General features: G+C 38.1%; 4 protein-coding genes and 1 long non-coding RNA gene across 8 annotated transcripts; 4 read left to right on the top strand and 1 right to left on the bottom strand.

Annotated features, from left to right (window-relative positions):
* The first annotated feature begins 23,856 nt into the window (after positions 1 to 23,856).
* Positions 23,857 to 36,645, top strand: notum1a (notum, palmitoleoyl-protein carboxylesterase a). Its single transcript, XM_082185976.1, has 11 exons — positions 23,857 to 24,468; positions 30,016 to 30,068; positions 30,164 to 30,259; positions 30,772 to 30,832; positions 30,966 to 31,024; positions 31,792 to 31,894; positions 31,976 to 32,167; positions 34,083 to 34,180; positions 34,270 to 34,417; positions 34,523 to 34,570; positions 35,875 to 36,645. The coding sequence occupies exons 1-11, from the start codon at positions 24,116 to 24,118 to the stop codon at positions 36,179 to 36,181; spliced, it is 1,518 nt and encodes a 505-aa protein (XP_082042102.1). The 5' UTR covers positions 23,857 to 24,115; the 3' UTR covers positions 36,182 to 36,645.
* Positions 36,646 to 41,210: 4,565 nt separating this feature from the next.
* On the top strand, positions 41,211 to 44,735 carry myadml2 (myeloid associated differentiation marker like 2). The gene has a single exon (XM_082187017.1). The coding sequence runs from the start codon at positions 41,900 to 41,902 to the stop codon at positions 42,809 to 42,811; it is 912 nt and encodes a 303-aa protein (XP_082043143.1). The 5' UTR covers positions 41,211 to 41,899; the 3' UTR covers positions 42,812 to 44,735.
* A 1,713-nt stretch (positions 44,736 to 46,448) lies between these two features.
* Positions 46,449 to 62,647, top strand: LOC309511658 (pyrroline-5-carboxylate reductase 1, mitochondrial). 4 transcript variants are annotated; one of them, XM_082186884.1, is made up of 8 exons: positions 46,449 to 46,580; positions 46,820 to 46,892; positions 47,981 to 48,051; positions 48,136 to 48,315; positions 49,042 to 49,263; positions 50,166 to 50,258; positions 50,365 to 50,528; positions 61,694 to 62,647. In XM_082186884.1, exons 2-8 carry the CDS (start codon positions 46,826 to 46,828, stop codon positions 61,857 to 61,859), a joined length of 963 nt encoding a protein of 320 aa, XP_082043010.1. In that variant the 5' UTR covers positions 46,449 to 46,580; positions 46,820 to 46,825; the 3' UTR covers positions 61,860 to 62,647. The 4 variants fall into 4 exon arrangements, with proteins under 4 accessions (XP_082043010.1, XP_082043009.1, XP_082043012.1 ...); XM_082186883.1 differs by having other exon boundaries at positions 46,454 to 46,676; XM_082186886.1 differs by lacking the exon at positions 61,694 to 62,647 and adding an exon at positions 53,432 to 53,570 and having other exon boundaries at positions 46,454 to 46,676.
* A 1,141-nt stretch (positions 62,648 to 63,788) lies between these two features.
* Positions 63,789 to 67,280, bottom strand: LOC309511438 (aerolysin-like protein). Its single transcript, XM_082186673.1, has 2 exons — positions 65,759 to 67,280; positions 63,789 to 65,579 (listed from the first exon to the last, which is right to left on the bottom strand). The coding sequence occupies exons 1-2, from the start codon at positions 65,997 to 65,999 to the stop codon at positions 64,612 to 64,614; spliced, it is 1,209 nt and encodes a 402-aa protein (XP_082042799.1). The 5' UTR covers positions 66,000 to 67,280; the 3' UTR covers positions 63,789 to 64,611.
* Positions 67,281 to 67,679: 399 nt separating this feature from the next.
* On the top strand, positions 67,680 to 69,693 carry LOC309513137. The gene is made up of 2 exons (XR_014211337.1): positions 67,680 to 68,924; positions 69,315 to 69,693. It is a non-coding gene; the product is annotated as an uncharacterized lncRNA (long non-coding RNA).
* The last annotated feature ends 2,396 nt before the right edge of the window (positions 69,694 to 72,089 follow it).

Genomic DNA, 72,089 nt, shown 5'->3' with positions numbered 1-72,089 from the left:
TTCGGGGTGTTTTAGCAAAGATCAAAGAGCAGTAGGAAATGATCAAAGTGACAGCGTTTGTTTGAGCCGAGAGCCCCTCACTGCTACTCCTCCCGTGTGATGCTGTCGGACGGCGAGCGCCAATCAGCAAACAAAAGAAAAACAGTCAAAGGAAAGGCTCCTCAAAGGAAACACGCTCCTTTTATTCCTCCATTGTGTGTGTGTGTGTGTGTGTGTGTGTGTGTGTGTGTGTGTGTGTGTGTGTGTGTGTGTGTGTGTGTGTGTGTGTGTGTGATGCTGAAAGTTACATACATCCCACTTAAGTGATGACTTTGTTAAATAATCATTCGGTTTGTGTCGCGTTAATGAATTCCACCCAAATAAGCGATGAAATAACTAGAATGACAGAGGATGATAATGAACCTCAACAGACGCATCTATACTCTTCGGGACCAGCCGAAGGAATTTCAAACATCTCCTTTATTGTATACCATGAAAAGTCCACATGGCTCCAATATGACTCAAAGCCTCAAAGCATAGAGTCAAAGTGTAACATTCCTAACTACAAGAAGAGAGCCGTAGCTGCTGTCCTTCATGTCTTCACCCACAGCTGACATTTCCCGGCTCAGATCTTATTCTTTCAGAGCTCAGGGGACTTGATTCAATTCAGATATGTATGTTTCATTAAAGTATATAAAAGGTCACGCACGGCAAAGTTTTTGTCATTCTTTGCTTAGAAGTGGCCTATAAAGAAGTTTGAAATACCTGTGCAGCGATGTACCACTAGCGAACATCACGACACCGTCCACGAGAGCGACGTTTGGATGAATATGTAAATATGTGCTGCACGCTTTCATCTCAATGAATATGATTTCACTTTTTTAACTTTAGTTAGTGTGTAATGTTGCAGTTTGAGCATAATCAACATCTGCAAAGTTACAACGCTCAAAGTTCGAAGCAAAGGGAGAGATTTGCTTTTAAAGAAATCGTTTTTTAAGGACTACAACAAGCGTCTGGTAGAGACCACAAGACATTCCTCCCGTGTTAGTGACATCACTAACGCTAAAATTTACATAAACCCCGCCCCCTGAACGCGATTTATAGATTATCATGACAGAATATGCTAATCAATGACTAGAAGATAACTACACATTAGCTACATAAAATCATCAACTAACCAATCAGAAATGTTGTCGACATGTTGTCACTTCTTCTTGAGTCTCTCCATCTTTCTGACTTCGGTTTGAACATTAAAGGCTAAAAGGTTTTGAAATGTTCAGTGCATGTCTGTGTGAGGTAAAAGGACACAAGCTGTTGAAGCTCCGCCCTCTGTGCCGGGAGCAGCAGCTCATTTGCATTTAAAGGGACACACACAAAAACGGTGCGTTTTGCTCACCCTCAAAAAGTGACAACTTTAACATGCTATATACAAATATCTGTGGGGTATTTTGAGCTAAAACTTCACTTATTTTACATCATGTGAAAAGGGCATTATACCAGCCCTTTAAAACAAGCAGCTTTATGTTAAATATGAAAATACGTCAGTGTCGCTTTCGGTTAGAATTACAACCTCAGTTTCTACTTCAGTTTCTGTTCATGTTCGCATCTGACCTCGACAGACTGAACCAGAGAAAATTTCCACATCAAAGAAGGCGGAGCCCCAAAGCCACGCCCACCTATAACATCATCGCAGTAAAATGAACTTGAGGAACTTCAAAATGAACTTCGTTTAGGCCTGAATTTTTACGAAAAGAAATCACATTAGTTCTGTCTTTGATTTCATTTGAAGTATTTTGAGGCCTTAAAGGGAGAGTTCCAAAAAAAAAAAATCTGTCATCATTTACTGTCATTTACTGTCTTACAAAGATCTTTAGTGGACTTAAAAGCTAATTTAGAGGAAAATGAGTAATGCCTCAGTGTTCTAGAGAGCGATCTAGAAGGTATTTTATTCCTACTGCAGTTAGTTTTTTGTGTAATTCTTTATATGTATATTGACTGTTGTTGTTTTTACTGTTCAGTTGTTTATACTGTTCAATTGTCTATGTGTGTTGTTTGTAATGTGCAATGGTGGCAAATGAGTTTCCCCTTACTGGGATTAATAAAGTTTTCTAATCTAATAAAAAGATTCTGTCATCGTTTACAATTTCTTTCTTCTGTTAAACACAAAAGAAGATATTTTGAAGAATATGGGTAACCAAACAGTTGATGGACCCCACTGACTTCCATAGAATGAAGAAAATAAATAAATACTATGGAAGTCGATGAGTCCTAAACTGTTTGGTTTCCGACATTCTTCAAAATATCTTCGTTTGTGTTTGGCAGAAGAAAGAAACTTGTACAGGTTTGGAACAACTTGAGGGAGAGTCATTTTTCCACTGTCCCTTTAAGGGCTCACTTTATATGAAGAAAGTGTGAGGTCTGGATGAACATACCTGATATGCGCTCTTGTGCTGGTCTGGTGGTAGTCAAGTGAGAAATAGTTACAGTACATTCAGATGCCTCTTACATGAAACTGGGTATGTTATTATTTAATTGTTATGAACATCTTGACTTTACAATGATGAACTAATCTGGACTGCATTTCCCAAAATCATTGTGAGCCCAAGTTGACCGTGGAGACCATTGCTACCAATTTTCTCTACGATATATTTAGGTTTGTGATGCTTTTGGGAAAACCATGCCCTGCTCTGCACGGCTCTCTGCAAAAGAGACCTCCACCATGAGAGCAGTCGAACTGAAGAGCTTGTGTTGCAATATGTACTTACATTCACATACTTGCATAGAGTATTTTCTTGGTGAAAACTGGATAAATTGGTCAATAGCATCACTCAGATAATTTCCTCAAATAAGTTTTGAGACATTTTGAGACATTGTTGAGATCTCATCTGAAACTCATCAAGATTCTTGAGGTCTTGATTGCATTAACACAACAAATATGATTATGATTTTTCTTTCTTATGAGTTTATTCTCAAATTTAATGTGAGGCTCACTTTAGTATTAGGCTATGATAGTGGAACTTTCTGGAAACAGCTTGATTTTTTTTTTTTTTTTTGCGATACACGTACAAAAACAAAGTTGCTCTTATTCCGTAAGCACACGCAATTGGAAAATAAATTCAGAGGCTTTGATGCATTTTAACTTTTTGCACTGATCTCCAATAGTACATTCCAGCTATCAAAGGCACGAACCACAGACCTTTTCAAGCTTGTGTTTTTTGCCACTTGAAACTCAAAATGCTTGGCAACGGCATTAAAAAGGCCTTCTTCAGTTTGCTGGCAGCAAGGAAAAAGTTTGCATTGATGTTGTGTTTGAGCAAGGGTGTGGGTGAGTGCAAGAGAGTCTGCATGAGATCTACAGGGTGGTCAGTCAAGTGTGCCAGACTTATAGGATGTTTTCTCTTTAACATTCTTTCAGCTTTCACTGAGTGGACCTTTACTTAGATGTGAATGTTGGGTCTTGAACTGGGTCTTGGCTGCAGGTTGTTCAGAGACTCTTGCCTAATGGGCCTCCCAATCTGTGGCCAAATTGGTAGAAATCTTTGGAGTTATTTTATATGAGGATTTAATATTAAGGATATTTTATATTAAGAGGATGTTGCAACCCAGGATCATTAGAAATCTGACTGACTCTTATCTGTAGTCAGTTTCCAGATGACATTATCACTAGAGGCAGTAAAACACCAATAACTTTTGATTAATTTAAGTTTTGCTCCATAAATATGACTTTTCTGATGCAGTAAACTTGCTCGTGAGCTCACCTTGTAAAGTATTGCACTTGCGATTTGAAACGCATCCTATGAAACACAAGTCACGATAAAAGAGCTCAAAGACTTATAGGGCCCTATCTTACATCCGGCGCAATGCGGCACAAGTGTTTTTTGCTAGTTTCAGCCCGATGCAGTTATCATTTTCACACTCTGCGCCACGTTGTTTAAATAGCAAATGGATTTGCGCCTATTGGTGCGCCCATGGGCGTGCTGGTCTGAAAACAAGATGTGTTCTGGTGCATTGTTGGCGCGTTGCTATTTTAAAGCAACAGAAATAGACTGAGCCATTGATCGACTGAAACCTGGTCTAAAGTCAATGGTGCAGTATATATTTTTTTGTTATTTAAAGGGTGCATTAGTAATGTGCGTCTATAGGCGGGTCCACAACGTGCGTACACTCTGCTTATTACACACACAAGGACACACAGCACCACACAAACATGCCAAATATTTAAAATAAATGGATTACAATGTAAAAGATTATTATTGTGTATATAAAGATATGGTGGAATCCGACTTGTCCCGTAGATGGTCTGTTTGCGGGCGTTCAGTCTTTCCGCTTGCAAATTCCTCCATGTAAATAGCGAATCCGCCATGGTGCGAGCACAACTGGCTTTTAAAGGGAATGGGAGATGAGACTCTGATTGGTTAATTGCACGTAACGCCCAAAAACACACCCATTACTCATTAAGAGAATAGGGACGACCCTTTTAGACCATTCACCGGGAGCACCGACCATTTGTCCCGTCGTTAAACTAGCAAAAGTGCCCTAAGTGCACCGTGCGCTTTAGATCCTTAAAATAGGGCCCATAGAAAGCAAACTAAAATGACATGCTTTCTTCAGCAAATGCATTTTTTATCTCAAGTTTGTTTTTGTGCACACACTTGGTTAGGTTTAGGGTATAGGGTTTAATGTAGTGTACATTCATTTCAAACGCGATAGAGCAGGGGTGTCCAATCCTATTCCTGGAGGGCCACCTTCCAGTAGTTTTCAGCTCCAGCCCTAATTAAACACACCTGAACCAGCTAATCAAGGTCTCCAGGATCACTAGAAACTTCCAAGAACAGGAACAGGATTGGACATCCCAGTGATAGAGGCACAATCAACCTGGGTTGGGATTTTGTAACACAATCAAAGCACTGAGGCTTCTTAGACTTTACCCTAGGTAATCTTTACATCATATTTTTTTTTCTATATGTATTGTAAACACTGGTGTGATCTACTCTTGTTGTGTTACGTGTCAGAGCTCAATGCATAGCTCAACACAGTTTTAAGAGAATCTTGCTAATGTATGAAGAAACTGTTGACATGTTTACAGCTATAGCTGTCGAATAACAACACATAGGGTTTAAAGGCACAGACATTTGAAGGCATTTGGCCTCCATCCCGTTTGAGTACTAAGGTTTGTTCCTATTGCATTAAAGCAAATACTGATATTAAGTACGTCCAACGGCACTCCATGCTTGCAATATGTTGGCCCGACTCTTGCATCTGAGTTTACAAACTAACATTGATTATGTTTCCAGAATCACACAGGAAAAATTATAAATTATAGGGACTTGCACCAGCTTCCTATTCATGTCCTTCTTGAGTTCAAACAGAATACGAAAAGGGAGAAAAACAGTATTACATCTTTCACTTTGTGCCTAAGCCCGTTTTTTTTTGCGAGAGGCTTTGACCTGTTTCTCTTCTCGTATAAAAACAAAAGCAGAGAGTGCGTTGACAGCTGCAGCTCCCGCTCCCCGTGGAGAGCTGACGGAAAGCTTTGAAGAACTTGACCTTATGGAACAATAAAACGCCACCATCAAACACTCCTCTGAGACAGGCCACTGACCCCGAGAAGCGAGCGCCTGCTCCAGAGTTCAGTGTGTGTGTGTGTGTCACTAAGCTCGCTTTCGAGCACACCGTTCCATCAGTTGTATTGGTCAGTTTCCAGGTCGGATGCACTTGCGAGAGAAGATCCACTTTGACTTGTTACAATGGAAATATATGTGTCTGTTGAAAGGAACAAGCATTATCAACAGGTGAACATAAAATATTCAATGACTTGTTTATTTCCTGGGACTAAACGTGTACCGTTGAGCATCTCAAACAGTTTTCTAGACTGATGCTTTGTGAATATGTGAAGGCTAACTCACTGATACCATTGAAATCTATCATTTAAAGACCGCTTTAAATCAAAACTGGGCTTTTATTTATGTGTTCCTATCGCTTTGAGGTCATTTTTTATGTACTCCTAAAGTCCTAAAATGAACTTATAATCAATATTGATATCAGACTTTCTACCTTTTCCGTATAAAATACAATGTGTCTGATATTTATATATAAATATGCCGAAAATATATTATTTTAAACATTGCTCAAGTATTTAAATATTTGTAATCTTTCTAATGCTGCATCAATTCAATAATCACAGTATTTACTATTTTTAAGCTATTTCAAACACATAGTGTTTCTGTGATACATTTGACATGTACTGTACATGTTTAATCAATTTAAAGGGCTGGATTGAAAGAAAGCGTATTTCAGGTTAACCATATCACACAAGAAAATAAAAATCAAAGTTTTAAAATAAGTTTGATTCTTTTTATTCTGTTTTGATTATTAGTGGTTTCTGTATCCATACAGTGATGTACAGTTTGCCAGGGTTTACTATTAAGTGTATAGATCTTAAAGACACGCATAGCTAATAATGAACAGTGGCCATAGGTAAAAAAAAAAAAAAAAACTTTGTCTTTGCTCATGAATAAGGTCTAAATACCGAGCGATCTTAAAGCAATATTTTGGGTTTGATACAAGTTCAGCTCTATAATTCAAATAAAGTTATCAAAGTTGTGTTTGCAGTGCATTGAGTTCTTCATCGATCACTGGTCCACACATGACGGGGAAGATTTAAAGGGATCGATCAAGCTTTTAAACACATGTTGTAATGATTATGTAAGTTTGTAAAATATATTTAATCAAATGCATTCATAAATAATTGAGAGGGGGGAAATGAAGGATCCCAACCTCAAAAGAGCTTAACGCACATCTGTGATAGTCACAGTTTGTTCATCTTGATCGTTTCACATTATAAGAGAACTAGATGTCAAAGTGTGTTATGTTTGTTTCATATTAAGTGCATAATGTAGTGTGCAGAAGGTCAAATCATCTGGGCTTTTTCTCTGAATGTTCACATGTAACCATGCATCACAGAAAAACATACAGATGTTCACACTCTTTTTTCAATTTTAAACTGTTGAGTAAAATGTTAAATTTGTTATTACATTGTGTGTGTAAATGAATAGGCTTGGACTTGATGCTGGAAACCCAAAGCACAGGACAATAGAGACTCCAGAATAACAATATTCATGATTCTGAAGCTGAAAATACTGAATTATTTTAGACGAATATGCTTGAACTTAATTTAATAGGCTGTTTTTACTGGTATAAGATATTTAGCATTATAAGGATCCACACATATTCCCCCATTGCATTATTTAAAATTATATTCAACATTATATATAATAGTTTAATGTAGTACTGACACTAAAACTCTGTAAACTTTGTGTTTTTTCTCATACAGTAATTTTAATTTTGGGTGAATTAAGCACAATATATATGGTCACCATCCACGATACATATTGTTGCATTTTTGTATTGCGATATATTGTTACACCCCTAGTATTTTTAATGAAGGCATAAGCATGAGATAAAAGTGGTACAAAAATAAATAAATCATAGTAGCCTGATGCTGATCTGATATTCACTTGTACAGTAATTTACGTCAATTCATAAAATTTGGTCTCCTAGGCTGTCATCTGTCCTGACAATCATGACTGATTCAATCATGATTCAATCAAAAAATATCTTCAGATATTTCTCACATTTCTCACTCACTTTCCACTTGCCGTGTCGGTGTAGTTACTGTGTTCTGCTTCTGTCCGGTAAGATGCAATGTGAAAATGTAATGTCGTCTTTAAAAGTGGAGTTTTACCAGGTGGCTTCTCTCATTCAACCTTTTAGCGATCCAGCAGGCGTGGCCCCACTCCACATGTTCATTTTTGCTTTCGGCTCATGGAAATGCGTTGACAGTATAGATTCGAGGTCAGGGACGGGGCAAAGGTCAAGCTCCTGCTGCTGACATGAAAGCCGGTCTCAGCACACCTTGTTCTTTGTCTCTGTCGTTCGCTTCTGAGAACAGCTGTATCTTCACAATCTGGGGCTCATCGGGACAAAACAAAAGCCATGTGTTAATTACCTTTGAAGGTGTAATGATTTCAGGGCCAGGAAGATCCTTCATCTGGTTTCAGATGTAGGACGGAGAGAAGGCTGTGCTTTCATGTCTGGTTACAGTTTGACTTGTTTTATACCTGCCTGATGTGCAGATCGCCTGTGGGAAAATAGCTGAGAAGCCTTTTGCACCAAAGCATGTTCAGATTACATTTCTGACAAACAGAAAGGGTTAATTTTAGCATATTACATAAACCGTAAATGTATTGCATGACCAATATATTCTATATTCATAAAGTATCGGGTCATATTTTAAATAAATAAAGTGATGTGTAAATATTAAAAGCTTTTGGAAATGTTTCAGTCTTGGATTATTTTCTATTTGTTTTATTGCAAATTATATTATTATCATCCTAATAATTTGAGTGAACGGACTAATGCAGATTCAGAATTTTGTATGTCCTTTGACATCACTCCTGCTAACATGAAGTTTGTGTAAAATCTAATGATCATGTTCTCCATCATCATTCGAGAATGATCCAAAAAGCAACTTTGTGCTTGAAAACTTTTTGGATCGATCTGTGTTTGCACTGATTTAATAAAGACCGTTTCTACTTGAACCTTCTTCTTCTTTGGATCTAGAACGTAACACATATTTTGGCGTTAAAAAACTACTGTCAGGATTTTAAAGGCATGCAGTAAAAAATTAGAGCCGTCACAGTTGGTGTTTGTAATAATCGCACAACGAATAGGCATATCATCAAGAACCGTCTATAATTACAATACTCAGTAACAACCATGTGAAGTCAAACGAGGCCGAACACTGAATAAAGGAAACTAAGGGCTTAAATACACGGTAATAATAAACTGGAGCAGAAACAGGTGCGTAACTAACCAGAAAATATGGAAACAAATAAGCAAAGGGAACACATGCAAACAGGAACAGAACAGAAAAGGACCAAATTAAAACTAAACACACTGAAAAAAATGATTAATTTAATTTAATTTTAAAAAGTATTGTAAGTGGTTGCATTCAATTGATTTTACCTACATTTAAACAAATGCATTAAGCTGAACTTAATCAATTTTAGTTCAACTTAATACATTTGTTTAAATGTATAAATTGATAATTTAAATTCAACTTTACATTCAACTTACAATAATTTAAATTCAACGAATCATTTTTTTCAGTGCATATTCATGACAAAGGTGTGGAGATGTGGACAGTTGTTTTCGTGGCTGACTTTATTGCATATGAATTTATAGGAGTTTCCCTTTCCGACACACAATTTATGAGAGGAGAGTATTTAAATATATCACTCAACATGATTTACTAAGGTTTGCGGGAAGTATTGAATGCCCAAAAAGCATGTCTCAGCCTATTTTGTGGTTGACCTGCTGTGATAGTTGCTGTAGGAAGAGGAGCCGCTGAGAACAGAGAGCGTGTGATAGAAGGGAGATCGTTTTCTCCACTCGTCTTCATTTATTTGGAGTGCCAGAGGAAGAGATTATCTGAACACATCATGACATGCTGACCAACAGTATGACTTAGAGTTTGATGTTATTTTTATACATACTGACTAGTACTGAGTAACAACAAAATAGTTTTAAACAAAGCCATAGCGGAACCAACTGTTGAAAGTCATGAATGAATCAGCCTTGCTGAATGAATCAGTTGAGTGAATCATTCAATGACTCACTCATAAAGATATTTGCTGCCACCTTCTGATTAACACTTATCCTACCAATTATGGCCAGAAAGAAGAGAAGCAGAAGCAGGGTTAGTACAGCTGGATTTTGTTTTATTCTCTTACAACTTCTTACATTTTCAGTTTTAGTAATGCATTGGTCAATAATTCATGTTTTATTTACGCATGACATAAAACGGAGTACACAGCCCTGTTTCACTGGGGCAACAATAATGAGCAAAATTAGTATATACATATTTTTCCATTTTCACTTGATATGATCTGTGTTATGATCCCAGTGTGTGTTCCCCTGTCTTGCGGCATGTGTTGTAGTTCTTTGTAGTCTTTCTAGTGGATTAGTTTTCCCCATGTGTTGCCTGTTAGCCTCTCCCCCTTGATATCTTGTTAACCTATATTCCCTTTGTGTATATATACCCTTGTGTTTCTCAGGTTAGTTGTCAGTCACTGTTTTGCGGTAACATGTTCCTGTCTTACGTTTCCTGGCTATCCTGTGTTTGGTTATCTTGTGGATTACTATCATTAAAGGGATAGTGCACCCAAAAATGATTTACTCACCCTGAAGCCATCATAGGTGTATATGACATTCCTCTTGCAGACGAATACAATCAGAGTTATGGCAACCTCGAAAATAGGTAGAATTCTTCATTTGCTCTCCTTTTAATCTTATTGGTATCTACGAAAGACAATTGACCTATCGGTAAACCCCACCCACCTCAGTTACTGTTGCGAACCCGGACACACAAATGGAGTTGCTAACTGTCATTCAATGACAGATGAATATGTTGGGTAACAAGATTAATTTGGAAGCGAGGGTTTACAGATCATAATGCAAGCGGGAGAAGCCTCATGTTACAGCTGTCACGATCTCAGATGAACAACATCCAGGATCAGATTAAAGATAAAGATTGAGATTAAATTAATTTACATTTAACCAGTTTAATATGGAGAGGCACTGAATTGTAGACCAGTCTATACATGACGTGAGAACGGTTAGATATTTAGGTTTGTATGTTAGCATGAACTCACTAACTTTAATTGTAACTTAATGAGAGTATGACAACCAGGAAATTAAAGGTTTTTCCTTCAATGGGATTCGGGATGAATCTTTAGGGAACCAGGTTACTGCGCTCACATCATTGGATTTAATTCACAGCGTAATCCAAAGCAGACATTTTGTTTGGGTTTAGGAAATGGAATAAAATGAATTTCATTGCCCATCCTCTCAGGATACATGGGATCAGTTACAAGTACCTCAGGCACATTGTTTTACCAATTTTGTAGCATAAACGCCATCAAACCGATGAGATCTTTGGATCTCTATGGCTCTGAAACCTAAAGATGTCCGAGTTGCCCTGTGTAACTGATACTCAACCGCCATTGGCTCATCTGTGCTCGAGGGGAGGGGCTTAGCGATAGGCCAATTGAGACATTCAAGAGTTCTCGTTATTGATTTTTCTTTCCTATGAGGATAGAGAGAAGAAAGGACATAAAACTAAGATTGCAAACAGATAATTTTATGAAATACCTCAGGGGCTTTTCAAGGAATCGATGCCATACCAAGACGAGAATGCTGATGAACAAAGCTAAGCATTCAGACGCGCATGTTCTACCGAGACAAAAGCAGAGATGCTTATTCCAGGAACCTAAAAGTACATTCCCAGAGCTGGAAACATGGATGGAAAGTAATCAAGCTGTGCAGTGATGTCATCTTGATGAAAGACACATCATCAGGGAGCTGGTTGGAGCTGGCACGGTTTGAGCTACATCATACTAGAGCACAACATCAAAGCAGGTGCCAGGCTCCCAGACGTGTGCCAGCAGCGTTTACGACCATGACATCTCTCTGGCACAGGACAATGAGCTGTAGAGTTATGAAGACATGCAAAGTGTGTATTTTGTACCATTGAGACAAAAGCTCTGAGATTTCACACAGAGAATGAAATGTGAGTTATTAATACATTCTCCAAAGATGTTTAGATTCAAACAACACACGTGACTAAACCTGATTGGTTCCCGAGCCGATTGGTTCTTATGATAATGAGCTTCTAAATTGAAACTGTTAAATTATATAGAGCGATCGTGTCTCTTTTAGAGGACTTGTGAGGAAACCACACGATTCAAAACTTTTTGAAACGTGAACGGTTTTGATGAATCGTTCATAGGAGGGATATAAATCTCTCAGGTTTCATTCAAATATCTCAGTTTTTCTTTTCGAAGATGAACGAAAGTCTTAAATGGTTTAAGAAAAAGAAGAAGAGAGTAGTAAGTGGTTTAATCTCATATCACCTGACTGGAATCAGGCCTAATGGAAGGTGATTCGGTCAGTCTTGGTAAGAAAATGTTAGCATTTCAGGTAAAAATCATTCATGTAAAAATCTGTTTATTTAATTGTTTGTTTGTTTTTTGGTAAAGATGCAAGTCATTTGTCCTAGTTGTCCTGACATACAATATTTTGCACAACTTCTAATTTCCTTAAATCTTTGCTACAGAGGTGAAGAGAGTGCATGTTAGCATGATCACAATACTGGGAAATACCCTAGGCTAAACTAAACCACAATTATCAACATCCAATATGTTTAACATACCCTCTAATACTCACCGGTTGCTTTGTAAATAACTATATTAGCGACTTTTTGATTGAACTTTGCTCACTGTTGTGTTGGGTTTCTTCTAATCTGATGTTCAGTGTAACTCATAGAGTGCTGTATAGTGACGACAGACAAGAGGATGAAAGTGGACACTCATGTCCAGCTTGATGAGGATATAGCCAAAGCTTTTCAAGGTAAACTGAGAAGTCAACGGAATTCGAATGCATTTCTATGCAAATTATTATACATATATTCAAACATGGATGCAAAAATGTTAGTTATCATTGGTTAATTTTATATCAGTTCTTCTTCCCTTTCACAGATCCTGTGATAAAGCAGTCTTCACACACTACAGTGTCTGAACCACAAGCCCTCAAGTTGCAGAAAATGAGTCGAACTCAAAGAAGTGATCGTCCATTGTTTTTCAGTAACTTTTTTTAATTTTTTTCCCCAGAAAATTTTATTTAGTGATATAATATTATAGTGTACTTTTCAGTAATACAGGTATAACTGACATTTTCTACAAAAAAAAATGTATAAATATAGCTCTGCCATAGCATTTCCCTGATCTTTCATTTATTATGATGTATTGTTCAAGAGATTATATGTGCTACTGTACTTTTTTAATGTACTCTAGGTATTTATTTTGCAATGTACACAAGATAGTATATTAAAGTTTTCTTGATTTCAAAGTGTGTGTATGTCTTAACATTTATATTTCATTAGTTTTGCACTTTTAATATACCATTTTGCATACTGAAAAAAAAGAAGCTTTATAATAAACTAGTAGTGTAAAGCTAATACATTTCTAATCAGCTTTAATGGTACATTAAAATTAAGCTTCTGTATATATTCTAACTGTAGTATAAGAAATATGAAAGTAAAAAGAAATACACTTAAATTGCACTAAATGTCAATTTTAGCACAAATTAATATATTAAAATATATTGCAAATAGCTTAAAATTGATCTTAAGCATATCTTGAAATACACTTAATATAATTGAAGTTTTTTAAAACAGTATAGTATAATTTAAATATATTAAGTAAGCCTATGTCCAAAAAAGCACAATTTCCTTTTCACCTTAGGAGTGTCTATTTACACTGAGCAAATAGATGGTTTTGTTGGCAAAGGCTATTTACTGCGATACCGTCTACCAAATCAAACGACAGAATATTGCCTCAAGTACACTCAATTTGGCTTTTGACGCAACTAACCCTAGATCATATCAGCCTTTCCCCGATCCTATTCTTCTCCCTATTATCCCATCACATATACGTATCAGCTCGGAGGGGTGCTTCTTGTCAATAAAAATGAAGACAACATTCAAAAAGTGGAAATAAACAGCCTAAACTTTATTTATTAGCCCTAAAATTGAAATTACGTTGATCAGGCTGGCACGTCAGCCGTGACATATGATACTCATTTTTATATAGTATCAGCCACCATTCACACGAAGTATAGATATCATTCAAGTAACACTGTTTACACTCTTCTTCTTTTTTTTTTTTTTTTTGCTATCACTTAGTGTAAATAGCATCAAATACTATTTGCACTTAGTAGGAATAACCTCTCCCGCCATATGTATATATAACATTTTCAAAAGTAAAGGTATGCTCTTCATGTTTGTGGTTGCTAGGGTGTTCTGGCAGGTTGCTAGGTGGCTGCTTACAGGGCCAAAACAGGTTTTGCTTAGCTTATTGAGCAATATTCATGTGATGCTTTACTTAGCAAACTCTAATTAGATATTTTCTTAGGTGAAATAAAATACATTATACACTCGAAAAAATCTTGTGATATTTTTTTCTACCCAAATTCTGGGTTGAGCCTTCTGGGTAATTTTTTCAGTATGTGGGTAGTTTTTGTGTTACCCAGCTCCTGGGTCAGATGTAACAACCTAGGGATTGATTTATCGCGGGCTTTTTGCGAGCTCTTCAGGAGAGAGCAGTGCAGCTCCATCAAAATGGTGCATGTCTTCGGTAAAATACAGGTTTGTGTATGTTTTATTTGATCCATACATTCGTTATTGTGCTGTATATCTTTAAATTAATGCAAAGCAACATACAGGGGCGCGATGTGACTCACCTAAACGTGTCGCGTCTGTCTTTTCGCGTGATGGAACGTACACAAACTTATATGATTTTATTCGAAAAGATACAGAATATAAATAAGGATAATGTTAAAATATGTTCTCAGAACTGTACACTGATTGTAACCCCGCTGAACACAACACAAGCTCTGGCACGAGATCCAGCGCCGGTACACTTTAATTACTCATAATTGTTTAATTTGTAGGCCTGCTAATATGAAATGTTGGCCATATGTATTAAAAATTATATAAAATAAACTATACTGTAAAATATGATTGAAAATAAAGGAATTATCATGCAAGCCAGTGGTTGTATCAAATATTTAAAACAAGTTTAGAGGATTTAAGTTAATCCATTGACATTAATTAATGTATGTAAAAAAAAACAAAGTAAAAAATAAAATTGAATCAACTATGTTGGTTTAAATAAACAACCCAATTTGCTGGGTAAAATGATCTCAGCATGTGTTCTGTCCTATATTTACCCAGCCCAGTGTTTTTTAGAGTTAATGCAAGCCATAGATCAGTAGACGATTTCAGTTGATAAACTTTTACAAATCAGATTTAGAAACCGAAGATTCATGACCAAAGACTTTCTTGTCACTGGTCAGTGTCAGATTAGGACAATGCCAATCAAATAATATAAAGCTAATATTTGCTTTCCACCCTCTTCTATACAAGCCTTTGGGGCTCAGCTGTGTCATTTTGAAGGGGCCCACTGCATTTCATAGACATACACACACACGCGCACACACACACACATGCAGGCCAACCAAAACACTTTTGCTGGAAAATACAGTGCATGACTGGTTTCGCTAGCATCACAGGAGCACATTTGATGTGGTTTTACTTGGATATCTCAGAAAATAAGGGACTTCTGCAAAACATTACTAATACTAACAGACAAATGGTTAAATAAAAACAGGATTTGATCTGCTGCTTTAAAGATCCCTCCGCCTGTTTATCCACAGATCAACCGAGTGTGATTCCATTTCTAAATACCCACATCCACACAAACAAATTACCCAATATTATCCATACATACAAATTAGTCATCTCCCATTTGAACTAGTATACAAGCTGTCAACTTTACTCTCATAATCTCTCCATGCCAGGGTACGCGAATGGAAAGCTGCGCAGTCTTGAAGTAGTTAGTCTTCCTTCATGAAATGAGGCATCATCTGCAACCAATAGAGACACTCTGGTTACGAAAGGAGAGCCTGTTTGACAGATGTCTCCTGCTATACTGAAGCCCACTTCCTAGATGGCACCTCATGACTTATGTTTATGGTCAAGTTTGTTTACTGATTCAATGGAGCGCACACAGAACGCATTAATGGAGCGTAGAACATGCCAAAAAAAGAGACCTGAATAATGTTTGTTTGCTTTTGTGTCATACTTATATTACAACATCTAAAATACTTTTCACTAGAGACTTACACCACATTACTGATTCAGACTCTTCAGGCTTTAATGGATTATCATACTCAGGCTCTTTGTAGATTAACACCATCAAATGCAGAGTCAAATTCAAGTGTGACTCTAACTCCAACAACGCCCTAAGATGCAATCATGCACGCTTAACCCTGAAACCATACCGAGACGTTATACTTGGAGCTCAACCCGCCCCCCAAATTTGGTGTCACTTTAAAGAAATCTGTTAAAGAAACTTCTTAGTGAATTACAAAGGTTTTATAGATGGTGATCTCTGCTTTGTTCTAGGAATGAGGACTTCCACCTGTTTCTGATGATGGGAGCTGGAGCCTGTCCCTTTTAAGAGCTTGATCCTTCTTGATCTCTTTGATGTAACTTGACCTAACAGTTCCAGCGAGAAGAATTTGATGATTTTGGATGGGCTCTTTTAACTAGCTGCGTAGGAGATATGAGAATTGAGCAAAATGAGTAGAGCCAAAAGTAAGGATGGATAAAACTGGGTTAGAAAAACTGTCGATGAAGTCAACATGAAGCATGAAACACCAGTTGCAGCTCATGTTACTTCTGTAATCTGACACGTTTCCACATGAAACAAGATATTCAATTGGAAAATAAAATGCAGAAGAAGGATTTATTTATAAATTTTTTCATTGGAGATGATTAGTTTGTGAAAAGTGGGCATTACATACGATGCCAGGTGGTTAAAGTAAGGGCTTTTATATATGGACTTTTATTTTGTAGTGTTGTCTTCTTGTTTCCTGTTCAACTTCGTGATTTGCTGATTGTTCTCATCTGTGTCTTGTTACCCTGATTAGTCCTTATGCATTTAAACCATTGGCTGCATCTGAAATTACATTCTTCCCTACTATATAGTAGGCGAAAAACAGCATGTGACAAAAGAAGTATGTCCTAATTCACAGTACTCATAAAAGAGTAGACACCTGGATAACCTACTTACAGAGAGACTCTGAAGTGTGTATATATGGGCACTTTAATATCCCATGAGGCCATGGGAGAGGATTTGTGAAAGACCCTAGTAGGTCACATAACAATAACAACAAGGTGGATGTACTGTAATATGTCTGGGTTACTTTATACACACATAGCGGTCATGAAGTACCTATTCAAGAGAGCATGCGATTTCGGACGCAGCCATTGTGTTTCCAGTGTTCAGAGTCAGGTCTTGTCCTGGATGTGCCGTCATGTGCTCAGTTTCGTTGCCTGTGTTCCTCTGTTTCCTGGTTCTTGTGTTTATTTTGTTATTATTGTTATTAAATAAATGTTTGTCTTCAGTTGGATCCTGCTCTCGCTCGTGTCTGAGGCCCTGTTTACATCTGGCATTAAGAGGCGTATTAGTCGATCGGCTCACAAGTGGTGTAAACGGGGTCTAGTAGTTTTGAGCAAGTCCTCTTCCAGAGGTAGTCGAAAACACATGAGTTTGAATGGCCACAAAAGACCGCCTGCTGACCTAGTGAGTAAACATCATGGGAAATGCGCTAGCCAGACGGGATTTACATTTTGTCTGCTGAAGTCCTAAAGGCTCGTTCATACCAGGAACGATAACTATAAAGATCCACACCAGCGGACGATATCGTTCTGTTTATTCTTAGCGCATGTTTGTCTGTTGCTTTAAATGCTCAAGCAGGATGGATTCTGATTGGCTGTCAGTGTTTTTATCGCTCATAAGCTGGATAAAATCGGTCTGAAAGTGATTACAATAATATAATTTCTCTATGCCGTTATCGTTATAGTTGTGGTGTGAACTCTGCTATTCTTTAACATTGAGGTATAAACAGAGCCTGAGTTCACAAGACATTACAACATCATCTTATCACTTGTGCAAAACCCTCAAAAGGACATCTTTGTGCCATAATAACCCTTCTTAGTAGTTCCTTAAGGGTACATATTACTCTAAGGCAATAATACTAATTTCCAATGTTTTAAGGGGTAGGAAAGGTACAAAGTTATGCCTTTAAGAGCACTCCCCACAGTGACAAGCAGTCGGACCAGGTATAATCTTTGCACACATTTAAGTCCTCACAGTGTACCAATATAGGGTCAGAAAATATCTTTCTCCATTGATGGCACTGTGTAGGAATGTATTCTGATGATTCAACATTAAATCTCAGATATGTTTTACCACTGACTGATTGTTGTAAGAAATGGGGATATTTTCCCCTATGCTGCCATTCAAGTCACAGCTCAGAACAGCCACTATATAATGAAGGTAAATTATCTTATGATCCCATTTTTAATTGGAAAAGCTAACTTGAAATTATAATTTGGAATAATGTGCATCAATAAATGGTGCATAAGACCAGGAACACACATAACATAAACAGGGTCTTCACTTTCTTTCTCTCACACTCGTTGTGATGTTTGATTATAATGAACCTGAATGCTAAGCATGATGGTCCTGCCAAGCAAGAGTTTAGTGAAACCTGAGGATGGCACGTGCAACTGATAGGAGATAACAGACAGACTTTGACTTCGACAGGGTCAGAGAAAGGGGGTTAGAGAGGAACATGAAGCATCGCAGCTCCTGGGTAACTCTCAGTTATTCTTCGATTGACTCACTTGGACCAGCACGAGAGACATCTTACAGCGATGAGTTACTGCAAAGATCTGCTCATTCCTGTGATGAGTAACTCCCACAACAGTAACGTTCTCCCAGATTGTCGTGTCACCACGTGTGACGGGGCCCCCGGAGAAGGTGTAGCAGAAGTGAAGATCCATCTGTGAGTGATTTAATGACTACAGTTCCAGAGATGATGTGTAATAAAATGGGAGGTATGGGTCAAAGTGACTAGACTCAATCAGGGACAGACCCTTCTGAGTCCACCACATGCTCTAATCTCGACAAACATCTGTTTGAAGTTCCTCAATGAAAACCATCAGTCCTGCTGGTGTGACCTCATGTAGGACGACCACCTCCTTCTGTTGCTCATGAAGAACCGTGTGACGTGTGCTGTGCATCCGCTGCGTTTGTCCATACTTTCCCCACAACTGAAATTTTTAAGAGGATAGTTCACCCAAAAATGGAAATTGTGTCATGATTTACTCACCCTCTTATCTTTCCAAACCCACCTGAACTTCTTCTGTGGAAAGCCTGTGCTTCTCTCGCTTTTCATGCAATAGACCTCAGTCAGTTTAGAGGCATATTGAATTTACACAGATAAAAACGAGGCTATGAGGGATAGACTTACAGTCTGTACTTGTGTAAAGATTCGCCTTCTCGATGTCATCACGCACGTCGTTAAACACGGCAAACGATGATTAGTCAAGAAGCGTGAAGTCGGACATGTTTCTTGTCCACGACTCAACAAGAATTTAGGAGTCAAAATCTGACAGTTATTATTGTAACATACAAAAGAATAGTGTATTCTGAACCCGGCATTAGGCTGCCTTATATACTATATCCAGGTTTTCCAAGACTGTGGGAACCCTGGATCTTCCATGAAAAAATTAAAAATAAATAAAAAACAGTTGTTGAAGCGGTAAAATAAAGCTTATTAAGCTAATAAGCTTATTTTAAAGAGGCTACATGCAACTTTTTCCCCAAAATAAACGTAACAATAGCCTTTTTATTTGACCATTTATGACTCAAACATCTCCTGATGAGCATACTGACACCTTGTCAGCTCACAGTGGGTGAACCTATAAGCCTGTATCCTATTTTATTTTCTGTCGGGTCGGATTTTTCGCGCGCTGTCTGCGGATGTGACGTCAAGCGCGTTCATGTTAAACGTTTCAGATCACTCTGCCACCACCGCTAGTCAGCAAACAAACTTAGTTTCTCAAACAATATATGTATTTGACTGTTCTTACCTCTGTAAACATAATGTTGACTTCTTTGCAGCGGATGACTTGTGAAGTGTGCACGTACGAGAGCGAGCAGAAAGGAAGAGCAGTTCCGTTTTTTGGCCACAGGTGTCAGTCACGAGTTTAAATTTCAGAAAATCGCATGTAGCCTCTTTAATATTTATTTGTGTCCGATTTAAAATAATTTCACACCCTCTTTAAAGGGATAGTTCACCCCAAAAAATTAAATTTCTGTCATTAATTACTCACCCTCATGTCGTTCCAAACCCGTGAGACCTTCACACACAAATGAAGATATTTTTGATGAAATCCGAGAGGTTTCTGATCCTCCATAGACTGTAACATCATTGCAACCTTCAAGGCCAAGAAAGGTAGTAAAGACATTGTTAAAATAGTTCATTTGACGGTTCAACCTTTATGTCATGAAGCGACAAGAATATTTTTTGTGAGCAAAAAACACAAAAAATCTTTATTCAACAATTTCTTCCACGTCCTTCTCCTGCACTGTTAACGTTTGCCTTGTCCAAATACCCACACTTGTGGTCTTGACAACTTGAGAGCAAGTGCACGTGACAGTCAATAATGCCAAAGTGCAGTGCCCTTAATGCACACTAAACCCACACTATCACCAATACCGCATCGGAGCAGTATTCGAGGCTATCCCATCATGCATTATGTTCGGGAACTCATGTGCCCCGAAATCGTGAGATGTCGAGGAAAACATTCCACTGTAATTTAAATTAAAGGTACAATATGCAAGAATTTTTTGCCGCTAGAGGGCGCTACATTCCAAACAACAACAACGGCGTAGCTTGATGACGATGTGAAGGAGCGTGGAATGATGGGAACTGTCGTTTTAAACTCCACCGTGGATGTAAATCAGTCAGACGGGAATCGAAAAATCATGTTCATGGATGAGGCTAAGTTCTATTTTTATAAATGTTGCGTTTAATGACATGCTTTTTGTGGCGAGGGGGGCGTGGTTCAGCGCGGTCTGTAACGGGAGAGAGAATAGACGAGCAAGTAGGTCAAGTGCAAATGACGAACACCTGTGTCTTATTGCAGTATTATTGGCGTGGAGAGACCGCTTATAAGCCGCGCTGGAACGAGAGAGAGACTGGGAGAAAATTGGACGCAGAGGAAGAAAACCGGTGGATCCGAGCTCTCATTTTTGAACTGTTTTGTGCCGTCGCGGTTGCCACGGTGAATGCGCGTTGTGCGCGACTTTTGTTTGTTTTGCTTTATTTTAATAAAGTACGAGTCTTCTTCCTTCCTGACTCTTAAACCTCATCACACTATTTCATTAAAATGAATTAACCACAAGAAAAGTAAGGTTTAATACTAAATTGGTTATCATAGATGTTACTGTATTTGTTGAATTCATTGTTGTGATAACGCTGCGCAGTTTTACGTGTTCTAAACAATTGTTGTAAAAGTACATTCGAACATACCCACATCATTTGCCAAAATACTGATTAATCTTTATGTATAACACATGCTATATTTATTTACATGGCCATAAACACCAGAGGTGATAAACAATGTCAATAAACTAAACACAAATCTAAAGCAATAATACTATCCTTACATAAACATAACTATTACCGAATGCTACATTTGAATATAAAATTAAGCATGCTTTGTCGACAGAACCAGCTGCAATCGGTAAAGAATAATTGTGTACCATAACGACTGCAAGAAACAAGCTAAAGTTTGTAGCTTGATAGACGCTACAACTACAACTTCCGCATTTGTCCAGGACTCCACGCAGTACGAGCGGAAACCGAGGGTGACGCGGATATGACGCAATTTTCTCACGATTTAAAAATAGTTGGAAACATTTGGGATATTGTAAGTAATCAACTTAACAAAATATATAACACTGGTATCTGAAAGCATTTTTTTTTTTAAACACACACACACACACACACACACACACACACACACACACACACACACACACACACACACACACACACACACACATATATATACATATATATATATATATATATATATATATATATATATATGTGTGTGTGTATTTTTTTAACCCTCTGGTGCTGGTAATTTTTTATTTAAATGAATGTTCTATATTTTAGTTTGATAATGTTTTTTTATTTAACATTTTGTATTTTTAGGGGATTTTATGGTACTAAATTATATTTACGCTGTATTTATGATCCATTTATTCACTTTTTTAGCAAAGACCAGAAAAAATCTTAAATCTTGAATGCTTAAGAGCACAGACTTAAGTTTGATCTCTTTTCAAAGACCACACTTGGCAGATTATTGCTGAAGTGAAAAAAAGTTAAACTTAAAAAAAAAGTTACAGAATTTTGCATTTATTGTTGTGATTTTTTTTTATATGAAATATATATTTTTAAAAACATGGTTTACTCATAAATAAATACATTAATCTAAACTAAAGTAATCTAAAGTTGTGTTCAAAATCTTCGAATCATGTCCATTATTATACTTTTTTTTTTTTCACTTAGCAAGAGCCAAAACCTTTACCAAGTTTCCTAACCATTCCAAAAAAAAAAAAAAAAAAAAAAAAATTCGATCAAAAGTGACTGAAGAGCACCAGAGACACTTAATTGGTGTGACCGTACTAGTGGCTGGCTGTATGAAGTCATTCCTCAAGTTCCCACAGGTGTCCTCCTAACCACAGGTGTAGACAACCAGATCTAATAACATTTGATCACATGTCCAAACACTTTATTATCAACTGTAATAAGATTACTTTTAGAGCCATCGTTAGACGGACCTATCTACGGGTTTGAGTGTTTAATGGTTCACGACTGAATGAAGGGTGACTGGACTATTCTTCAAGTGTTTAGCATCTGAACAAAAGAAGACTGTCGGTAAGTGAAGGAATGAATCGACGCCAATGGGCGAGTTCCCCCGTTTCCACGGCACTGCATGCATAAAAGTGAAAGCACTGGTCTGAAACAACAGGCTTGTGTAAAGTTAAGTGTCGCGTTAACAGCAGCCACTTGACACCCTTTTATCCCACCGCGTGCTCAATGGCCGAAGCGGGAATCCAGCGAACCCCATTACATTAACGCGATGTGTGAAACACTTAATGAAGACATTGTAAAGGGAGAGAGAAAGGTCTCGAGGTAAAATAAGCAAAGATAGATGGATTGATAAATCTGTGGTAACGAAAAGTGTGAGTTTATTTGTTTGATTGACACCAATTATACCAGTATAAAATAATTTAACATTTAATTTGCCCACAAAAAGGAGCGTTCGGTGCGGGTTTCCCTTCCGACTCCAAATATACAGCAGAGGGAAAGTCTGAAGGGTCTTCATGAGGGTGGAGGAGTGATGACTGACTCCTTTGATCTTCAGAGGCCCTCGTCAACAGACTCCAGTTGATAAAAAAGGCGCGGAATCTCTTAAAGTACACTGACAAAAATACCCGCACAACTTAGACTTTTTGTTTTGTTCCCCTTATGAAAGTAAAAAAAAAAAAAAAGGCTGGGTTGTTTCAACCCATGTTTGGGTCAAATATGCTATGGAGAAAACCAACCATTGGGTTTACAAATTTAACTAAAACAATTAAACCAACCCTTGGATTTGATCATATTGTTTATTTTTTGGGTCAAATATGGACAAAACCAACCATTGGTTTAAAAATTAAACTAAAACATTTAAACCAATGGTTGGATTTGATCATTTTGTAAAAAAAATGTTGGGTCAAATATGGACAAAACTAACCATTGGGTTTAAAATTCTATTTAAATAAAAATGTAAACCAACAGTTCGATTTGTCCAAATTTGACCCAAACAACCCAGCATTTGTAGAGTGCATATTTTTAGTTTATATGTTGTATTTAAAGCTACATTTAGTCACCAAATAATACATTGTAAAATATAAATTATAGGCTAACAAAACTATACACCAATAATAAAGTAGCCACCGCTGCTTGTAAATTCTCACGCTATTTGTTATATATTTACTATATTTATATAGAATTGTTTCCAATCCACAAGAGCCAAGTGTCAGAAAAGTCTTATTCTCACTCTATAAATTCGCGTGGATTAAGAAAACGGCATTTCAATGCCAATAAAAAACGACCACATCAAGAAAAATATCGCAGATCAAAAGAACCAAACTATGAGCAAAATTGTTTTTTTTTCTTCAATAAATGAAAAGGACAGAAATGAGTGCGACTGGATCACGCCCCTCCACAGCGATTGGTTCACGGGAAAGAGAGCAGGGTTAAAACCCAGAGCGGGTTAAACACACAGGTATTGAACAGAAGAGCACGCAACAGTCAGAGGAGTTTCATGTCAGTGGAGGAAGCAGTGTATTAAGTATTTAAAAGAAAAGGAAGAAAAGCTTTAAAGGACCTCCAAGTTTTGCACTGAGAAAGCTCACCTGTTCCACACTTTTTTGGCTTTGTGTAACTGCGCTTTAGATTATTATAATTTTTATAATTTTTTTGTTGGTGTAACTGCTTGTGCAGATTGTCTGCAGCACCTCAGGATTTGGAGGAGCGCGTGATGAAGTGCAGGGCGTCGCAGAGGAGCGCGCGGGTGATGAGCGTCGTTCATTGGGCTGTGATGCTGGGATTGATCCAGTGCGGCGCGCTCGACGCGCGGAGGTTCCGCGGAGGTCGAAACCCGCAGCCGCGACGCGTGCTCCCCTCCGCACAGTCCCGCGACCGCGCCGAAACCACCGAGAGCTTCTCACTGGATTTCACAGCCGTGGAAGAGAACATGGACAACTTCATGACTCAGGTGAAGAACCTCGCGCAGTCTCTGTACCCGTGCTCGGCGCAGAAGCTCGACTACGACATGAAGTTACATTTCCTGGAGAATACATCAGTCACCTGTAACGACGGGACCCCAGCAGGGTAAGAAAACACGCCGGTCACAATAACAAACGTTAGGTTACACGACAGTGGGATGCTTATATTGGACAGTATTTGGGCATCAGAGGCGCGTGCGGCATCATCAAGGCGCGCGCCGACTCGCACCATATAATCTCGAGCGTTATTCTTGCGACCTTACAGTAAAACTGACTGAGCCATCGCGGTCTGAACTTATACAGTATAAGTGCCTTTCATCGTCAGAAGAGGCATATATTATTATGAGTCTACTTGCAGTCACAATGGTATTTTAAACTATAAGCGTATTGGTTACCATTGTACAGTAGTCAACATTTGAAGTGGATCAAAACCTGTCATCAAAGTTATACAGGAATTTTGAACAATTCCCGTTCTTGTCTTAGGACAACTTTGATTTACTTTTTTGATACACTTCAAATGTTGAGTACTGTAGTTTTTACACCTATATTTCTAAAATGAAGGTTCTTTATTGGCTTCTATGGTTCCAGGAAGAACCTTTAACATCCATGGAACCTTTCCATTAAACAAAAGGTTCTTTAGATTATTATGTTCTTCACACTATAAAAAAAAAAAAAAAAAAAAGTGTTTTTAAAACTGTTCACTGATATGTTTTTTGGGGAACCAAAAATCATGGAGCCTTTTTTCACACCTTGTTACAATAATTTCTGTCATTGCTTCCTGATTTTTAGTTGGAGTTTAAACTCCAAGCGCTTAAGAAAAAGCTTTGGGACTTTTATGCATTACATTGGTTTATGGCATCAAATAAAATGAATTAAGATATAAATGAACTGCGATGAGTGTGTTCAGTCTAAGCATCTCCTAATAGGTTTTGACACGCATGAAAGACAGTGACCTGACAGTTTCATTGTTTGGTCAAATCAGGTTTTAAAGCAATAATACTAATACTAATCCAATAATACAAATTTAAGGTGTTGTCAGAGCAAGTTGAGCATGTCAGGGTCAGGTTGAGAAGACTATAGTGAGAGAATCACCTGTAATAAACAGTAATACAGTGACAGGTGGGCGGGGCTTGAGTACAGTACAGTACACTCTAATGTGATCCATAGGTCAAGTGTGTCTAATATCTGCTTGTGAGATGATTTCATGTGCACCTGCCACTGCTGATCATTCAGAATTTATATCTATTTTACTTTTGTTACAATCAGAGAAAAATCTGTGTCTCGGCAAACATCAGAACAAGCCCAAAAGCACCATGTCATCGCATGTCATCCCCTGAGTAATTGCCGATCATTGTTGGTTTTTCAATGACCAATTCACATTCACCCCCCCCCCCCCCCCCTCAACCCCCCAGTGTTGAACCCGAGAGTGTTTTGTTGTTGACCCCGCTCTAGTATAAACTCAATTCAAGACACTGAGGTCAAAACAACACTAGCTAATTGGCTAAAATGCCCAATTACTAGGATATATATATATATGTACAGTGCCCTCCACAATTATTGAACCCCCTGGTAAATATGATCAAAATGGGCTGTAAAAAATAAATCTGCATCGATTATCCTTGTGATCTTTCATTCAAAAAATTTGCAAAATTCTAACCTTTCATTGAAGTAAAAGAATTGAAAGTGGGGGGAAAATCACATTATGAAATAAATGTTTTTCTCCAAAACACGTTGGCCACAATTATTGAAACCCTTTTATTAAATACTTTTTGCAATCTCCTTTTGCCAAGATAACAGCTCTGAGTCTTCTCCTATAATGCCTGATGAGTTTGGAGAATAACTGACAAGAGATCAGAGACCATTCCTCCACACAGAATCTCTCCAGATCCTTCAGATTCCCAGATCCATGTTGGTGCTTCTCCTCTTCAGTTCACTCCACTCATCAGGTCAGGGGACTGAGACGGTCATGGCAGAAGCTTCATTTTGTGCTCCACAACAAATTTTTGTTTTGATTTTGATGTTTGTTTTGGATCGTTGTCCTGATGGAAGATCCAACCACGGCCCATTATAAGATTTCTAGCAGAAGGCGTCAGGTTTTGATTTTTTATCTGTTGATATTTGATAGAATCCACAATGCCATGTATCTGAACAAGAAGTCCAGGACCTCCAGCAGAAAAATATGCCCACAACATTAAAGATCCAATGGTATATTAAATTGTACACATGGGGTACTTTTTATCCTTGTGTTCACCAAACCCATCTAGTGTGTTTGCTGCCAAAAAGCTCTGTTTTAGTCTCATCTGACCACAGAACCCTGTGTTGTTTGAAGATCCAGTCGTGTCTGACAATTAAATTTGCTGGAATTTGTTTTTGGATGAGCGAGGAGGTTTTTTTTTTAAACCCTCCCAAACAACATGTGGGGATGTAGGGGTTGTTTGATAATTTTTTTTTTAGGCTTTCTGACCCTAAGACTCAACTAATCTCTGCAATTCTCCATCTGTGATCCTTGGAGAGTCTTTGGCCACTCAAACTTTCATACTCGCCATGCATTAAGACAGTATAGACACACGTCCTTTTCCTGGCAGATTCATAACATCTTTAGTTGGTTATAACTTCTTAATTATTGCCCTGATGGTCAAAATGGGGATTTTCAATTCTTTAGCTATTGTCTTACAGCCACTTTCTAGTTTGTGATGCTCAACAATCTTTTGCTACGCATCAGAACTGTATTCTGTGGTTTTACTCATTGTGATGGATGATTAAGGGGATTTGGCCTTTGTGTTTCCTCATATTTAAACTCCTGTGAAACACGAAGTCATAGCTGGACAGTTTCATGTTCCTAGTCACCCTGGTGTACTAAAAAAGGTAAATATTAATGGGAATATACTTCAGAGATATTTTACTCGTAAAAAATTCTAGGGGTTTCAATAATTGTGGCCAACATGTTTTGGAGAAAAACATTTATTTCATAATGTGATTTCCCCCCACTTTCAATTCTTTTACTTCAATGAAAGGTTAGAATTTTGCACATTTTTTGAATGAAAGATCACAAGGATAATCGATGCAGATTTATTTTTTACAGCCAATTTTGATCATATTTACCAGGGGGTTCAATAATTGTGGAGGGCACTGTATGTGTAATTCTAATGAAAGCTAATAAAAGCATATGCTTGATTGCCATGTTTTGTGATATTTAGACAGTATATTACTTGGGTTTAGACACTACAAAATGACTGCCATGTGCTTTATTTACAAGATCAATATTTGATTACACTGTAAAAAAAGAAGTTATTGCCTTAATTTAAGTACAATCAACTTGAATGTTTAAGTCAAATCAACTTAAATTACATTAAAACTGACTTATGAATGAGTGAATTGAATTTTGTAAACCTTTATAAAAAAAATATGAAAATTGCTTAACTTATTTTGATGAGTTAAAGCAAAAAAAACATTTGTCATAACTTATTGATCATACATTTTTTTTACAGTGCCGTGTGCATTATTTACCATGTGAATAATTGATTAGGCACCAGACACATCATGACATGACATACCTGAGCCTCTGCTGTCGTAAATGTAAATCTTAAGCACTGAAGTTAAAAATCTAGACTCTTGTAAAAAGTAAAAGTGGGGACAGATGTTCAGAAGTGTAAAAAAAAAAAAAAAACTTTTGATAGTGACCCAGCTTGCATGTAAGTACTCTCTCCATGACAATATCATGTGTAGGCTGATGCTGACAGTGCTAAACAATCTATACAAACAGTGATATCTGTACATAATCAATAGGATAAATCTTGTAAACCAGTTTATTTCTCCTGCACATCTTGTGAAGAAAACCTTCATTATGCATGATCTTTTTGACTCTTGCTATACAGTGAACAAACTCTCACACTGTGATCCTTTATATAAAACTTTGATCTGCCTAATATTCATGCAAATCTGCTGCTATAATGATTGTTACATTCAAAATCTCTTTATATGAAGCAGTTTAAGCATATTTCATGCATATCACGTTTATGCACATCACAGTGTTTTGGAGTTAAAGAAAATTAACAGAGAAATGGAGTTTCATATTTGCCTTCATTTGTAATTGACTATGTATGGTGCATGCAAACTATAAGCATAAGATCTGAATAGCTGGATATATTGGCAAACTGCTCATCTGTTTTCTTGCAAAATCCTAATGTTCCCAGTTAGGAATCATGCTTGAGAGGTTCTGTGAAACTCAAAATCACTCCTAGACACTGCAGAAAAGCCTTTAGGATCAGGCTTATCCTAATTTTCCAGCATTTATAAAAACATTTACTGAATGCGTTAAGTTTATGAGCGCTTGCAGCCTTAGCTTTATAAGCTGTAATGCAGTGAAACATAAATTTTTAGCGTGTAAGTAGTGGTGAGGTGGGTAATAGTGAGAAATGTACACCATATGCCAGAAATGTGGTCACCAGTGGCATAAATTGGATGCAAATTAAAGCTGTCTTTAATTATGGCAGACTGATGCCCCTCAGAGCAACAAGCGGAGCTTTTCTCACACAACCAACCAGAGGCTGAAGTTTGAGTTTATGCAATATCTGAACGCCCTCTTGTGGAGACGGTGAACATCACAGATACTCGAAAACCTCTCAGTCCATCATCCGTTCTGGAAAAATTGAAATAATATACTTTAAAACAATATTTTAAGTGCAAACTAAATGCAATGTTTTTAGACACTTAATTGCATATTTATTGCAATGTAGTTTTATTATAGTTTTAAATTGACTTTTTACATTTTGTTTGTACATCTATGTGTAATTTCATAATTCTGTTGAAATATGGTTTAACTGTACTGTTGAATGTACTGTCCAGCATTTACTTTAATGTCATTTCTATTGAAAGTGTGTGTCATGTTTACATATATTTGTAATTAATACGCATTTGGAATGAAGTTGTAATTTAGTATAAATGAAATATTTTAACTTTAAATGTAATATCCAATAACACACTACAGTTTAAATTAAAATCAAGTACTTTGCACATGCTTTAGTATGTTAGTCAACACATCAAATTAAGTGTAGGCTACTTCTTTAAAACACAGCAAAAGATTATTAAAACATTATGAATCAATGTACTTTAAGGTCAAATTTGTAATTTTACATTACAGGGTTCACTTTTTTTTTTTACAGGGTTACATTTTTGGGTGAACTGTCCCTTTTTAGTGCACTTTGTTTCATTAAAATTGTATATATTTAAGTACTAAGTAATATTAAGCAACGACATTTACTTACTATAGGGTTAGGCTGGGATTAGGTTGAGGGTTAGTTGCATGTAATATGCATAATTTATTGTAATTACTATGGTAAGTACATCAAGGACACTGTAAAATAAAGTGTTACCTTTTTTTAAGATCTGAAGTACACTACAATTCAAGTACGTGCACATTCAATTAATCACACTTTGTGAGACTTTCATTCTGCTTTATATCCATTCATTGTCTGTTTTTTAGGATTAGACTCATATTTTGTTGACAAAATGCTGACAATAACTGCTTATATCTCGAAAAACTGTTCACTTCAGATCTATTAAACTGAATTGTTATTTGAATTGATGTGTGTAAGAACTGATGGCAGTGCTTTGCACATAAGTATAGGTTTAATGGTTGTCTGCTTTGCTGTAGGTACTACCTGAAGGAGTCCAAAGGAAGCAGAAGGTGGTTAATATTTCTGGAGGGTAAGTGTGATGCTTTCAGTCATTAGAAGAATTTCTTCACCGACCGTTGTGTGTACATGTGATGCTGAACATGTGTGACATGTGTCTCTGTGCAGGAGGCTGGTACTGCTTCAACAAAGAGAACTGTGACAGCAGATACGAGACCATGAGGAGGCTCATGAGCTCATCCAAATGGCCACAAACCAAGACAGGTTAGAGATGCCAACAGTGGTTTCATTGCTTATAGTATCAGTATTCGCACCAAAAGACTTTAGCTATACAGAAAGACATTGAAATGCGCAATATGGTGGAATAAGCCTCGCCTACTAAATAAGAGAGCCAATCACCAGTTGGTAACGTCATTGCATCACTGCAGCTGCCTTTGATTTGCATGATTTGAGCGTTTAAAGACAAAATTGATGAGATTGTTGTTGAAATAGATTTCATTGTCGATTTCAATATGAAATTGAATCGTAAGGTTGGTTGAAGAGCTTTGGAAAATGTGATGTTTCCCCATTAAAAGAGATATTAGGAGGTGTACCTGCATGACTGAAATAGCTGAGGTGTTTCAAAGATGGCCGGCGAGTGAAATGACTTTCCTTAAATGGACTTTGTTGGGATAAACGCACATAAACTAGATTTCAAAACAGTTATAGAAAGATCATTCTCATTTCTGTTATTTTGCATTATCTCATAGCTCTATATATCTTTGTTTTAACTTCAGGCACAGGAATACTGTCTTCACTTCCAGAGGAAAACCCACACTGGTGGAATGCCAACATGGTGTGAGTATCTCTCTGTAAATACCTGTGTAAATGATACTCTTTTTCTTCGCTTGAGATGAAACGGGGGTGGTTTTCATGACGGTTACGTTGGCACAAATGTGGACCTGAAGTCTTTGTGTTTATCACTTTTCAGGTTCATCCCATATTGCTCGAGTGATGTATGGAGTGGAGCCACACCAAAAACTGATCAAAGTAAGATTCAATATATATATATATAAGATTATATATTGTGTACTATGTTATATAGTATGGTCCAAATGCCAGTGAAACCACATTGAAAAGATTATTTTACTTTAACCTGGAAAAAAAGAGTGCAAGAGAATTGCAGTGAAAAATTATGTACTAAATATAATAGGAATGCCAAATATAAGGTTTTCTATATATGTTAAAATGTAATGTATTCCTGTGATCAAAGCTGAATTTTCAGCATCATTACTCCAGTCTTCAGTGTCACATGATCCTTCAGAAATCATTCTAATATGATGATGCATTTAAAGAAACATTTCTGATTATAATCAATGTTGAAAACAGCTTCATATTTCGCTGGGAACCAAGATTTTGATGAATAGAAAAGTTCAAAAGAACCGTATGTATGTGAAATAGAAATCTATTTGTAACATTATACATTTCTTTAATGTCACTTTTGATCAATTTAATGCATCTTTGCTGATTCTGAATAAAAGTTCAATGTTAATATCTTGAATGAGGCACTTATATAGCGCTTTCATATGTACTACTGTACACCCAAAGCGCTTTACAATCATAATTTGTAAATCTTAATGACCCAAAACCTTTGGTTTGCATATCACAGTGCTAATATATTACCACTTTATACTATCACTGTAGTAGTACAGTAGGATGCTATAGTTTTCTTGTAGTGGCCATCTAACAACTTGACCTGATCTTTTTCTAGCTAGTTAGCACTGGCCGTTCATTAACCGGTTGTTTATTGTGTACAGATAACTATGCGTTCATGGGTTCACTGATCATAAAGGAAGTGGTGAAGGACCTGCTCACCAAGGGTCTGGACAATGCCAAGATACTGCTGTTAGCGGGAAGCAGGTGAGTCCACAACACAGACCATAGTTTCTGAGTCCGATGTCTGCGACTGATGTTGACTAAGTGTGTGTGTCTTGTGCACAGCGCGGGCGGCACTGGGGTGTTGCTGAACGTGGACCCAGTATCTGAGCTCCTGGAGGAGTTGGGTCACACCAACATCCAGGTCAGGGGTCTGGCTGATTCTGGCTGGTTCTTGGACAACAAACAATACCGCTGCACTGACTGTGTGGACACCATCAACTGTGCGCCCACAGAGGTCATCAAGAGAGGAATCAAGTAAGAATATCACGCTTGTCATTAAAGGTAGGGTAGGGCAACTTCGGAGACGCTAGCGATAGCAAGTTAGCTTTGAAAGCATGAGATCCCACTGTCTCTTCAGAGTGTCTCCAATGTCAAAACACATGGGGCCCTATCATACACACGGCGCAATGCAGCGCCAGGCACAACGTGAGTGTTTTTTGCTAGTTTCAGCCCGACACAGTTTTCATTTTCATGTCCTGGTTTGAAAACGAGGTGTGTTCAGGCGCATTGACGACGCATTGCTATTTTGAGGCAACAGAAATAGACCATTGACCAACAAAAACCTGGTCTAAAGTCAATGGCGCAATATTATTATTATTTTCTGTTATTTAAAGAGCCTGTTAGTATTATGAGCCTATAGGTGGTTCCTCAACGCACGTACACTCTGCTTATTACACACACAGAGACTTGTCAGCACACAAACATGCCAAATATTTAAAATAAAAGGATTACAATGTAAAAGATTATTGTTGTGTACATAAAGATATTTAACCTCGCGCACGAGCTGATCCGTTTGCGCTATAGATACGTGTTCAGTCTTTCCACTATCAAATTCCTCCATGTAAATAGCAAATCCGCTATGGCGCGAGTGCAACTGGCTTTTAAAGGGAATGGGAGATGAGACTCTTATTGGTTAATTGCACGTTACACCCAAAACACACACATTACTCATTAAGAGAATAGAGACAACCGTTTTAGACCATGCGCCTGGCACGCCGACCATTTGTCCCGTCGTTAAACTAGCAAAAGTGTATTCTGGCACGCCCTAAGTGCACTTGCACCATGTGCTTTATATCATGTGCTTAGATCCTTAAAATAGGGCCCATGAACTCACACAGCCAGAGGAGAGGCTGCAAAGCATCACAAGACGAGAGACTGCGTTAAATTAGCTCATGTCTGAAAGCACATAACATTACAATAATAATAAACGTAAACAACTTACAGAGCTCTTACTTGTACTGCTGCAGATTAATTTCAGCATTGACAGTGTTGACAAAAACGCATAAATCCGAGTTCCACGTCATGGGTTGCCATCTCTTAATTATGGTAGTTATGGCGTGAACGCAGCATAAAATATGGCTGCTGTTTGTTTGTGGTGCTCTGTGACTGACGTCTGTCTACAACTCTGCATTGAGTGTTTCAACCAGTAACAAAAAGCCTACCCTACCTTTAACACAGACAAATCTGATCTTGCTATTGCTCATGCTTAAGATTTAGGGATTTGAACAAACCTCTAACCTTAAGAACGGTTGCATTGTGGAGTTTATGCTATCTGAGGACATTGATTTTAATTGGGGTGGGTTGTTGCAAGTGACTAAATGAAGTCCATTGAGAATTTCAGAGAGGTGGGTCACATCGTTCTTGCAGAAATGCGATTTGCTGTATTTACATTTGATTTTTAAAGAGGACTCGACTCGTTCCACGCCTTCAGAACAGATCTTGCACATTTGATGTCTTTTTACCACTATTGTATCACTAAAAGTGGCTAAGTCTTTATACCATCGCAACTTCTTGTGAAAAGTGACCAAACTAAAGTCCTGTTCACAATCAATTCAGTCACATTCAAAAATTCAATCTTTCCGCAAATTGTGGAAAAAATGGCATTGGGCTGAATTAAAATGCTTATGGGTAAAAGCAGAAATAGAGTTGTACACCAGGGCATTGCTGCACAATTTTCAGTTTCTGACACTCGCTTTTCACGGCGAAGAAAGTCAAATAGTATTTGCGTGTTTTCAAGCAGGCATTCAGACAGCTGAGCTTTTTATCAGACAACACAGGATACACATGTTTGTATAGTCTGAACGGACAATTTAATAGCCGTTCATTCAAGTTAAAATGTTCATCACACCAAATATTCGTAAATATAATGTAATGAACTTCTTGTCGACAGATACTGGGGTGGTGTTGTACCGGAGCGATGCCGACAGGCTTATGAAGGAAAAGAATGGAACTGCTTCTTTGGATATAAAGTTTATCCTACCATTAAACGTGAGTACAGGCACCATCCACTAGTTCTTTACAGACACCATTGAGTTTGGTTGCTTTTTTTAACCCAGTGAGATGTTTCTTTATTACAGGCCCTGTGTTTATAGTGCAGTGGCTGTTTGATGAAGCCCAGCTAACGGTGGACAACATTCATCTGACGGGTCAGCCCGTTCAAGAGGGCCAGTGGCGTTATATCCAGAATCTGGGGACGGAGCTGAGGAACACTCTGAAGGACGTCCCGTAAGTATGACCGGCCTTTCAGAGACTGAATGAGCATTCGTGCTGTCTTCACAATGAAAGTTATCACGTTTTCGCTGTTTCTGATGATCTGCTTTTCCCCTGCAGTGCCATGTTTGCTCCAGCTTGCCTTTCACACGAATTCATAACAAGAAAGTAAGTGATCTCTTTGATTTTGTGCAACTCTACTTGTAGATTTAGGTGTGCTGTCAGTTCAGGAGTTTTCACTTTTTCAAATTAAATAAAGAGCAATTAATACACTTTACCTGATGTTCTACTGTGATCAGGATAAAACATTTGATAAAACATCCCGCCCAAGGCATACGCAATATAAAGGATGCGAGGCCTGGTTGAGCTGCGTTAGTAGAGTGTTGTCGACATCATGTCCAAGAATTGCTGCTTTTTTCCCACTTTGAATCTAAACGCCTTTTTATGGGCTTCCTAAGGTGGACGAACTTAGGAAACATTGGTAAAAATACATTTAACACTATTCCTCAGCAGTACAACCACAACCTTTTGTTGTGTTCTTACCTTTTCTCTACACTGCAAAAATTATCTGAATTGCTCTTTCAGATAATTTTTTCTGAATTGCTCTTATCTGAATTATCTGGAAAATTGAATTAAGATTATTTTTCCAGAAAACTTGTCTAATAAATGCATCTGGATTTTTTGATATTTAGACTGGAAACAAGACAAAAATACTAATAAAGAAAAGCATTTTTTTTGCAGTGTAACCATTCAATTCAATGGAGGTCAGATGTTATAAATGAAACAGTTATAACATCACATCTAAAATATAAGAGGTGTGAGATACAGATTTGCCACTGTGAATCGTCCTGAACAAGTTGTGCTTACGAATGTGGTTCAGCTCGTTCAACTTGTTCTTCTTGACTGTCATTATTGGACTTGTGAGCTTGAACTGATATGGTAAACCTGATGCCATAGTTAGCGTAGTTACAGTAGTACTGATACTCACCGATTATGGTAAGGGACATTACGTTTCCCAATGACGGTTGACCAATCAGAGCAGACTGGGACTGCCTGGCCAATCAGATCAGACTGGGACTGGCTGACCAATCAGATCAGACTGGGACTGGCTGACCAATCAGATCAGACTGGGCTTTTCAGAAGACAGGTTTTATAGAAAATGAAACTAAAACTTTTCAGACAGAGGGTGAAAACAGGTGCTGCAACAATGTAAATCAACATTTATCGAAAAATTTGTTTTTGAACATTAAATGATGTAAACATATTCTAGCAAGCCCACTAAAGAAAATTACGAACCTGTAAATGAGCATAATAGGAGCCTTTAAATATGTTTTTTTTTTTTTTTTAACTGGATATAGCTGTTAAATAGTAGGGTGAGAATTCATTGAGTCACATTTGAAGTATTATTTTTCCCACTAGTCAAATGAACGGGACACTCATTGAGTAGTTCTGCCCTCTTGTGTTTGTTGTAGTTTCTGGACCGACGTTCAAGTCAAGGGCACGTCTTTACCCAGAGCGCTCCACTGCTGGGATCGCAGTCTACAGGACAACAGCAGAAACAACAAATCCCCTCCCAAAGGCTGTCCCATGCACTTGATTGACAGCTGTCCATGGCCTCACTGCAACCCGACGTGCCCGACGATCCGAGACCAGTCGACGGGACAGGAGATGAACGTTATCCAGTTCCTCATGCACATGGGCTTCGACGTGCAGAAGATGGCCCACCAGCAGGGCATGGACCCGAGTAAACTACTGGGCATGCTCAGCAGCGGCAGCTAAATGCTAAAAGGACTCGCTCCTTTCCATCAGTCCGTTTGATACCTCCAAAGCCCTTCACCCACCTCAGCTTCGACCTCAGGCTGAGCCTTGCCTTTAGTCGGGGCTCTGTGCCAAATTTCTATGGGCTTCCATCTCCAGATCCCCTCATTAATGATCCATTTTAAAAGTCCAGTTTTTCTCCAGCGTATGCAGATTACCCTCACTGAGCAGCTTGGAGATGGTGGAGATGCCCAAAGCGGAGATTTGGAACGGAGCCCTTGTCAGATCCACCTCAGTTAAACCATGGGCTGCTGACTGTTCGAAACGTTCCCAACACAGTACGGGTTAAAGTACTGATGAAAACCATGCAAACCGGGACAGTGTACACCTGCATCTCTGCTCTTAATTTATCTTTTGGTTATAAAAGTATCACGAATGTAATCCAGTTTTACGGATCTTCAGCTGTGTTGTTTGCTTTGTGTTTTTTTTTATTTTATTTTTTATCTTATTTCCTTTTGTTACCAATATATCTAGCCACAGTTTATTAGAGTTTTATGTCCATTCAGAGAGAGCGTACGGATATTATCGATTATAGAGTTTATAATCTGTAACGCAGATTATATGAAGTACATGTAAAATATATATATGGATCTACTCAAGACTATAAAGAATCGTATAAACAGGAGCTTTGGAACAGACAGACACACATGTGTGTGTGGAAAGCACTGGATCACCTACTCTAATCCCAACGTCATTCTTGTGGTACGGCTAAGTTATTTTCTGATATAATGACTTGATTATAATAATATTTAAAGGAATAGTCAGTCCCTTAATAATAATGATGATAATAATTCTGTTATCTTAAATAACTCCCATGGAATTCCAAACATGGATGATTTTTTTTTTCTTCAGTCGAACACAACTGGAGAACTTTCGAAGAATGTTCAAGCTTCTGTTTCTCAATATCAACAGTGTTTGGTGATCTATACTGCCAAAAGCCAAAAAGGATATAAGAACACAATTAAAGTATCATAGTAGTCATGCACTATATCCCAAAATCCATTCAACAGCACCAAGAACAATATACCGATAACAGTCGGGTTTCAGAAGTAAAAACTCCATTCAATTTCTCCATAGGGAAATGTTTTTTTAACGATAACTTATACACCTTTAAAGACAGCCCTACTTTGAGCTGAGAGGTACGATATTAATACCACGAGATTTTAACCCTCTGGTGGTGTTCGACCATTTTAAAGCGGAATTTTTTTTTTTATTTCTTCGCAATTTAATAAAAATCGCTACTTCATCGGAATGGTATAAAACTCTTGTAACGGCAGTCACTATGTGACTTGATTCAAAAAAGTTAAATGATTGGCAAAAAAAAAAAAGTCGCACTTGTGGTGTTCGCGGTCAAAAATGACTGCCATGGGAAATGAATGGGAAATAGGCAAAAATACAGAGAATTTTTTTGTGTACAATCTACATATCAATACATATCAATCTACAATCCACGATACAGTAAAGAACTGCACAGTGATGAAGGGGCGACACGAAAATATCAAAATAGACACAAAATAGTTATTTCCCACACTAAAGGCATTAAGTTCACAGTCTTGTGCATTTTGTCATTTCGTCCAATTTTCAAAAACTGTTTTTCTTCACATCAAAGTTTGTAACATTATGATTCACCTCATAGCTGGTTAGCTTGGTTCATGGCTTATAACGGCTAAACAAAGACTTTTTTGAAATCCCTATGGGAAAATGAATGGAAAAAAATGATTACGGAACCAGCGAAACAACGTCTTTATCGTTATAGTTATAGTCCTTGATATGAATGGGCATTTATTCCCATTTTGCCGTAGCTATCAAATCTCATTTGGCCTTTGGCATGAGTGACGTCAAACCTTTTACATGAACACAAGTGTGAATGACGTGACGATACGGAGCACGGTTTGGACAATAGGGAAGTAGTTTTATGGACTACTTTGTTGCCTTTTTGGAGACTTTTGGGCAGTATAAATCCACTTGTGTGTTTGTATGTAAAACAGAAGGTTGGACATTGTTGAAAACGATTCATGAGGATGAGTAAACGATGTCAGAATTTGTATTTTTTGGGAGAACTATTTCTCAATGGAACAAACTGCATACATCCTCACAAATCCTGGATGAAATGTAAATTCCCCGCAAACAGATCCTCCTTTTCACAGTCACATTTTTAGACACGCGATGTCCTGAATGTGACCCTGCTACTCAGGTTGGTCTCTAAACCTTTTTGGTGTACCTTCAGTTTAACTCGTTCACATTGTATTAAAAGGGGGGATTTCGCTCAGTTCACTCATTTTCTTGGGACATCTTTTTCTTAGTATCTTAATGGTAAAATAAGCAAAATGACACTGTTTGAGTGCAACTCCTCCTCATGTAATAAACCACCGTTGTGCTGACATGACAGTAAGATGATGGTTGATCACACTTTTATCAATGCAAATTCTCACTCAATTGGGAGAGATGCTATGTATCTATGTATAGGTTTTATTAACAGCTGACTCCTTTGAGAGTACTTTTGTCAAATGAAGACATTCTAGACTGTTAAAATATTTAATAGAAAATTACTTTTTAATATAATTTTTATGTAGCGGTCTTATAGAAAAAAAAAAATTTAAAAAATAAACCAACCAAGAGAAAAGAAAACAACAGAGATGTGAAGGTATTACTAATTGCTATTTTGTTCTGTAACATATTTTTTAACAGAAAACTCAATCTACATGGCTAAGCTGAATATTTATTTTGTTATGTAAATCATATTTATAATGCTATTTTCACAGAGAAGTGATTCTTTGTAAATTGTAAATAATTCTGTTTTTTTTTCTTGTGTTGAATGCATGTATGTGTCCCTGAGAGAAAACATTACAGTTATTCCAAAGAAACATTTAATATCGCCTTTTCATTTAACATGTTTAACTCCCAAAGCCCCAATGTCCATCTCATGGTGTTAGTGAGTTATGAACCCATTTTGCTTCCAAAATTTGTAAATATATCTTAATATTGAGTGCAACAGGACTTGTTCTATCAGGGATTGATTGAATGGTGAAATGTGGATATAATTTGAGCCACTCTAAAAAATGATGGGTTGTTTCAACCCAACTTTGGGTCAAATATGGACATATGGAAATACGGATAACCCAGCCGTTGGGTTAAATTTTTTAATTACATTTTTAACCCAATTTTTGGGTTTGTCCATAATTGACCCAAAATTGGGCTAAAACAACCCAGCATTGTTTGAAGAGAAGGGGTTTAATAACCAATCACCTGTGCATCTATTAGTACTTTAAAGGTACACAATTTTACCTGAAGTGTACATATTAGCAGGGTTGGGGCTAACACTTTACAAGTAACACAAGTTATGTAATCAGATAATTTATCCCAAGTAACTAGTAAAGTAACACATTACTTTTACGTTTACCACAAAATATTTGAGTAACTTTTTCAAATTGACACAAGTTATTTATTTTTTTCTCCCATGTATTGACTGAGCGCTCTCCTATCTCCATGTTGAAATATATAGTGGGTAAGTGCATAGGCGTCGTGTGCGCTGTGTGTGAACATGACAGTTATTGTAGATCTAGACTACAATAATGTGAGCAGGTATTCACTCATCACAAACAGATTCAGTATTCCTCAAAATTAATAACATAATCAGACATTCTATTACTAGTAACTTTGCAACTACATGTCAACTAACTCACTCAGAGTATTAGTTGACTGGTAGGGTTAGGTGTTAGTAGAATTTAAGTTGATATGTACTTGTAAAGTTTCTTAGTAAAATAGTCAGTACAATGTGTGTTTGGAAGCATCAAAATAAAGTTTTGGCAGATATTAAGCAGACAGTCTAGACGGTTTAAAGCAGACAAATACTCTAAACTTCTAGTAACTATAAGTAACTACATGCCAACTAGCGGTCATTAAAGTGGACTATCGAAATAAAGTGTTGTCAAAAACTGTGAAATGCAAACTTAGAATATTATGCATACCTGCAATACTTAAATATGTTAAATTACACAAATATACTTTATGTATTTAATCTCACTTTATTAACCACTGTCTTTGCTGTTGATTTTCAATTATCCAATTCAACTTTATAAATAAGCAAAAATGACTTTAGATAAACATCGCATTTGTTTAATTATTAGTTATTGTTTTGCAAAAGTAAGAGTGTTAAACTTTTGTTCTCCTGCATCCTTTTCTTCTCTGATCCAGAACGGCGGAACAGCTGAAAGGTTTGTTTGACATGCGCCCTCTACTGTACAGGAGTGAATGTGCATTTCATTCAGCATGAGGCTTATTTATTTCACTTTTGGTGTGAAAGGGCATTTACATTTGCTAAACATAACTTTTTTTATATTTAAAAACAAGCTAGCAAGTAAATAAATAACGCAATAAGTTAATGTTTGAGGGAGTAACACAATATTGTAATGCATTACTTTTAAAATTAACTTTCCCCAACACTGCCTTTCGGGTGATACTGGGCTAGATGAAGCATCTAAATATTGTATCTAATTATGAAAAGCAACTTCTTAATTAAAAAAATATATATATAATAAAAAAATTAAATAATAATAATAATGTATATTATATACGATTTAATATTATATAATAGTTCATATAAAATTATTCTAAATTCCCCTTAAGGATACAATTAAACAATGCATTGGCTAATGTTTTTGTTGGCACATTTTAAAATTGTGTTTTTGATCTGAATAGTCCTAATCATGTACAAAACTGACAAGCAAACTTTCATCAGCTGTTCAATCTTGGGCCATTACAATGCACTTTTCCTCAGATGTGCCAGGGCCTATACCTTCTAACTGACACACACACACACACACACACACACACACACACACACACACACACACACACACACACACACACACACAGAGAGAGTTTGCAACCATATGAAAGACGACTCCCTGCACTGTTGCTTGACGCAGCCATTTGGATTCCCACCCCATTCCACAGTGGAATATAGGGCTCTATTTATAGAGCTGGTGGAGCCCGTGGCCCTGAGCTCGGCAGAACACACTCATTAAAACCGCTTTCCCTTGTACACTTCAACTCGAAGCCCAGTGCCAGTGTGTGTGTGAGAGTGGAAACAGTGCAAGAGAGAGAGAGAGAGAGCAAGAGTTCTAAAGGTAATCAGTGCTAAAAGTTGTTTGAAGAAATTGGGAACCTACGGATACCATCTCACGTGGGATATGTACGGGACCCTGCTCGTCCTCTGTATTATGAAGAGACGCTTCAGCTATAGCAGGTGACATTCGACTCGCGAGGAACTTTCTGCATCGATCAGCTGAGAAACACCAAGAGAAGACCTGCGAGAAGAAGGTGACTATGTAAAGACTCCAGCTGTAAGGGAACCGTTTGAATTTGATTGATTGGAATTTGGAACTTTGGAACTTTGGAAGTAAAGAACAGCGATGATTTGAATTTAAAAGACAATTCTCTTGTGCTCAAACTGTCACTTTTCTATATTTTGCCCGTCTGTCTTTTGAAAATCTAAAAGTACTGTCTGTTCACATCCAGAGTTTCAGCTGTAATCCGATCCCACACACTCGACAGTAATTATAAAGCAGGGCTGGGAAGCAGTAAGGGAGATTTGTCATTAAGGCTGCCTAAATAAAGACTCAGGCAAAGGGCGAGGTTTGTGGATTTCATCCGTCTAGATCCACCTAAAAACGGCTCATGGACCCCCAAGGAGGTCATTACCTAAACAAGTCAGCGGTGCTGTCGGGGCTCGGCGCTGCCCGAATGCTCCAGCTTCTCCTGGGCTGCACCACGATGGCCCTGGTGGCCCACAGCGCGGGGTTCAGCGCCACCTACGGCACCTTCTGCATGTTCGTCTGGTGCTTCTGCTTCGCCGTCACACTGCTGGTCTTCACCCTGGACGTGACCAGGCTTCACGGGTGCATGCCTATCTCCTGGGACAACTTCACCGTGGCCTTCGCCATGCTCGCCACTCTCATGTACGTCACGGCGTCCATAGTGTATCCCGTGTACTTCCTCAGGTCGGAGTGCCCGTCGGAGGGATGCGAGGTGAGGAACTACCGAATCGCAGTCACCGTTTGCTCAAGCGTCTGTTGCTTCGCCTACGGAGCCGAGGTGTTTATCACACGGGCCAAACCGGGGCACGTGGTCGGATATATGGCCACCGTATCCGGCTTGCTTAAAGTGGTCCAAGCCTTCATCGCCTGCATTATATTCGGCGCCCTGGCCAACGACAGCGAGTACAACCGGCACATCCCGACTCAGTATTGCGTGGTCGTCTACAGCCTGTGCTTCGCCATGACCGTAGTCGTCGTGGCGCTCACCGTCTCTGGGAGGACGTCTTCGTTACGCTTCCCTTTCGACCGCTTCGTGGTCGTCTACACCTTCCTGGCGGTGCTTTTGTATCTGAGCGCTGCCGTGATCTGGCCCGTGTTTAGTTTCGACAAGAAGTACGGATCCCCGGGGAGACCGGGAGACTGTCCGAGAGGAAAGTGCCCTTGGGACAGCAAGTTGGTGATCGCCGTGTTCACTTCTGCCAATCTGGTGCTGTACTTCACCGATCTGGTGTACTCTCAAAGAATACGGTTTGTCTCGCATTCGGCAGCATAAAGCCATCTCTCCTCCAATCCGGTGGATTCATGAATACTGGGAATGAGTGAAATACAGACATGCCAATAAACAACAGCTCTGTGTACTAGTATAATTTCTCTTTTTATTTGTAATTTTTATTGGTTAGAATAAAAATGTTTGGACTTTTTAACTGCTGGGATTGATTTTTTTCATTGTGTTAATGAATAGTTACTTTGTTTAGTAGATTTGTTGCATAATAACTTCTGTACTAATGTCTCTCTGCAATTTATTGTCACTGTAACCCTAAAGCAAGGGTGTCCAATCCAAAGCCCACGTCCTGGAGAGTTGTGTGATCAGCTCCAACACACTTGCCTGGATGTTTCTAGCGAGTCTGAAGACCATCATTAGCTGGTCCAGGTGTGTAAACTCTGCAGGACAGTGGCTGCGTTTAAGGCCTTGTCCACACTAATACATTTTCGTTTGAAAACGCATCTTTTTCTCTCCGTTTCCGCCGTTCGTCCACACTGAGACAGTGTTTTTATTAATGAAAACGAAACTTTTTGAAAACGCTCTCCAAAATGGATCAATTTGAAATCGCCGTTTTCATGTTGTAGTGTGGACTGTGAAAATGGAGGTATGACGCATGTTTAGTCATGTGACACACATTGTACTAACAGATATTCACGTTGTGCTGTTCACTTTCACACACACAGTTGGTTAAAATATGTTACTTTGCACACTCTTCATATCACAGTCCTGCAAAGATGACAGCAAATTCACTCACATTTGACAAAACATGAGAGCAGTCGCGTTTTAGACCAAACATATGAGTGAGATATTTTGCTAAATAAAATGATCCTGTCAGAAGAATTGTGCGATAACTTTATAATGAATTTTTCCGTCTGTATCATCTCAGTGGGATGACGTTTCAGTGTGGATGAGAAACTTTTGGGAAAACTCCTGAAAATACTAGTGTGGATGGAGAGCATTTTGAAATGAAAACGCCATTATTAAATGTAATGTATCCGGTCCACTTTTGATGCCCTTTTCCTTGCTAAATCCCCTCCGTCTTGTTCACATCATTGATGACGTTGCACGAGTGCCCACTTGCAATGGTTATAAATGGGACACACTAAGCCCTTGATCACTTGTGGGTATATTAAATGTGAGCACTTGCTGTTGTGACGTCACAATCGTGTGGCATCGTGGTCTACGGATCTGTCTGAAGTGTATGTATTGAGTTGACTCACTCCCTCGGACTAAATCATGGGGTCGAGGGTCTGTCCAAATATACTGTGTGTGAGTGTGTGTCTAAAAGTGGAGTTAAACGCAGCCCAGGAGCAGGTTTGGACACCCAAAGATTAAAAATCTGTCATTTACTCGCCCTCGTGTCGTTCTACAGCTGCATGACTTTTTTTCTTTTCTTCTGAGGAACATAAAAGAAGATATTTTGAAAAAGGTCAGTAACCAAAATATCTTCGTTTATGTTTCACGGAAGGTCATACAGTTTTGTAATGACGTGGGGGTGAAGAAATTATGAGAAAATATTCATTTTTGGTTGAACCATCTCTTTAAGACTGTTTTTTGTTTTTGATGTCTACTAAACACTAAGATTGTTGTGGATTAGTACGGTTATTATATGGCTTATGTGTATTTTCCTCTAATTTACATATATATAATTATACTGTTAAATGTTATTATTTGATTACTTGTATGGCAATATCTAAGCATGAGATAACTGAGACCTCTGATTAGAAAAAGGGAATATATCACTTCTTTATGTATTGTCCACAGAGATTAAACATCATGCAGTTTTGTCATGAATGGCCTTAATTGTCATGGCGCTCAGATAGCGTTATCCAGTCAATCTACTCAGGCTCCAATATAAGTTATGTCTTTTTTATAGTATGTGACAATATATTGTTACTTATTCACAACATATTTAAATAAATCAAAATATGTTGGTAATTAAACTGGATTCCTTTGTGTCTATATCAGTTTATTTCTCTTTCTCACCACCTCCAAACACCAGCACACACAAATGACCATACATATACATTTAGACAATTTTCTGTACAAATATGTGTGAGTGGGTGCACTGTATAAAATAATAATAATAATAATAATAATATATATACAGTACAGGCCAAAAGTTTGGAAACATTACTATTTTTTATGTTTTTGAAAGAAGTTTCTTCTGCTCATCAAGCCTGCATTTATTTGATCAAAAATACAGAAAAAAACTGTAATATTGTGAAATATTATTACAACTTAAAATAATAGTTTTCTATTTGAATATACTTTAAAAAATAATTTAAGTGATGCAAAGCTGAATTTTCAGGATCATTACTCCAGTCTATCACATGATCCTTTAGAAATGATTCTGATATTCTGATTTATTATGAGTGTTGGACACAGTTCTGCTGCCTAATATATTTGATGAATAAAAGTTTCAAAAGAACTGGATTTATTCAAAATAAAAAAAATATTTTCTAATAATATAAATCTTCTTTACTATCACTTTTTATCAATTTAACACATCCTTGCTGAATAAAAGTATTGATTTATTTCAAAAAAAGAAAGAAAAAAAATGACTGACCCCAAATTACTGACCAGTAGTGGATATTGTTGTTACAAAAGATTACATTTTTTTTTTTTTTTTTTACTTTTTATCCTAAAAAGTATCCTAAAAAGTATCACAGGTTATGAAAAAATATTAAGCAGCAGAACTGTTTCCAACTTTGATAATGAATCATCATATTAGAATGATTTCTAAAGGATCATGCAGACTGGAGAATGAAAATTCAGCTTTGCATCACAGAAATAAATTATTTTTTAAAGTATATTCAAATAGAAAACTATTATTTTAAGTTGTAATAATATTTTACAATATTACTGGGTTTTTTTCTGTATTTTTGATCAAATAAATGCAGGCTTGATGAGCAGAAGAAACTTCTTTCAAAAACATAAAAAATAGTAATGTTTCCAAACTTTTGGCCTGTACTGTATTTAATAAAATGTTTAGTTCAGTGAAATAAAAATACAAAATTAGTTAATACAATCAAGGAGAAACTCAAAATAGTATGTTATCAGAACCACATTAATTATCTAAGTTGATTTGACAAAAGAAAAGAAAAAAGTTGTGATAAATCATGAAAATAATTTAAACGATTTTTTATTTTATTTATTTTTTGGTGGTTATTCTTATAACCTACACTTTTATGAAAATGTTAATTTATTATGTCCAAATAAGATAGCTAAATCTGAAGCAGATAAACCTTTATTTGGGGTAAAGGTTTATGAATGGAAATAGTTTTGAATGAGGGGTTTGTAATGATTATATTTAGCTTCAAATTAAAACAGAGACTATAATTTAAAGCCTCTAATAAAGTAAGCTACCGGTAGTTAAACACGGGTGAGACAGAGAGCAAGACAAATAGTCTTGACATATACATATCAATGACATGTAAAAATCTAAAATAAGAAATCTGGTGAATTTATCAGACAAAATGCGGTTGCAACACTGCAAACTTGGACACAGTTTTGCTGTTGACATTAGCCCACGTGCTCATTAAAAGCGACGCAACTGGATTCTCTGTCAGCAGGGCTGACCTATCAGGACGCACGGTGCACACATACAGTACAGGGATTGGCTGAGGCACGAGCAGTGCTCTACCGTGATTGGTCACAGCAGCCTTCTACATCGCCACGTCAGGAATGGCAGTTTAACTAAACGTCAACAGGCAACGTGAACACGATAAACAAACAAACCATATGTTTACCAGTTCTGCGAAAGATCGTGTTTTAGGTACGTTTGTTTAAACATTTAGTTGTCTGTGTTCATCTCGTTGTCTGTGCTGCGTTACAGCTTGTTCAGTCCGATTAGGAAGTAGAAAAGTGTACGGTAAGCAAGACTCTGTCCTGATATTACCTCAGCTGATCTAACGTTATATTAGAGTCTGTAAACTGAGTGTTAACTTGTGTGTGTGTGTGTGTGTGTGTGTGTGTGTGTGTGTTGGTGAATGGTCATTGTTTGGTTGATAATAGGTCAAAATGAGCGTTGGTTTCATCGGAGCGGGTCAGTTGGCGCATGCGCTGGTGAAGGGCTTCGCATCGGCAGGTAAGTTACAGCATTTACACACAACGACCGCTAGAGGCGCCACAACACTAATGATCTGGAACAAAATAAGACTTTTCTGTAGTAAATAAATACTCGTAAAACATGACTAGTCATTTTAAAATGTCTAAAGCAGGCATCATTTCATTAAATAAACACATTATATCAAATAATATAAACACACTGTAATGATCTCAGTCTTGGTAACGTTAGTTGGTCGTTTTTTTTTTTTTTTTTTAAAAGTTGTTTATTTACAGAATATGTATGTTAATGAAACATAATGCATGTAAATCAACACATTTGCTATTTTTATGATACAAATACCAGTAAAATTAGTAGTCTCTTATTTTAACATGAAAAGTGTATTATATGTGCATGCAAAGAAGCAGAAATACTTTGTTACAATATATTTTTTATAAAAAAATATAAATTAGTACTTTTATTCAGCAAGGATGCGTTAAATTGATATTTTATTCAGAAAGGATGCGTGAAATTGATAAAAAGTGATAGTAAACTATTTATATAGTTAGAAAAGATTTCTATTTTGAATAAAGGCTGGGTTTTTTTTTTTACTTAATGCATCAAAGGACGCTGAAAAAAGTATCATAGGTTATAAACAAATATTAAGCAGCACAACTGTTTTCAACATTGATCTTCATATCATCATATTAGAGTGATTTCTGAAGGATCATGTGACACTGAAGACTGGAGTAATGATGCTGAAAATTCAGCTTTTCAACAAAGAAATCAATTATATTTTAAAATATATGAAAATAGAAAACCCTTATTTTAAATTGTAATACTATTTCACAATAGTATTGTATTTTTTCCTGTATTTTTGATCAAATAAATGCAGACTTCTTTCAAAAACATAAAAAATAGTAACGTGTCCAAACTTTTGACCGGTACTATATATATATATATATATATACACACACATTTATAACTAATATATACTATAACTTTTGGCTATTATGACTATTTCTGCGTGTAATACCTCGACTTAAAAACTAGATACACCCTTTAACATAGAATCACACTCTCATCAATACTTAATGGAAGCTTTTGTGTTTCCCTCTCCTGTCCATCAGGTGTGATCGCCACGCACAGGATAACAGCGAGCTCTCCAGACAAAGACCTGCTGACCGTCGCCGGGCTGAGAGTGAGTGTGTCACAAGAGCCACAGAAACTAGCAGCGAGCTACACTGCTGAACATCTTTAAACAGGCACTTTCTCTGTCCTTCAGAAAATGGGAGCATCCTTCACTACCAGCAATAAAGAGACTGTGAAGAAGAGTGATGTTCTGTTCCTTGCGGTCAAGCCACACATCATTCCCTTCGTTTTGGATGAGATCGGGCCAGACATCGAGGACCGCCATCTCATAGTCTCTTGTGCAGCGGGAGTCACGATCAGCTCCATAGAGAAGGTCAGAATCCAGCCATAGTGATGATGATGGTTTAACACAAAGGGCCCTATCTTGCACCCAGCGCAATTGACCCGCCCACAAAGTTACTTGCGTTTCACGCTTGATACTTGCGTTTAAAATAGGGCCCTAATCATTTCATTTAGGAAAGATAATGGCAACACTTTACCTAAAGCCTAAATGTGTAATGCATTGTAAAGGCACACCAAAGTTAAAATGCATTATAATATTTGCAGATTCCTTTTCACATCTGAAATTGGTTGATTGTCATGTGTTTTAATGCTTTACTGTATATATGTGTTCAGTGACTAGAGTATGATAACTGTGGTTACAATTATTCATGAGATCATACAGTACAAGCCTATAAGGTGCATCACAAGCCATAATAATTAATGCTTTATTAAGATACTTTTATATTGCATTTTATACAAAGGCTTTAAGTAAAGTGTTACCAAAATAAGAAATAGGCCTAGATGACAAAATGTGAATGATGAATGAAAATGTATTCTAAACAAAATAAATAATAAATCAGTAAATAAACATTTTGTCAGTTATGTTTTTTTAATTTTTTTTTTTAGGTTTGGTGAATGCATATTTATTTACACTACCAGTCAAATAATTAGTTTAAAAAACAAAAAAGATTTTGAAGGAAGTCTCTTATTCTCACTAAGGCTGCATTTGTCTGATTCTTTGCATTTGTCTGATGCTTCTTCTCTCCCTGTTCTGCAGAAACTGCTGCAGTATCGTTCGGCACCCAAAGTGATTCGCTGCATGACGAATACCCCAGTGGTGGTGCGTGAAGGGGCCACGGTGTACGCCACAGGCACCCATGCAGAGGTGGAGGACGGGAAGCTCCTGGAGCAGCTGATGGCCAGTGTGGGATACTGCACCGAGGTGGAAGAGGACCTGATTGATGCCGTCACTGGCCTCAGCGGCAGCGGCCCGGCCTATGTAAGCATCAACACAATGCCGAGTTCACACTGCACGATTCTCAAAGTAATCGGGTCACTGTTCTTTTCACACTGCGTGACTATCCAGGGTAACACTCAGTTGTTATTGTGTGTGTTCACACTGCGTGACTATCCAGGGTAACACTCAGTTGTTATTGTGTGTGTTCACACTGCACGATGGATCAGCGACAGGAGGGTTCACACTGCAGGACTTTACAAAAGACAGAATCGCAGACAACTTCTGTCTGGTCCGCAAACTACGTTTCACAATCAAACACTCGCGAGAAGTGATATGAAATGTGAGCGCGCAAAACTGAAATTGTTATTAAAAACGAGAGCCCACAAGCAGCTTGCAATCCACATTGTCTGTACGCTGATTTGCAGCAAAAAGAAAAACAGATTATGCTGGAGGAAATGGTTGGGGAGACGAGGGGAGCAAGGACTGTGTGTTCTGCAATGAGAGTTGGACGTAAATAAATAATTTTGCAATGTGCTTCTGGTCAAGCTAATGTGTGTGCTTTGTTTCTGTTTGATACAATTGTAAATATATCTATTAAAATGCTGATATTCTGGGCTATAACTCCTCCCCGAACTCCCCGCTGTCCTGTATCTTGCTCTCTGATTGGCTGTAGGTCATCGCCGACGTAGTTTTCAGTCAGAACACATTCACACAGCAGGATTGTGCGATTCTCTTTGATCATTCACACTGTGTGACTGTCACTCGTGTGAACGAGCACTGATTCGCCTGTGATTTCGGGCATTTGTCTGCGATCTCACAAAACCTGTCGGCGAGTGAAAATCGGGGCTGAAATCGCGCAGTGTGAACTCGGCATAAGAGTAAGCAAGAGGTTTAAACCAACCGTTGAGCACCTCTGACTATATCCATGTATGTTTTTATCCTAGGCGTTCCTAGCTGTTGACGCTCTTGCTGATGGAGGGGTGAAGATGGGACTGCCCAGAAGACTGGCTGTGCGACTGGGAGCTCAGGCTCTGCTTGTTAGTGCTTGACAGTCTCTCAAACATTTCTCATATTGATTAATAGGATCAATCTTTCTGTGTCTAAGATTTACAGTACAATGATTTATTTTTATTTTTTTGCTAGGGTGCAGCAAAAATGCTCCTGGACTCCGAGCAACACCCCGGAGAGTTAAAAGACAACGTGGCTTCGCCTGGAGGTGCTACGATCCACGCTTTGCATGTCTTGGAAAGTGGCGGTTTCCGCAGCCTCCTGATCAACGCCGTGGAGGCGTCATGCATTAGAACCAGGTACTGCAACGTCATCTATAGAAAGGGTCAACAGCTTGCAGTTTATTTGTTAAATATAATGTAAAAACATGCATCTACACATAAGTGCACTTTATTTAATGTTTAGTATAGATGTTAGTATTTTGTCGTTGAAGATAAAAGTTGGTCCATTATTTTCAACTGTTTGTCTGCATATAGTTGTCTGCAGATTATAACCCGCAGCTACCCGTTTATGGCGTAATAACGTTGGTACATGTGATCTATTTGTGTCTAGGACCAGATTACAGAAGTGGGTTCGACTTGCTGGAGTGTAGGGAAAATATAACAGAAAGAAAACAACTCAGACTTATAGGTAACTGTTAATTACTTGGAAAATAAGTGTATTGTTATTGGAAAGGAATTGAATCTTTTACCAAATCAGTTCAATTTAGATTTAAAAATCAGTATATAAGATTCAAAACCAGATTTCAAAGTTCAAAATCTGTGTCCAGAGTAACTCTGTGTTGAGGAATCAGATTCAATGTCCAATGTCACTCAATATTGGAGTACAGTTTCAGTTCAATACGAGTGATCCAAGTAAAATCCAGAACTAAAAAGAGAAAGCACAGTTCAAGGTGAGTATGTTTTTTGGGTAGGACCGGGGCGCCAGACACCAGAGGGCGCGACGAGCATGAGCATCTCAAACTTGTGAATCTGCGAGGCTACGTTTACATGCAGCCAAATAATCCATTAGCAATCGTGTTGACGGCTCGATCGGACTTAAAAGCCTTAGTGTAAACACCTTAATCGATCCGAATGAAATTTCGATCCGATTGAAAACCACACCAAACCATGTGTTCCTTTTCTAATCTGATCGAGAGGACATGCAAACACTTGATCGGATTGAAAACCGAAACTGAAAGGACTGCGCATGTGCAGCGACGTAGAAATAGCAATAAGACGTGCAGAACGAGCTGTTATTCCTGTTTAATAAAGTGTCTCATAAGTGAGTGTCCCGTCTTTTTTAAAATCCTCCTTTCACTCAGCATCTGTGAAGTGAAGCAGGACAACGTCCCACCATTCCTGGTTTCAGATTCTCATCCACAGGCATTTTTACTGTGTGATAAATATAAGCAGTTCATTTTCTCCAAATTGTGATCAGAAACGGATATTAAGGCCCTGTCCCATTTCTCCCCCCTTAAAACTTCCACTTGGTTTTGAGTGCCCTCGAAAGTAAAGTCCCCTCAACGAGGGAAGTGGAGTTGAAGATCCCTTTCCCTATGAAATGGGACACCACTATATGCAAATTAGCGCGTTAAACCTCACTACGTCACGCGCATGATAATATGCTAGAAATCTAATAAAGTAATCAAATGTAAAATAACACAGCATAGCTTATTATAGATAGATTAATGCTTATTAAAGCTAAAGTTATTCATTCAAGAGCTGGGATTAATTTTCTCTTTGCCTTTAGTTGTTTTATTCACATTAAAGGTGTAATCATTAGCAGGTTTATTAGACGCTGCCACTTTAAGACCGAATGCCGATCTAATAATACACATTTTCTCCCAACTATTCCACAACTAACTCCCATTTAAGACAAACCGGTCATTTAGCCATATTTTTGTCTGTATTTGATCGTTAAGACGCGCACATGAAACCCAAAGTATAGTTTGCTTGTCTAGTTGCAGTCCGTTTCCGAACGCGCGCCTCCATGGGAACAGGGTCAACGTCTCTTGCGCGGATCATTGTGCTTATAATAGCTCTTTTTACAATCAAACACCTCCCGCAATTTAGAATCAGCAGACACTGCATTTTACAGCAATCACTGATTGTGCTCTAGTGCTGTTTGGGTTTAACGTTAGGGAGAAGTGACAGCGCGCTGTGCAGAAAAAGATGAAGCACTAGACGAACGCGGCTAGTTTTTAATAGTTTTACCTCACATCTTCTTTTTATAATCCTTGGAAGCCAAAATCGAAAATAAAATTAGATGAACTACCCAAATCAGATGTATATTTGATGGGCAGACTCTCTCGAAGCACTCGGCAGATATCATGAACATCGTCAGATAGATAGCTTCGTGAAATATTTTCTAACATTAGTGTTCAAAACTTAACAGTCCATCGGATGTGCATCAAACTAACATATTCCAACATATTTAGAAATTTTAACATGCTTATTTGCGAAAATATACCTACAATTCAATTGTTCCGGTGTCCGCCATCTTGTTTAAAAAAATGTACCGGCTTGCTGAGTCCGCAATGCATCCTGGGTAATTTCATCTTCCACTTCGTTTTAAGCCTGCATCGGACCGCACTTTGTTTTGAGGGTTGATTTTAAGGGGAGAATAGCACTCCCCCTTGCTCTTTAGAGTATTGGGACACCCTACCCCTACACGAGAACGCGCAAAAACAAGGGTTAGGGCAGAAATCTAGGGTAAGGGGAGGTATTGGGACAGGCCCTAAGTCTGCTGTTTAAAAACAAATAAAGAACCAATGTAGGAGAATGGTTATTATGGGCAAACAGCGGAAAACACTGAATATTTGTGCAAAATGTCAAAAAATCTATTCCGATTTGAAGCTTGTGACATATTAACGCGCACATCAACCCGATCACTTGTAAACACTACGTTAGGATTCATCAGTCGGAATGAATTCAGTCCGATTGAAACAAAAGGTGTGCATGTACGATGTAAACAAAAGATTGTTTGAATGGATTGGCCGAAATTTCAATTGAGCACCAAATCTGTCGCAAATTGGATTAACGTTACTCCACGATAGAGTAAGATAAGAGATGGGTAAGAGTTCGCAGCAGCCAAAGCAAGAACGTCCTCCAAAATGTTAACGTAGGGGCGGCATATTCTTATTTTGCCCAGAGCGCTGGATTGTCTTCCCCCGGCCCTGGTCCTACCAGTTTAGCAAAATGATTGTTCTTTTTACTGCCAGGTACAAGTAAGAAGATGATTGTCTCGCCATGTCCAAACCACAGACAGAGCATCCAGGGCAGGGAGAGATCAGGATTCAATAGGGCAATGACTCAGATGACATAAGAAATAGAAGAAAGACAAAAAAAACAAGGCCAAAAATAATCATTATTCAGCTGTTCAATAAACTGTTTAAATTAAATAAATTGTCCGTTCCATCACTCAATTTCCTAAGCACTTAACCTACATGCTACTCAACCATGTTCACTCTTAGTACATTGAAACCTATGTGCACCGCTAGCAAAGCTAGCATCACATGAAACGCATTTCTTCATAAATAAAATAACTACTTCAACAAATATACATATTCTGAATAATAAACATTATTTACACAGTTTTTATGAAAATATGGACTGGATTACACTTTCAGATGCAGTTCTTTCACATTACATTTTAAATGATAACTCTCCATATTTCAAAACCACTTAATACATTATAGAGAAAATGGTACTTGGCAAGGAAAAGGTAAGTGAAGAGGAAAATAAAATAAAGTTTTCTTGTGATTTGGTCTTAATCCAGATAGTTTCTGTCTTCTTTCATGTGTATTTCTAACTTTTCCCATTCCTCTCAATTTCTCTTTTCGTCAGCTTCTATACCCTTAAAGCGTGACTTCTGAGGATATATTTCACTAAAATAATCTATTTTTAGATTAGCTATGAACACAAACGCATCAAGTCTGCGTCTTTTTCCTTCTTTGTCACTCCCTGCTCTCATTCTGTTTCTTCACGCTCTACTCTGAAATCACTTACCGGAGGCGGGACTACCCGACCTCATCCAATCAAAACTTTCGTTGGCCAATTTCTTTTTCCAGATTTACATTTGTAATATAATATAATATAAAGTAACTTAAATCTGTATTCTTTTGTTTTTAATACTAAACAGATATTTTTATAAAAAATGAAATACTTATAATTACTAGTCAGTTGGGGTGGAACGGTACACAGAAGTCACGGTTCGGTTCATACCTCGGTTCAGACATCACGGTTCGGTACGAGTTCGGTACAATGGAGGGAAAAGCATAACAAAAATGTAGAAGGCTTGTGCATGTCTCAGGCTGGACCACCAAAGGAAAATAAATTACTTAAGCCTTGTATTTTTTAAATACGTTTTATTAATAAAGTAAAGGCATAGAACTAGTTTATTTGTAGTGCACTGACAATAGTTTTATATAATTCGTTTATTAATTAAATTAATAAAAAGATAAAAAGACCTTGAGATATGTTTGGTAATTGTACCTGAATGAATTGAAAATTAATTTGCTACATTTCAGATTAATATATTTGTTTTCCTTAAAATTTTAATTAACAGTAACTCAAACACTTTGCAGTTTGAATGATGTCCTGTATAAACAAAATTACGGAGTATGTTATGTTTCCACTGTTCGATCGCGCCCGCGCCCCTCTCTCTCTCTCTCTCTCTCTCTCTCTCTCTCTCTCCTGCATTGCAATTTTTACATCACAGCCTGTTCATTATAGCCACAGTCCCACGGAGCTTCAGAGCTAAGGCGGGGCTACAGATTAGGTGTCTCTAAAGAACCTGCGTATATAACAGTAGTTCTGCATTACATTAATTAATTTGCACGTGAGTTTTATTTATTTTTATACCGTGTATTCTCAGTGTAAATGTATGCACCGAACCGTGACGCCAGTACCGTTTCGGTTCAATACGAATACATGTACCGTTCCACCCCTACTAGTCAGTGACCTGGGTTACACTCTCCCCTCCTGAATGTATGCAGGTCCCTCTGCATTTGAGGTTGAACAGTCACAATGGCATGTGAACTGATAGGAGGTTCCAGGTCTTCCAGCGAATTAGTAGACACTGTGTAATCAGGCTTGAAAACAAAGACTGAATCACCATACTGAAAGGATTTCCCAACTGGGGATAGTGAAGTCTTTTTGGAGGTTTATGGGATCTTTGGGTACGTCCTATTCCTCCCACAGGTTCAGTTTCTTCATTCTGATTCTGACCCTTTTTAGGATTTCCAGAAATAGCACTTTCTTTTTGTGAAGAAACGTTATCCCTTCCATCTTCTCCGTTCAAATTTTCTGCTGATTTGTTACGATCACCTGGAGATTCGTCTTGATCATCCGCTCCTTCAATCTCTCTTTCAGATTCATCTTCCAAGTCTTCATCAACAACTTCATCTTTCGATAAATCCATTAAATTTCTTTCCTCAGGTTCAGGTAAGTTTGTGTCAGTAGCCGCGTTTCCATTACCCTTCAAATTGTGCAAATTGAAAATACGCCCAATGGAAACATGCAATTTTCGCAAAAACTCCCATTTATCGCAAAAAAGTTTTTCCGCTCGCATGAGGTGGTTTTTCAGGCAATTCGAAAAATAAATATTTCGCAAAACTGCAATGGAAACAGTTTTTGCGCATTTATGGGCCACCTGGCGTAGATGATGCGGTGTGTTTGGACAGAAGACGAGACAGAGTTCTTTATTAAACTCATATAAGACAAAAGAATTACAGGAATAATGGATTCTAAACCTCAAATAAATGCCACAATCAAGACCTCGAAGCAGATATGAGAGAGAAACAGCTCATATGTGCCGCTCACAAGTATAATAAGGGTCGTTCTTTACCATTAATGCTTGGAAAACACACATACATCTCCTTCGATTAATAATAATGGCTAGTGCAGTGGCTGGGATATAGTACATAAACCTACCAACGTCCATTGCCATGGTTTTTGGAATGACTTTACTTATCGCGAGAGGAAAAAATGGACTTTTTAGTCGCATAACATCGGTTAATGGAAACGCCGTCATTTCGCAATAGTTTTTTGTCGACATTTAGAAAAAAATCGCAAAAGTTTTGTGCAAATCTGTAATGGAAACGCGCCTACTAACAGGTTCTTCACGAATAGGATATTCTGCATCCTTCTCTGACACAGGTTCCACATCTTCCACGTCTTGTAGAAGTAACAGGGTTTGTATTTGACACTATTCTAGTTTCAAGTGTCCTTTCAGGAACATGGTACTCAATTGGATCTTTGTCAGATTCCGAATGCTCACTTTGGATTTAAAATTCAGTAGGTTATTTGGCAGAACTCGTTCTGGTTTTGGTTTTCCGAGGTACTTCTTTGGTAAGTGTTTCATCAGATTTCCATCTGCAGGAATCCACTTGGCAGCAACAAATCCCTATGTAACGTTCGAAGGGGTCCTTTCCTTCAGGTTTGATGTTGTATAGACAGGTAAGTTACCAACTTTCTTAGTTACAACTTAGACATTAGGTTCCCATTTATCTGCTAGCTTGTGCTTTCCCCTTGTACGGACATTTCTCACAAGCACACAATCACCAACATCCAAGTCAGAGGCAACAACACGTCTGTCATGCCTCTTCTTGTTACGTGCGGCTACTTTAGAGGAATCTCTTGTTGCGACCTTGTAGCTCTCCTCCAGTCGGTTTTTGAGGTTCTGCACATACTTTGAGTGGGATTCAGGCTGACTGTTGACTGGTGGCCCAAAAGCTAAATCGACCGGTAGTCTGGGTTGTCCTCCGAACATCAGTTCGTAAGGCGAGAATACAGTCACATCATGCCTTGTGCAGTTATATGCATGCACTAGAGGTTTCACGAAATCCTTCCAGTTTGACTTCTCCTTAGTACTCACTTAGTCACTCACAGGTTTTTACTTTCTGTTCCACCGCCAAAGAATCTGACCAGAAGAATCTGGATCGAACTAGATCAAGAGTTCGTCCAATGCCTATATGGCCCATTTCGTTGTGTAGTTCCTTCATTCATATCACAAAGATCAGCAGGTAGTGCTAATTGATATGACTCACCTCCTTGCTCTTGCCTCTTCCTGAACAAAACTACATTTACCTTCCCCTCCCTTTACCTCTGTACAGATAAAGCATCATCAGGATAATTCCGGTTCACGTGGCTACGAGGCTACATTTTAAGGCTAGACAAGTAGTTTGTTGAGGGTTGGTTTGTAGGGAAGGACTACACTCCTGCGCACATATATTCAAACGCGCATACCTATAGACCGAACTCGTAATACGCATGTGCACGCCATCAGCGTTCTCACAGGTTCGCGTTTTTAAAGTTTGCATAGAGAGAACTTAAGAGTTTTCTGCAAACGGTGTCGTGTTAGCGGCCCCTAAGGTAATAACTAATGATCGTTGCGACGGAAGTGAATCAATCAAACTAACAGCTGGACAATAACTTTATTCTAGAGCTGCTATAAAGCCAAAACAATCTCTGTTACTTTAATTTCCTATTATCACTGTAAAGCCGCTTTGGAACAATCTACATTGTTAAATTTTCTATGCCGTGTCATCCTCTCTTCCCTCAACCTCACAATTCTCATCTCTGGATGTGAATACCGCAACGGATACCTTATTCTCCACTCTAACCTCTTCTCTAGACAAAATCTGCCCTCTCTCCTCCAGGCCTGCACGCGCTACTCCCTCTAACCCCTGGTTATCTGAGGTTCTTCGTGAACATCGGACCGAACTCAGGGCAGCAGAGAGGAAATGGCGCAAATCAAAAGACACATCTGACCTGAGTATGTATCAATCTCTCCTCTCTTCATTTTCTGTTGATGTTCATGCTGCAAAATCTTCCTACTTCCACAACAAGATCAAAAGCGCCTCTAACTCACGATCACTCTTCAAGACATTCAACTCTCTCCTCTGTCCACCTCCACCACCATCAACCTCCTCTTTAACTGCTGACGATTTTGCTAACTTCTTCACCAACAAAACAACAACTATCAGCAGTCAGTTCTCAGCTCCACACACACAGGAACCCAGACCAACCTCTCCCACAGCCAATAACCTTCTCTCCTCCTTCTCTCCGCTAACCAAGGAAGAAGTATCTAAACTTATTATGTCCAGTCATCCTACCACCTGCCCTCTAGACCCTATCCCCTCACACCTTTTACAAGCCATCTCTCCCACACTTCTACCAGCACTCACACACATCATCAACTCATCCCTCCATACTGGCACTTTCCCTACTGCATTCAAGCAGGCTCGGGTAACCCCACTGCTTAAAAAACCAACACTAAACACATCATTTGTAGACAATTACAGACCTATCTCTCTCCTACCATTCATTGCAAAAACACTTGAAAGAGCTGTTTTCAACCAAGTAACATCATTCTTGTCTCTGAACAACCAGCTGGACGCCAACCAATCCGGCTTCAAGAAAGGACACTCAACTGAGACTGCATTACTGTCGGTCACAAAAGCCCTACGGATCGCAAAAGCTGCTTCCAAATCCTCAGTTCTCATTCTTCTGGATCTGTCTGCTGCCTTCGACACTGTGAATCATCAGATCCTTATGTCCAGCCTCTCAGCACTGGGCATCACAGGAACCTCCCTCCACTGGTTTGAGTCCTATCTCACAGGTAGGTCCTTCAGGGTCGCATGGAGAGGCGAGGCATCCAGAGCACATCATCTGACCACAGGGGTTCCTCAGGGTTCAGTTCTTGGTCCCCTCCTCTTCTCCATCTACACCACATCACTGGGACACATCATACAGGCACATGGTTTCTCCTACCACTGCTATGCTGATGACACACAGCTCTTCCTCTCATTTCAACCAGATGATCCCACAGTAGCTGCACGGATCTCAAGCTGTCTGGCGGACATCTCGACATGGATGAAGGAACATCACCTGCAGCTCAACCTGGCAAAGACTGAGCTTCTCATCCTCCCTGCCAATCCGTCTCTGCAACACGACTTCACTATCCAGCTAGACTCATCATCAATCACCCCATCAAGGTCGGTCAGAAATCTTGGAGTAACAGTCGATGACCAGCTGACCTTCACAGATCACATTTCAAAGACAGCTCGATCATGCAGGTTTGCACTGCACAACATCAGGAAGATCAGGCCTTTCCTAACTGAGTATGCAACACAACTTCTCGTCCAAGCCCTGGTCATTACTAGGCTTGACTACTGCAATGCTCTTCTGGCTGGACTTCCATCATGTGCAACTAAACCTCTACAAATGATTCAGAACGCTACAGCTCGTCTTGTCTTCAACGAGCCCAAGAGGGCCCATGTCACTCCTTTGTTCATCTCACTGTACTGGCTACCTCTCTCTGCTCGCATCAAGTTCAAGGCATTGACTCTTGCTTACAGATCTGTCACAGGCTCAGCTCCCTCCCAGAGATGCTCACAAGTCTCTGAGCTAGAGTCCAAGTCAAGTCTCAAGTCTTTGAGCTAGAGTCCAAGTCAAGTCTCAAGTCTCTGAGCTAGAGTCCAAGTCAAGTCTCAAGTCTTTGAGCTAGAGTCCAAGTCAAGTCTCAAGTCTATTGTGGTTAAAATAAGTGTTGCATCACGTACAGCGACCCATCCAGGCTACTTAGAACACTGCATAGCTATATATAAGGAATTCAAAGCATGTAATATGTTATTATGACTCCTTTATTTATTACAGTATCAGCTTTGATTTTGGTATATACTCAATGTAAACAGGCTATTGCAACATGACAAAAACACAAAGAATGCTTTACTTTTAAGTTAATATCTGTATTTTGCCTTGTAGCATGAACATACAGTACAGACCAAAAATTGAGTTTCTGAAGAAAAAGGACTCCCTTGTCTGTCGCTGAATTATAATGAAAGGCCTTGGCTCCTATTGTGCTGGCTCTGTGGGGCTATAAGACCAAATATATAAAAATTTTATACCTTACACTTACAGTACTAAAATTGACATACTCCTATTTAGTGCAAAACTGCAAAACATCACATTGTAGCTAAATGCACAACACTATTGCAACGAACCAAATGATGTGAAATATACTATTATAAAAATAGACTTTTATTGACCCCTTTCCGTGGATGAAAAACACTGAAAAACACTGATTGATCGATATCATGTATGAGGAATATACATTTCGGTAAGTTGTACTGTATCTTTCAACAGCGTTCGTGTTTATTTACTATTAGCTAATAGAAAGGGTCGGTTCACGTGCCGTTAGGGATCTGTCACGTCACATTTACAAGCGCCAAAACGGTATTTATTGTTTGAATTTCGTAATAGAATTGACAGAATTTGAGAGCTCAGATTTTTTTAATATCATAAGTACCTGCTCTGTCTAGTCTGTCGGTCTCCGTTTCCTCTTTGCTTCGCGATTTTTCTGTGCGTGAGAAAATGGATGTGTGTCGTGAGAGCGTGTGAAAAGTGTCAATCGCGTGAGTCTCATGGTGAATGCGTGACAGTTGGCAGTTCTGTTGAAGTTTTTAAACCCAAAGCTTACGATGAATGGCTCAGCAGCCAGTGGCCGGTGCAGTCGAAATGTTTGTTGTCCTCTCATGTGTGGCCGCGCCGCAGTTACGTAGGCAGGTTATAGGTAACGGAGGGAGGGGAATAACAGCGAGCTCGTCAGACGTTTCCTAATAATAAACATTGTTCACGAGTCCCGCAGCTCAAGTCCGAGTCGAGTCTGAAGTCTTTCGAGGACGAGTCTCAAGTCGAGTCTGAAGTCACGCTGTGTGCGACTTAAGTCGCACTCGAGTCCGAATCTCTGCTCCCTCCTACTTTCACTCACTCCTACAAGTCTACAGTACATCCCTACCAGAAGCCTTCGATCGGTCAACGAGCGACGTCTCGTGGTTCCATCACAGAGAGCCAAAAAATCACTTTCCAGAACATTCTCATTCACAGTTCCATGCTGGTGGAATGATCTCCCCACCCGCATCCGGAATGCAGAATCCATGACAACATTCAAAAAAGAGCTGAAAACTCTTCTCTTCCGTGAGCACTTAACCTCATAAAAAAATAAAAAAATAAATATTTTCCTGTAAATTCTCGCTTATCGGGCTTATGCTACTCTGAATAATGCCTGAACTTCGTATTTTGAGCACTTCTTGCGTTGTTTTTGCCTCTTCACGATGACTTGCTTAATTTAGTCCCAATTTGTAAGTCGCTTTGGACAAAAGCGTCTGCTAAATGACTAAATGTAAATGTAAATGCGCTATATAAATGAAGATGACATGACTTTACCTCATCCGACCTCTTCCAAACAAAACTTTCTTTGGCCAGTTTCTTTTTCTAGATTTACAATTTGTAATATAGTATAAATTAACTTAAATCTGCTTTCTTTTGTTATTAATACTTAACAGATATTAATACAAATGAAATGCTTATATTCTAGTGATCTAGTCGGTGACCTGGGTAACGAGATGTATTCACAAAACTCCCATTTTAATTTGATGGGCTGTTCAAACGGACATTTCAAGCCAACTCTTTTCTGACAGGGAGCTTCAGTTCTTGGCTGACCAGGAGAAGATTTCTCCAGCTGCCATAAAGAAGACCACTTTGGACAAGGTGCTTCAGCAGCCGGGTGTGACGGCAGCAGGCGGCGGGGTCAGGACCGGCCTCAACCTCTTTAACAGCACCAACCCCAAACACAAGAAAAGCTGAACCTGATCATCACCATATCCAGCTTACAGTACGGATGAGACCACTTCAAGAATTGCAGACAAGATGCTAAGACCAAAAATGTTACAAGTTGTTCTCATGAACTTGTTGTCGAGCTTTTTTTCCAAAACATGTACTGTGTTCAGTTGTCGATATTGTGCTTGTAGCTTTTTGGTTTGGACTAACTCTAAAAAATGAGTTTCTATTGATATACACTGTACACCATGCACTGCACTGTTTCGTTTGCTTAACTTAACTTTTTGAGTTTGAGTATTTTTTACATTTACTCGGAATATTAAGTATTTTCAACTTGACAAATTTAGTTATTTGAACTTTTAAAGATTTGTCAAGCTGAAAATGCTTAATATTGTAAATACCACTTAACTGAGTCAGTGGAAATGAATAAATCTGAAAGTTAAGTTGAGTGAACAAAGGCACTTATACAGTGAACTTTTGCACTTAAAAAAAAAAAAAAGTAAGTTCACCTTACTTTCACAAAGTTATTCCAACTAAACTTTATAAGTTCAAATAACTTTAAATTTGACTAGTTGCACATACTTAATATGTTAAGTAAATAGAACTTAACGGAATCAGGGCAAAAAACATAACTCAAAAAGTTACATTGGGTGAACAATTTCTTTTTTTTTTTTTTTTTTTTTTTTTTTTACAGTGTCTGTAGATTTATTAAATCATGTCTGATCTAGTCAAAATAAATGTCAGATCATGTTTTATTTTGCAAAGCCTATCTGGACTGACCTGAATGAAATGAAATAAAGTGTTTCCAATCTTTATCTCTACATTGCTCAGTAGTTCTGTATGCTCCAAACAAGAAAAAACAAGGCTAACTGTCAGTATATATAACCCGATTTCTCCAGCAAGGTAAAATTACTTAATATGTTTGAGATAATATTTTTTGTTTTATAAGATGAAAGTCCTTTTCCACCTTGATGTAAATACACTCAAAAAATTAATTGAAGAAAACTTTACACACAATTTAATTTAGTTTTATTTACATTATGTGTTACATTTTGTCGGGCCATTCTAAGATTATAATTAATTTACAGAGGCTGAATTTTCATACAGTGTTGTTCATCATTATGCACTAAGTAAACTGTATAATGAACCACTCAGTTAAGACAGGTGTTAGTGTTGAGCATTAAACACTGAGCACAAGCGCTGCTCTTTAGCACAATGGTAGAACAACAGAAACAACTCTAAATGTCCAACATAACTGAACACTAAACATTAACATAAACTACCATCATCTTTCCCTTTACTTAAAAACACATAAAATAACACTTAATCCCTAAATGTACTCTCCTAATGCAGTCCTTTGCAAAGCATGCTGGGAACTACAGATCCACTGCCCAGGGCTGCGTTTCTCAAGAGCATTGTGAGCTAAGATGATCTTAGAGACCATTGGTGACAAAGGCTCTCCAATCTACTTAGGCTTACGTTGCTTTACGGAAATGCAGCACGGTAATATTTGGTGGATTGAACACAATTAAATTAAGTTGTAACAAAATGTTAAATTGTGTTACATAAGTTGATTTTAATTAATTAATTAAGAGGCAAAAAACAAAAAAAACATTTGAGTGTATTTTTTGTTTTATATTGTCAATTGTGATTTTCACAGAAACCACAGAAACCGAAAATTCTCGGGCCAGCAGCATTTGTCCAAATTTCAATCTTAACCATTGTATTTCATCAGAAACGATCTGAAAACAGGGCTTTAAGTGTAAAATACCGAACTTGTCCTTTAAAGCAACAACTGCACATGTTCACTTTTTACATTGCAGATTAAACATTTGAAGTACTGGAATAAAAAAAGACAGTGTTAAATATACATTTTCCATGAAATAATGGAGCTGACAGCCCTTTGAAATTAATGTAAAGTTATGTCAGGCAAGAAGAGGCAAAACAGATCAAATATGCAGCGCTTTTAACTTTAATATACACATCAAAACAAAAATACAATGAGCAGATAAACCTACAAACAGTGTGCGCTATACACAACGGCAGACAAAGAACTGAACAAACAGGGCTATATATACACAGGGTAATGAGAACTATAGGGGCACACTCAAATAAACAAACTTAATTAAATTAAGGAAAACTTTTCCATGAAATTGACTTACATTTTCCAACAAAATCAAATTTCTCTGAAATGGTTTGTTGTAATCTTGTTGTATGAACTTAAATAATTTAAAAAAAAATGTCATTCCTAGATAAAGGTTTGTCAGGTTAACTACTTTTATTTTTTTGTCCTGCCTAGATAATTGCCAACCTGACTCTATAGTTACTTCCAATGAAAGTGAAATAAAAGTTGGTAACCACAAAATTTTAAGTTTCTAACATAACTGAACATTAAACACTAACATCAGCAAACAACATCTTTCCCTTTACTGAAAAACACATAAAATAACACTTTAATCCCTAAATTTACCCTCCTAATGCAGTCTCTTGCAAAGCATGCTGGGAACTACAGATCCACTGCCCAGTTAATAATCACCAAAAATGATTCATGTAGTTTTACACAAATTAAGTAAACTTCAGATTTAAATATATTAGGTTGATAGAACACAATTAAATGAAGTTTACTTATGTTCTTATTTTAATTAATTCAATAGAACAAGAGGCAAACATTCATTATTTGAGTACCTGTGACAGCAGAATAAAACCATGAAAACTATAGAATTTCACATCAATAAATGCAATCCTATCAAGAACATGCAGTATGTGTTGAATCTTGATATCAAAGATCTGATTCTTTAGTATCTATATCAATATCAGTGTAAGTGACACCTTTGTACTGACCCTTGGTCTGAAAAGAAAACTCACTGCCGTTTGTGCAGGACATCCTCACAGTGCCAGTGTAAGGCAGATCGAAAGAGCATCTGCCAACAGTGATGTTTACATCCACCTTCTTCCTTGGTGGAACCTCTATACTGGTGGAAATAGTTTCAGTTTTTTCCTTCTTGTTCTCTCGCCTGTAAGTGTTTTCTCTTCCGACGGTAGTACTGAATCCTGTGGAAGATTCTCCAATCCCTGGAATCCCAGACTTCACCTCCACACTGAATGTCGCCGCGATGTTCTCGCTCACAGACCACGAGGATGTTGTGATGATTTTCTCAGAAGTCTCTACTGTTGGCTGCTGTCTGACAGAGCTATCATTTCTGTACGTGGTGGATTTGATTTCTTCCAAAGCCACCTGTGGAATCACTTGCTTAATAGTGGGATAGCTGACTTTGGTAAGAACTACGGATTGAATGTTATTGAGAAACACAAATCCCAAGCAGTGAATGTCCGATCTGGACCTTCCTTTAACGCCCAAACAAAACCCACAGCCGACACTCATGGGGTATTCAGTTTTTAAACCCCAGCTTGTCATTTTCACGAAAAATTCTTTTTGTTGGTCCAATTTTTCGGTCTTGAATTTGATGCCTCCGAGACGTGTCCCATTACCGTTGCCCCACAGGGACAGTGAGGTGATTCTCTCTCCAGGCTGGAAGATGTGCTCCATGGGCTCTCCCTCTGGTGATCCAAAGGTTTTGTCCCGCCCATCTGAAAGCCAGACCCTGACAGCCTTCACCTGCGATGGCCCCACCCATACGCATATCCTCTCCAAACTGGCACCATTTTTCTCACCAGTAAACGAAAAGAACTCTCCTTCGTTACCACCGATCAATTTTAGTGCCGTTGACATCTTGGAAGCTTTTAGATCTGAAATTTGCATGACAGATTATCAGAATCAGCCAAAGATTTAATGACAAAAATAATGTTACATCTGATCTCTCCTATCACTGTTATTATTACAATACTGTTACTCTATTGCAGAGTTCTGTAATAACCACATGTAAAGTATTAGAAGCTGAAATGTGATCCTCATGAAATACACTTACTTGGATAAAGTGAAGAAACTTGACGATGTGATATTCGTTCAGCCATGCTAGGCTTAAATAGAGAACAGAGGGGGCCGGCTTTCACTGGCAAAACACACTCAGATTCACTAGAGCCACTCGAGAGACTGAGAGGGAATTTCATTTCTGAAAGGGGCTTTCCCACAAATGACCCTTTCTGGAAAATGATCAATGAATCACTGTTTAGAGGATAAATGAGTTCTGGTATAATAAGTTGTAACATTAGCAGTAAATGACCCTTTTGACGCTAAAGTGTAAAACATTTTAGTGGGAAATTACAGTATATTCCGGGGTACGGTTGGACTTTTCTTGTATCTTACTGCACTCCTGGAAATGTCACAATGTCTTACTGTATTTCTACAGTGCATATGCAGTTGAAGGGGGTGGATTGGGAATCCACTTCTGCTTAAATGTATATCTAATGAGTGACTATAATCAAGGTATTAATCAATATTTTTCCTTCTAAATATCAAACGAGTTGAATGGCTTCTCTAGGCTTATGAGATTTTGCTTTGTTATAGACGTTACCAGTGTGATCACTGAAATGTTATTTTCATGTACTCTTTAATGTCTGTATTTGATATCTGAATGCAGTAACAAGTGTTACAGTAACATCTCTCCTTGAAATAAATTATATCTGTTTTACTCCTGTGTCTCTGTGCACATATTTAGTTTTACCCAGCAGGCACAGGATATAGACTACAGTACACCATCAGTCAGACGTTGGATTTTGGTTGAAAATGAAAGTCGGGTTGATGTCTAAATCCAATGTTTGTTTGACGTCAAGCTCCAACGTTGGGCAGTCGTTGAATTCGGGTTGGAATAAACCAAACAAAAAGGTGAAATGCACGGCCGTACACTTATTACCAGCTTCACTTAAAACTAACCAGATTTACTTTATTTAATTTCCATTTTAATGTAATCATATTTTGTATTTTAAATTCACCATGATGGTGGTTAGCGTTTGTTTTAGTTGTGCTCTTGACCCTTGACGCTTTAATATAAAAAAGAAATTCTGATTGCTATAATTGTGTGTTTATAAAGCACATTTGTTGTAGCTAAAAAAAAGCCATGAGTAAATGAGATCAGGTGATGTTGGCTGTTTTTTGATGATGACGATATCATCATGTAATTCCCTGATCTTATTCAGTGTCTAATGCTTTGATTATATAGGACTTGTGGTTTTAATACTGTTTTATTCATAATAGAAGTCATCTGATTCTACAGCATGTCTAACAGTGTTATTTATCAAGACATATACTTGGTTTTTAAAAACTATTTAGTGCACAAAAACCTTTCATCTATGGCTTTACTTAGACACACACAGACATCAAGAAACAGCATATGAATCTCAACAATGGTGACAATCAAACTAAATATCCAGATAATCAGATCAACTCCAGCTGCATAATTTATTAATGCCACAATGCATGCTGGGAGATATGGGTGAGTTTTGATTGGTGGTACCCAGCATGCACTGCAGCATGAAGCATTTCATTGATTGTCACCATTGTTGAGAGTCACAAGTCAAGTCAAGTTTATTTGTATAGCGCTTTTCACAATACAGATTGTATCAAAGCAGCTTCACAGTATTAAATTAAAATAATACAACAAAGTTTGTTTCAAGAGGAATTTATTGATTGATAAAATTAAATTAAATATCCCCAAAATATCCCCAACTGAGCAAGCCAAAGGCAACAGTGGCAAGAAACCGAAAAACTCCATCAAGTGACCTAATGGTGTCCTAAAACTCCATCAGGTGACCTAATGGAGAAAAAAAACCTTGGGAGAACCCAGGCTCAGTCGGGGGCCAGTTCTCCTCTGGCATTTATGAGCTAGAGGCCGGATTGTAGTTTGAACTGTAGGATTATATGAATGCCTGGCTGAAGAGATGCGACTTTCTTCAGCCAGGCATTCATATAATCCTACAGATGTCCAAGTAATAATGTAGAGGAAAAAGTTGAATGCACTAAATATTTTTTAAATCCTTTATATTATTTGAGAACAACAATGCTCTCATGCTGTAAAATTAAATGGCCTCTTTTATAAAACAACATTAAAAACACAAGTCCAAAATAATCAAAACATTAGACACTGAATAATATCAGGGATTCAGGCAATTACATGATGATGATTTCATCATCAATAAACAGCCAACATCACCTGATCTCTTTTTCTCTTAGCTTTTTTGCCACAACAAATGTGCTTTACAAACACACAATTATAGCAGCCAGAGAAAATTTTATATTAAAGAGTCGAGGGTCAAGAGCACAACTAAAGCAAACGCTAACCACCATCATGGTGACTTTAAAATACAACTGTTGATTTCATTGAAAAGTAAATTAAATAAAGTCAGTCTGGTTAGTAATAAGTGAAGCTGGTAATGCTGAAGCTGGTAATGCTGTTTGTGGAGTTGTTTACTCCTCCTCTGCTGAGATCTTCACAGATTTATTGCGCTGCCATGCATGTCACATTTTTTTGCGGCGCTTATTCCAACCAAAATTCAACATCTGTCTGACGTTGGAGCTTGACGCCAAACAAACATTGGGTTTAGACGTCAACCTGACTTTCATTTTCAACCAAAATCCAACGTCTGACTCCAACTAATCCAACGTCTTCCTGACGTCACATTGACGCACTGTGCCTGCTGGGTCTAAACCTCTTTTAACTATAAACCATTGCTTCCAGTCTACCGTTACATGAGTGATCATTGGGGGGACATTTTTGTTGTGGTGTGTATGTCGACTGTTTTTTTTTTTTGTGTGTGTGTTTTTTAGTACCTGATCTAAAGTTAAAAATATTCATTATTTGTAAATGTTTATAAATGTTTACTAATCATTTAGTATCTTTATGGGTATCTTTTTTTTTTTGTACAAATGAGTAAAACAGATTAAGGGGTTGACTGGAACTGACGTAAAAAGAGGTGGCTGAGGATATGGGACAGTGAAATAAGAGGAAGACATCTGTGTAGGGGAATCTGTTAATAATAGGAAAGAGGATGTGATACTGACACAATTATGTATTGGGCATACAACACTAAATCAAAGTTTATATAAAATAGAGAAACATTAAACTGGTAATTGCGATACATGTGTGTATCCAGAAACAATAAATCAGATATTAACAGAAAGTACAGTAGCAAACAATAGTGAACGTTAGTTGTCACTAAAGGAAAGGGCTGTAAGCAATTATGCACTTCAGGAAATATTAGGAGCAAATTATAGAATTCGTAAGGATTCATTTACATTTTTGAATGATACAGTACTGGTAAATCAGATTTATTCATATTTATACATATGTAAGCTGGAGAAACTGGAAGAACTGGTTGAGGAACGACCACTCCTCGAGAAGGACCTTTCTGGAAATGAACATTTCTTCCCCTCTTCCCTCACCCCTCCTCCCTCATGCTGAGATCACCAAAATTCACCCAAGAATCTCCATAGTGTAATATACCGTATAATGTGAATAATTATCATTACACATGTTTGGTATCATTTGAAATGTATCAGTGTGACTAAATGTCTCATTTCCAAATAAGTAAAACAAAAGTTAATAAGGTTTTTAAGAGTTTAGAGATAACTGGTACACAAAGGAAGGTGGTCTCCAGACAAATGGTCTCCTACTCACAAAAGGTGTAAACTCTGAATGTAAATTCCCATTGTTAGCTGATGTTTCCATGTGAAAGAAGTTTCTGTCTATATAATGAAATGCAACAAGAGGATCAGCGCAATTCTGTACCTCAGATCAGCCCGTGATGTTGAAGGATCTCAAAGACTTCAGCATCATGTATTTCCTAATGTCGGGTTCGCATCTCTTCTCTCTATTCCAGAGCATTTGATGTTTTGTATCGATTATCTTTGAATTGATCATGTAATTGGCATGATACATTTACCTGACGTAATAAATTGTAAACATTTGATTTTATTCTAACGGACTCATTATTTACAGTAAAGAGTTAAAAAGGAATAGTAAAACATTCATTCACATTTAACGATGCACAGATATCATTAAAACCTTTTCATTTATGGAGTCATATGAAATAACGAGAAAATACAAATGAGAAAATGTATTTCATTTAATCAAAAATACTTTGCCACGTGGAAAGCTGGACCTTCCCCGCTGATCAGATCGGATTGCGGCCTTTGGACTGATTGAGCGCGGGCTCACACACACACACATAATATTAATATATACGAAAACGTGCCATTTTGTGTCCCTCAGAAAAAAAAGCTCTGTAAATCTTAATAAACCATAAAACAAATAAAATATTTTATAATTTAGTTTCCATAATATGTCTCATAATATAAGAATAAATTCATTTCTGTTTCATTTGTTTTTAAAGGATTTTAATCACATTTTTGTGCAAAGCATCTTGCAGAAATGTTGAAAATGGCCTGTCCCTCAGTATGATTTTTCTACTTCTACTTGCTATGGAGGCCAAAAAAGTCAAACTATCATAAAAAAACATATACTTGTATAAAGCCTTAAGTGTCAGTTCATTAGTCATGAATGGATTTTATTCTTAACATGTGTCAAATTGTGAAAAAAAACACACAATTTAGTCGGGTCCCTAGGTTCTTGTCAACCCTGTTACTTTTTATGAAAACACCTCTTTAAAGAAAATGGACTGTTCCAAAAGTTGCATCAGTTCCAGGAAGTGACATCATCTGCCTTTCATGATGTTGATGGTAGAACACAAGTAAGTGTTCTCTTCTTTTAATGAATTTTCTTTGAGTTTATGAAATGTCTGAAAGACAGGGACACACTCATTGTGTCAGCCCTGTTACCAGAAAAGCATACGTTAAAAAGTTATTTGTACATATTTAAAAATGTACATATATAACAACATTTAAGCCTCTCATTAAGGCACATAATGTGGTGTCATTACCTATACCTCATGGCTAGTTATGGCCGTCAATAACATTTTCCGTCAACCCTGTTACCATTCCAGGGTAACAGGGTTGACGAAAGTATGTTTTTGTGTGTCTTACCCATGTTGTATACCCAAGAAGGGTTAAATCAAGGGCAACTGGACTTGGTACTTTCATATTTGAAGATGTTTTGCCTCTCATCCAAGGGGTTTCTTCAGTTATAAATGACTGATGGGGAGTGCCAGGTATTTAACCTCTGTGGGGTTGTCACCCCTGAGCCAACCCTTCTTGGATAACTATGACCTGGATGACTGAGAATTTTCACAGACGTACTTTTCTTACTAATAGTATTTACATAATATACAGTGGGGAGAACAAGTATTTGATACACTGCTGATTTTGCAGTTTTCCCCACTTACAAAGCATGTAGCATGTAATTTGTATCATAGGTACTCTTCAACTGTGAGAGACGGAATCTAAAACAAAAATCCAGAAAATCCCATTGTATGATTTTTAAGTAGTTAATTAGCATTTTATTGCATGACATAAGTATTTGATACATCAGAAAAGCAGAACTTAATATTTGGTACAGAAACCTTTGTTTGCCATTACAGAGATCATACGTTTCCTGTAGTTCTTGACCAGGTTTGCACACACTGCAGCAGGGATTTTGGCCCACTCCTCCATACAGACCTTCTCCAGATCCTTCAGGTGTCAGGGCTGTCGCTGGGCAATACGGACTTTCAGCTCCCTCCAAATATTTTCTATTGGGTTCAGGTCTGGAGACTGGCTAGGCCACTCCAGGACCTTGAGATGCTTCTTACGGAGCCACTCCTTAGTTGCCCTGGCTGTGTGTTTCGGGTCGTTGTCATGCTGGAAGACCCAGCCACGACCCATCTTCAATGCTTTTACTGAGGGAAGGAGGTTGTTGGCCAAGATCTCACGATACATGGCCCAATCCATCCTCCCCTCAATACGGTGCAGTCGTCCTGTCCCCTTTGCAGAAAAGCATCCCCAAAGAATGATGTTTCCACCTCCATGCTTCACGGTTGGGATGGTGTTCTTGGGGTTGTACTCATCCTTCTTCTTCCTCTAAACACGGCGAGTGGAGTTTAGACCAAAAAGCTCTATTTTTGTTTCATCAGACCACATGACCTTCTCCCATTCCTCCTCTGGATCATCCAGATGGTCATTGGCAAACTTCAGACGGGCCTGGACATGCGCTGGCTTGAGCAGGGGGACCTTGCGTGCGCTACAGGATTTTAATCCATGACGGCGTAGTGTGTTACTAATGGTTTTCTTTGAGACTGTGGTCCCAGCTCTCTTCAGGTCATTGACCAGGTCCTGCCGTGTAGTTCTGGGCTGATCCCTCACCTTCCTCATGATCATTGATGCCCCACGAGGTGAGATCTTGCATGGTGCCCCAGACCGAGGGAGATTGA

Source organism: Leuciscus leuciscus, assembly GCF_965113295.1.
Source record: "Leuciscus leuciscus genome assembly, chromosome: 1".
Lineage (NCBI taxonomy): Eukaryota > Metazoa > Chordata > Actinopteri > Cypriniformes > Leuciscidae > Leuciscus > Leuciscus leuciscus.
Note: the sequence above shows the minus strand (reverse complement) of the source record. Positions and strands in the feature narration are given on the sequence as shown.

What these genes read in the sequence shown, in the direction of transcription:
- LOC309511438 (XM_082186673.1), bottom strand. Translation starts at nt 65,999, where the DNA reads ATGTTACAACTTATTATACCAGAACTCATTTATCCTCTAAACAGTGAT. An exon ending in AGTTTCTTCACTTTATCCAA is followed by an intron (nt 65,580 to 65,758) that starts GTAAGTGTATTT and finishes TGCAAATTTCAG; the next exon opens with ATCTAAAAGCTTCCAAGATG.
- notum1a (XM_082185976.1), top strand. Translation starts at nt 24,116, where the DNA reads ATGAAGTGCAGGGCGTCGCAGAGGAGCGCGCGGGTGATGAGCGTCGTT. An exon ending in CACACCAAAAACTGATCAAA is followed by an intron (nt 31,025 to 31,791) that starts GTAAGATTCAAT and finishes TATTGTGTACAG; the next exon opens with ATAACTATGCGTTCATGGGT. An exon ending in GTCATCAAGAGAGGAATCAA is followed by an intron (nt 32,168 to 34,082) that starts GTAAGAATATCA and finishes TCTTGTCGACAG; the next exon opens with ATACTGGGGTGGTGTTGTAC.
- LOC309511658 (XM_082186884.1), top strand. Translation starts at nt 46,826, where the DNA reads ATGAGCGTTGGTTTCATCGGAGCGGGTCAGTTGGCGCATGCGCTGGTG. An exon ending in TGACCGTCGCCGGGCTGAGA is followed by an intron (nt 48,052 to 48,135) that starts GTGAGTGTGTCA and finishes TCTGTCCTTCAG; the next exon opens with AAAATGGGAGCATCCTTCAC. An exon ending in GCGGCAGCGGCCCGGCCTAT is followed by an intron (nt 49,264 to 50,165) that starts GTAAGCATCAAC and finishes TTTTTATCCTAG; the next exon opens with GCGTTCCTAGCTGTTGACGC.
- myadml2 (XM_082187017.1), top strand. Translation starts at nt 41,900, where the DNA reads ATGGACCCCCAAGGAGGTCATTACCTAAACAAGTCAGCGGTGCTGTCG.